General features: G+C 46.2%; 5 protein-coding genes across 5 annotated transcripts; 3 read left to right on the top strand and 2 right to left on the bottom strand.

The window, feature by feature from the left end:
• The first annotated feature begins 29,217 nt into the window (after positions 1–29,217).
• LOC123108161 (uncharacterized) lies at positions 29,218–29,973 on the top strand. The gene is made up of 3 exons (XM_044529999.1): positions 29,218–29,344; positions 29,553–29,652; positions 29,760–29,973. The coding sequence occupies exons 1-3, from the start codon at positions 29,245–29,247 to the stop codon at positions 29,881–29,883; spliced, it is 324 nt and encodes a 107-aa protein (XP_044385934.1). The 5' UTR covers positions 29,218–29,244; the 3' UTR covers positions 29,884–29,973.
• Positions 29,974–32,358: 2,385 nt separating this feature from the next.
• LOC123105587 (triacylglycerol lipase SDP1) lies at positions 32,359–36,957 on the top strand. The gene is made up of 4 exons (XM_044527676.1): positions 32,359–33,622; positions 34,185–35,051; positions 35,484–35,627; positions 35,725–36,957. Exons 1-4 carry the CDS (start codon positions 33,080–33,082, stop codon positions 36,721–36,723), a joined length of 2,553 nt encoding a protein of 850 aa, XP_044383611.1. The 5' UTR covers positions 32,359–33,079; the 3' UTR covers positions 36,724–36,957.
• Positions 36,958–37,102: 145 nt separating this feature from the next.
• LOC123105588 (zerumbone synthase) lies at positions 37,103–39,009 on the bottom strand. Its single transcript, XM_044527677.1, has 2 exons — positions 38,788–39,009; positions 37,103–38,177 (listed from the first exon to the last, which is right to left on the bottom strand). Exons 1-2 carry the CDS (start codon positions 38,835–38,837, stop codon positions 37,376–37,378), a joined length of 852 nt encoding a protein of 283 aa, XP_044383612.1. The 5' UTR covers positions 38,838–39,009; the 3' UTR covers positions 37,103–37,375.
• A 3,738-nt stretch (positions 39,010–42,747) lies between these two features.
• On the top strand, positions 42,748–48,595 carry LOC123105585 (mitochondrial Rho GTPase 1). The gene is made up of 14 exons (XM_044527674.1): positions 42,748–43,112; positions 43,239–43,371; positions 43,494–43,640; positions 43,913–44,089; positions 44,208–44,459; positions 44,719–44,787; positions 44,944–44,999; positions 45,216–45,297; positions 46,012–46,223; positions 46,317–46,383; positions 46,877–46,989; positions 47,402–47,552; positions 47,681–47,867; positions 48,193–48,595. Exons 1-14 carry the CDS (start codon positions 42,904–42,906, stop codon positions 48,264–48,266), a joined length of 1,929 nt encoding a protein of 642 aa, XP_044383609.1. The 5' UTR covers positions 42,748–42,903; the 3' UTR covers positions 48,267–48,595.
• Positions 48,596–49,564: 969 nt separating this feature from the next.
• Positions 49,565–51,646, bottom strand: LOC123105586 (remorin 4.1). Its single transcript, XM_044527675.1, has 2 exons — positions 50,783–51,646; positions 49,565–50,026 (listed from the first exon to the last, which is right to left on the bottom strand). The coding sequence occupies exons 1-2, from the start codon at positions 51,515–51,517 to the stop codon at positions 49,835–49,837; spliced, it is 927 nt and encodes a 308-aa protein (XP_044383610.1). The 5' UTR covers positions 51,518–51,646; the 3' UTR covers positions 49,565–49,834.
• Positions 51,647–58,542: the final 6,896 nt, after the last annotated feature.

Genomic DNA, 58,542 nt, shown 5'->3' with positions numbered 1-58,542 from the left:
TCTCAAATAATTCTGAAATCTAAGCGATACAGTATAAATAGTGTGTCCAGAGTCGTTCTTATAATTTTGCCACTGTTTTACAATCAGAGCAATCAAGTGGCTCTGGTGGTTAGCAAACATCTACGCGAGTCCAATGGTGTTTGTTCGAATCAAACTAGTTAACGAGCGCTTTTTCAGAAGCCTCGCAACGATCAGCGTCACCAGTCATTCGTCACGTGTTGTGTTCTGGGCGTTTTCTTCGGATTTTTTTATTATTTTTTCCACACGCGTTTTCAGTTTTTTAAACGGTTTTTTTTTTGGGGTTTCGATATTTCAGCTTTCCACCGATCTTTCTTAGCTTTTAAAAAAATGTGTGAAGAAAGCTAATTCTTTTACACTTTTTTCGTAATGTAAGTTCGCTGCCCTCGTTTATCGTGGGCTGGCCCAACTGCGTGCTGCAGTGAGCGCAACTTGGTTCCAGGGCGTAAAGGGAGAGCAACTAGTTAACGAGCGCTCCTTCGGGAGCCTCGCAACGATCAGCACCACCAGCCATTCGCCACGTGTTGTGCTCTAGGCGTTTCTTCTTAATTTTTTTTCGCACGCGTTTTCAGCTTTTTAAATGTTTTTTTAGGTTTTTCGACGTTTTGGTTTTCCACCGATCTTCCTTAGCTTTAAAAAAAATGTATGAAAAAACGTGTTTTTTTCTTTCGCGAGAGTTACGGTTTTACTTCCGCGAGAGTCACGGCCGTGCCTCTCGAAAACGAAAAAAACGTGTTTTCTGTTTTTTTTTCTTTCGCCAGAGTCACGGTTTTGCTTCCGCGAGAGGTACGGGTGTGCTTTCGCGAGAGTCACGGCCGTGCCCCTCGAAAACGAAAAAAACGTGTTTTCCGTTTTTTCTCCTTTCGCGAGAGTCACAGTTTTGCTTCCGCGAGAGGCATGGTTGTGCTTTAGCGAGAGTCACGGTCGTGCCTCCCGGAAACAAAAAAAACGTGTTTTCTGATTCTTTTTCCTTTCACGAGAGTCACGGTTTGCTTCCGCGAAAGGCACGCTTGTGCTTTCGCGAGCGTCACGGCCGTGCCTCTCGGAAACAAGAAAAAAACGCGTTTTCTGCTTTTTTTTCCCTTTCGCGAGAGTCACGATTGTGTTTTCGCGAGAGTCATGGTTGTGCCTCTCGAAAATGGAGAAAAACTCGTTTTCTATTTTTTTTCTTTCACGAGAGTCATGGGTTTTGCTTCCGCCAGACGCACGTCCGTGCCTCTCACGGAATCACAACCGTGCCTCTCACGGAAGCAAAACCGTGACTCTCACGAAAAAAACTCGTTTTCTGTATTTTTTTCGTTTCGCGAGAGTCACGGGTTTTGCTTTCGCCAGAAGCACGGTTGTGCTTTCGCGAGAGTCCGTGCCTCCTCGAAAACGAAAAAAACGTATTTTCTTTTTTTTCTTCCGTGAGAGTCATGGTTTTGCTTCCGCGAGAGCCACGGTTGTGATTACGTGAGAGGCACGGACGTGCCTCTTTCGAAAAGAAAAAACCCGTGCTCTCGGTTCGGTTTTTTCGTCCGGTTTTATGTGAAAAAAGTTCGTCAAAACCTATCAACATGGGATCTAGTTTTGAAAATCTCGACACAAGAAATGCAAGTACAATCAGAAAAGTTGAAGTGATCTTTGCAACGAGTAATCCATGATTTCGGTACAAAAGGATGCCTACTGGCGCCCACGCGCTGCCCCTTGGGCGTTGCCGGTCTCAGGATTCAAACTTATAAGAGCGATAAAAAGGTAAAAATCGTCCGGTTTTATGTGAAAAAAGTTCGTCAAAACCTATCAACATGGGATATAGTTTTGAAGATCTCGACACGAGAAATGCAAGTACAATCAGAAAAGTTGAAGTGATCTTTGCAACGAGTAATCCATGATTTCGGTACAAAAGGATGCCTACTGGCGCCCACGCGCTGCCCCTTGGGCGTTGCCGGTCTCAGGATTCAAACTTATAAGAGCGATAAAAAGGTAAAAATCGTCCGGTTTTATGTGAAAAAAGTTCGTCAAAACCTATCAACATGGGATCTAGTTTTGAAGATCTCGACACGAGAAATGCAAGTACAATCAGAAAAGTTGAAGTGATCTTTGCAACGAGTAATCCATGATTTCGGTACAAAAGGATGCCTACTGGCGCCCACGCGCTGCCCCTTGGGCGTTGCCGGTCTCAGGATTCAAACTTATAAGAGCGATAAAAAGGTAAAAATGTTGACATCTCGATACGAGAAATGCAAGTACAATCAGAAAAGTTGAAGTGATCTTTGCAACGAGTAATCCATGATTTCGGTACAAAAGGATGCCTACTGGCGCCCACGCGCTGCCCCTTGGGGGTTGCCGGTCTCAGGATTCAAACTTATAAGAGCGATAAAAAGGTAAAAATGTTGACCCTCTTTAGGATTCGAACTCACGCCACTGCCTTCCTGTATGTGGTAACCTAACCACTCAAACAACTCAACTATATTGACTAACGAAAACGCCAACAATATAAGAACATGTGGCCACACTATTTATGCATCACTTTATGCATCACTTAATTTTCTGAATTATTTACCAAAAAATCGTGAATTTGAATAAGTTCATCATTTTCGAAGAAAAATTCACAAAATTAAAAATGAGTTCACTGATTTTGAAAAAACTTCATCAAATTTGAAATGTGTCCAGTGATTTTGAAAAAAAAAGTTCATCAAATTTGAAAAACGTTCATCGGATTTGAAAAAATTTCATACAACCTGAAAAAAAGTACATCAATTTTGAAAAAGTTAATTGAAGTTGAACAAAAGTTCATTGAATTTGAATAAAAGCTCACCGAATTTGAAAAAAAAGCATTGATATTGAAATAAGGTTCATCGATTTGAAAGAAAGGTTCATCGATTTTGATAAAAATTTCATCGATTTAAAAAAAGTTAATGGAAGTTGAATAAAAGTTCATTGAATTTGAAAAAAGTTAACAGAATTTAAAAAATGTTCATTGATTTTGAAAAAAATCATTGATTTTAAATAAAGTTCAAGAATTTTAAAAAACTCAAAATTCGAAAAAGGAATCACGCACTTAGCAGAACAGAAGAAAAGAAAAGAAAAAAAAGTAGAAAACTGAACTAAACAGTTTCCTAGAAAAAGGAAAGAAAAAAAAACAACGAAGGACAGAAAAGGAATAAAAAACTCAAGGAAACACGAACCCGTCAGTTGGCTGAGTGGTTAGGTCTGCGCGCATGGACCAACGAGATCTCCAGATTGAATCACGCCATCGCTAGCATTTTTTTGCGTAAAAGAAAAATGAAAATGGGCCGCCCAGTGCGATGGGAGTGTGTGCGCCCGATTGCGTAAATAGCTAAAAGAGGGCGCTTAAGGCGCCGTTTAGGAATTGCCGCGGCTATGTGCCGCCCGCTACGAGTCGTACTAAGGCTCGCCTAGTGACGTCAGGTTACTTTTTTTCTTATGTTTTTTATTCAATTTTTTCTTTTTGTTTTTTTTCTTTTGTTTATATTCCTATACTTGGGCCCCATAGCATCACTCACCTTGCTCTGCGTTTTTTCTTTACGTCGTGCACGCTCCTACAAAACGAGTAGCTACCCTGAAAAAACTACCATAAAAAAAATTTCTGCTGACTCAAGGAAAAGAGAGGCTCCGGTTATTCAATAGTTTTGAAAAAGTCTGTGAATTAGAAAATTCATTGATTAAAAAGTGTTTACATTTAAAAAATATGATGAATTTAAGAATATTCGTGAATTTATAGAAATGTTCATGAATTGTAAAATTTTCATGATTTAAAAAAGTGCAAGAACTTTAAAGATATTCATAAAAGGACATGAATTTTAAAATAAAAATATTCAAAAATTCAAAAATGTTCACAAAATTTTAAAAGTGTGCACATATTTTTAAGAAATTAATAATTTTTTATAATGTTCAATATTTTAAAAATTATGCATAGATTAAAGTAGGTAAAAAGAAGAATAAAAAGACAAATCAAACAAAAATAAGACCAAAATAAACTCGTCAAACTGCAGAGGAAACACGAATTGAAATAAAAAAATAAAAATTGGATTTCATTTTCCCGAAACAAAAAAAAAATCAATGTTGTGGAGTTTCGTACATGTGCCAGCCCATGAGCATGTAGGGTTGTGCAAATCCTACGATCCGGACTCTATTCTCTTTTTTTTTTTGAGGGAATGCCATCATGGCGGTTTATATTTCATGTGAGAATAAAGATACATCGTTTGATAAAACATCTACTACAAACCTCGGAGGCTCCGACTTCCAGACAATTGTTCGAGAAGTCTCCGAGTTCCTAGACAATACATCCACCGCCATATTGGCCTCCCTAGGACAATGATGAAAATATATTGAAATAAAATTGCGAGCTAAAAAAAAGAGCATTCTTCATAGATTGCCGCCGCTGGGCCGAGTGAATTTCCCCCGTTCTGCATGATCTCAATTACCTCCATACAATCTGCCTCCATGTAGATTTTGTTGCAGCCCATATCATTAGCCAGAAGAAGCCCATCCCTAAGACCCCGAGCTTCTGCTGTCCGGACTCTATTCTTTGGTGTACGCAAGAATATGACATTCTAAAGATGCGGCCATAACAAACAACTCATAATGGGCCAAATTTATTATCGTTTAGTTTCATTTTAAGGTCTCATTTGGACGTCATTGGGAATTGAAATGAGTCCAATACCAAATCAATCTATGTACTGAGATGGGCTCTAATATCAATATTGATGTATTGTTTTGTACAAAATATCGTTGGATGGAAATAGATAATGTGTGCTTAATTCTCCTACGAGGCTCGTTACCAACGTTGGAGCTACCAGTCCCCGACGTGGTTTGTCCATTGTTTGGCTTGGATCGACAATGATCGTGTGCATAAGCTGCGTTAAGGGTCTCTATGTTGGTTGTTGGTGGTGAAGTCAGAGACGCTTCCTCGAGAAGTAGTGATGATGACAATTTGTAGTGTGGGCACCAGATGCACTTACAATCTCCCCCTTTAGTAGTGAACGACACACCTGCCCGTGGAACAATCGACTAGCAGGGCAAGAGAAGCCCCTGCCCCCTTCCCCGTCGTGCGCTACTCCGGCGTCGGCGTCCACCCTCCCCCGCCGAGCGCTAATCCGGCGTCAGCGTCCTCCTTCCCTCCCCCTCCCTCGCTCCGCCTCTCTCCGGTGTGTGGTCGCAGCCATGGGGTCCAGTTCCAGATCTGTTTCCTCTCTGTTCCTACCGGAGGGCGAGCGCCCGGTCGTCTCAGGTCTCGGGCTGTCGGAGAGCTCGGCGGACTCGGAGGCGCGTGAGCTGCCGGCGGTCGACTCGGCAGTGCGGCCGGTGTCGGCGGCTGCGCAGGGCTGGGTGCAGTGGCCCCCATCAAAGAAGGAGCTTTGGCGCATCCGCCATGGCTTGGAGGCCCAAGATAGTGGTTCTAATGCTAGGGCCGGGCGCTCCTCGCCTCTGCCACGGACGGAAGTGAACCCGGAGATGAAAGACAAGTGCTTTCGCTGCCTCGAGAAGGGCCACTTCAGGCGTGACTGCACCAACCTGGAGGTGTGCATCCGCTGTGGGCTGCCCGGCCATGGCTCCCGCGACTGCAAGCGTCCTCGGAGCCCCTCGTCGCCGGATGAGCTGCGGTGGGAGGCCATTGCCAAGGTGGCTCGCAGATCCTCCCCACGTTCCAGCCCCGACCGTTTCCCACAGTGGGCACAGCTCTCTCCGTCGCCTCCGCCCCCTGCCCCTGCCCTTCGGTCGGCAGTGTGGCCCCAACTCGCCCCGCCCCGGCTGCAGGTTATAGTTGACCCGGAGGAGGGTGCTTCCGAGCTTTGCATAATCCGGCGCTCGCAATCCATGGAGGATTTGGAGCATCGGCCGCGCTTTGCGATGGTGGCATATGTTGGCGGGGCTCGGCGCCGGATGCCGGTGCAAAGGGTGTATGCGATCCTGGCAGGTAGGCTGGGCATCGCCGCATGTCAGCTCTCCGTCCATCCGTACTGACCAAAGGATTTCTTGATGGTGTTTGCTACTGCAGAGGTTCGGAACAAAGTGGCGGTGTGCCCGTCAGTGGAGTACCATGGTGACCGGCTGTTCTTTCGGCCATGGAACCGGCAGTCGCAGGCAGTTCACTCGGTGTTGGGGTTCAAGGTCTGGATTGAGATCGAAGGAAACCCGTCGCATGCCTAGGAGAGGGAGACTGCTGAGGAGTTGCTCGGCTCGTCGTGCAAGGTGGATTCTGTGGCACCGGAGACGAGCTCCAGGGAGGACCTATCATCCTTCAAGCTTACTGCTTGGACGGCGGACCCGGAGGAGATCCCCACGCTTCGCTGGCTTGTGGTGCCGGAGCCGGGCTCGGAGATGTCGCCGCCATTGCTGCAATACAAGGTGCTCATTCACGTCGACGCGGTGGCTGATTTCAGAGATGCAGGGGAGCCGGTGTTCCTAGGTGATTCCCCAGACAGCGGGCAGAGCGGGATCCCTGACTCGCAGGATGGTTTTGGCGACGGCGATAGCAGCAGTTCCAGGCCGCGCAGCCTCGCATGGCAGTTCAGAGTCCGTGATTCGCGCGGTAGGGGCAATGGCAGCGGTGGTGGCCATGCCACCGGCGGCGGCGGGCAGGGCAGTTCGGTACGGTCTCGTTCGGATTGGCGTCTACCACCGATGGACCCCATCCCCGTCACTCGGAGGGAGCCAGTTGGACGAGTGTGGGATAGGCTGACGACCAGGCAGTCGGATTTTGACCGGCACAATGACCAGACCAACAGTCGTGCAATGTTTGGCGGGATGCCCCCAATTAGTTCAAACAGGCTGGGTACGGATCAGGTGGGGGTGGATGCCACTGGTGGAAGCATCGCGCCCACCAACTCGCTCATGGTGAGAGAGCCAATGCACGTGGCGGGCCCGGAGAGGATTCTGGAAGCACCTGCGAGTACGGATACCCCGCCAACCACGGTTGTTGCTGCTGGCACGACGGGTGCTGCGTCGTTTGAATTGGGTGGCAACGGATCATGCAAGCCAATCCCGGTGATCCTTGCCGCTGGACCCCAGGCACTGGGCCCGATGGTGGGGCAGACCTTGGTCGTGGTAGACCCCAAGGAGGTGGACGTGGCTATCACGGGTGGCCCCCTGGAGATAGTGACACGGCGCCCCGTCCGGTGGAGGCAGCTGCCACGGGTGGGGCCCCTGGTGAAGCGACTTGCCACCCCGGCTGGAGACACGCATGGATCCCAAGGAAGATGCGCTAGTCGCGGCCTGTGTGCCGGATATTGGTGGGGCCCTTGACGGGAATCATGCAGCGGGACGTGACTCACGTTGCTCGACTGCTTTGGAGAAGGCGATCTCTGTTGTTATGGATCTAAACCCTCCCCTGGATGCGAACATGACTGCCTAGCAGACTCAGACTGCACTGATGGTGGCGGAGTTGGGTGATCCGGCAGCCACATCAGCTGACCATGGCATGCATAACACAATGCTAAACTTGGACGCTGGTGGCGACATGCAGCCCGTGCAACCGTCAGAATTGGGAGGAATGAGGCCACAGGAGGTGGTAGCCTTTGATAACCTCAAGTGGTTCTGCTCATGTCTTGTGAAGAAGCTTGCCCCCCCCCCCATTGCTCAAGGAAGTTCAAGCATCTGGACTCAGGCCCGAGGTGGAGCCTTTCACACCATGGCGAACTACACGTTCTACGAAGAGGGCACCCCATAGCAAGCAAGGAAAAGCCTCTCCCGCTGAGAATGTTCTCATGCATGTGTTGGGACTAGCGCCACAAGACCTTGGGGTGGACGAGGCTATAGTGGATGAGCTGCAACACTATTTGACCCCCCCCCTCTTTGCTCCCAGCATGTTAGGGTGATTGCCACGTTGTTTGGGAAGGAGGTACCATCTGGGATTGAGGTGCGCAATGAGCCTGGGATGTCGGTTGTTGCACACTAGTTGTGCGCTCGGTGTTGGTTGTTTCTTCTTCTATATGGATCTAAACCCTCACATTTTGTGTTGGAATGTTAGGGGCCTAAACAACCCGACTAGGAAAAAGGTTGTTAGAGAATTTGTGTCTTCGGTGAAAGTAAACCTAGTGTGTCTTCAAGAGACTAAGCTTGATGTAATCGACCCCTTCATTGTTATGCAATGCATTGGACTGTCTCTTGACGGTTTTGCTTATCTACCGGCGCATGAAACACATGGTAGTATCTTATTGGCATGGGACAAAACGGTAATGAAGGTTGACAACATCATGCTTGATAACAACTCCCTTACCGGTCTTGTGCACATTAAGGATGGAGTGAATTGGTGGCTCACAGTGGTGTATGGCCCCCAAGGAGACGATCTTAAATCTCAATTCCCGGAGGAGCTTAAGAATAGAAGGGTGGCTTGTCAGGGCCCATGGATGATTCTTGGAGACGTTAACATGATCCTACATGCCTCGGAGAAAAACAACAACAATCTCAATCGTACGATGATGAGAAAATTTAGGGACTTTGTGGACGAGCATGATCTAAAAGAGCTATACATGCATGGTCGACATTTCACCTGGAGTAACGAAAGGGATGCGCCGGTCATGACCAAAATCGATAGAGTCCTGGTGTGGGTTGATTGGGAGCTCCACTTTGCGAATAGCTTGCTGCAAGCAATGTCTACCAATGTCTCGGATCACGCGCCGTTGCACTTGTCTACTAGTACACAATTCTGCCCTAAAAAGATATTCTGGTTTTGAGATTTTTTGGACAAAACTTGATGGCTTCATGGAATCGATTCAGGAAGCTTGGGTTTGCGACGATTCCATCACGGGCCCCTTCAAGAGGCTAGACGCGCTCCTCAGGAATACTATGGCATTTCTACAAGCTTGGGGACAGTGCAAAGTTGGAAATATCAAACTTCAAATGGCTGTGGCTAACTATGTTATCCTTCGATTAGAGAGAGCTCAGGAGTCTAGACTGCTTACCCTCGAGGAGTTGTGGCTTCGGCGCTCCCTTAAGCTTGTTGTTCTGGGACTGGCGTCCTTGGAGAGAATTATAGCTCGGTAGAGATTTAGGTTCAGATGGTTGAGATAAGGGGGTGCCAACACTAAACTTTTTTAGATTGTGGCCAATGGGAGAAGAGCTAAAAACTATATCCTTAAAGTTAAAAAAGGAGAGGAGATTGCCACCAATCAGGAGCGCAAGGGCGAGATCTTCACGGAAGCCTATGAGGATTTGTTGGGAGGGGGAGTGCTAGGGAAGAAAGACTCGACCTGGATTATCTAGACATGGATGAATGCGGCTTGCATGAGCTCGAGGGCATGTTCACGGAAGAGGAAGTTTGGAACACCATTAGAGAGCTGCCATCGGATCGCGCCCCCGGTCCGGATGGCTTCATTGGTGCTTTCTACCGGAACGCGTGGCCCATCATTAAGCATGACGTGTTGGCAGTAATGATGAAGTTATATGTGGGAGATGGCAGAGGGTTTGGCAAGCTTAATTGAGCGCACATTGTGCTTATCCCTAAAAAGCCGAACGCTGAACTTGTTGGTGACTACCGACCCATAAGTCTAACCCATAGTGCGGCTAAGTTGTTTGCTAAAATGCTCGTGCTCAGGGCAAGGAAGAGGATGAAAGAGGTCGTTGCTGTGAACCAATCAGCTTTTATCCAAGGACGAAATCTGCATGACAACTTCTTGCTGGTAAGGCAAGTGGCTAGGAAGATACATGAACAAAGAGAACCTAGGGTGTTTCTCAAGCTTGATATCTCACGCGCTTTTGACTCCCTATCGTGGCCATTTCTCTTTGAGGTTTTGAGAAAGAAAGGATTTGGTGCTAAGTGGATTGGATGGATCTTGATCCTGCTCAGAACTGCTTCAACTAAGGTGGTGGTGAATGGCATTCCTAGGAGAAGTATTGCTCAAGCTTGTGGACTTAGACAAGGAGACCCGGTGTCTCCCTTGTTGTTTGTGATTGCCATTGACGTCCTCACGAAGATTTTCAGCAAGGGTGTGGCAGAGGGAGTTTGAGCTCATTTCGCGGAATCATGACCATGCGAAGGGTGTCTATTTATGTGGATGATGTTGCCCTTTTCGTCAGGCCCTCGAAAGGGGACTTGAGCTTTGTCAGTAGCGCGCTTCATGCCTTCGGAAAAGCCTCGGGGCTATGCGTAAACTACCAAAAGTCATCGGCCATCCTCATCCATGGCAATGAGCTTGAGCAAGCACGTGTTGAGGCGATGTTACAGTGCAATATTGGGGAGTTTCCTTGCAAGTATCTTGGACTGCAGTTGGCGATCCGGCAGCTTATGCGTGCGGAGTGGCAACCGATCATGGACAAGGCAAAAAAGCTAGTTCCGGCTTGGCAGAGGGGTCTCATTCAACGCCCAGGTCGTCTCATCCTTGTTAAGTCGGTCTTGTAAGCGAGGCCGGTGCATCACTTCATGGTTATGGATGCCCCGAAGTGGGGTTTTGAGGAATTGGACAAGTGGATGCGAGCTTTTGTAACGCCCTCGATGCGGCTATATCTCCCACGTGTCGAAGCACGACTTAGAGGCATAACCGCATTGAAAGCAATGTCGCAAGTGAGGTAATCTTCGCAAACAACCCATGTAATACAATAAGGGGAAAGATACATAGTTGGCTTACAATCGCCACTTCACACAATTACATGAATAAAGCATTACAACATCCAAATACAATCAAGGTCCGACTATGGAACCAAAATAAAAGAAGAACCCCAAATGCGACAAGGTCCCCGATCGACCCCAACTGGGCTCCACTACTGATCAACTAGAACGAAACAACACAAAGGACAAGATCTTCATCGAGCTCCTCCTGAGCTTGGTTGCGTCATCTGCAAGGACTCATCGGCACCTGCAAGCTGGTTTTGGAAGTATCTGTGAGTCACGGGGACTCAGCAATCTCGCACCCTTGCGATCAAGACTATTTAAGCTTATGGGAAAGGTAAAGGTATGCGGTGGAGCTGCAGCAAGCGACTAGCATATATGGTGGCTAAACATACGCAAAAGAGAGCGAGAAGAGAAGGCAAAGCACGATCGAGAAACTATGATCAAGAAGTGATCCTAAAACAACCTACGTCAAGCATAACTCCAACACCGTGTTCACTTCCCAAACTCCGCCGGGAAGAGACCATCACGGTAACACACGCGGTTGATGTATTTTAATTAAAGTCAACTTCAGGTTTTCTACAACTAGACGTTAACAAATTCCCATCTGCCCATAACCGCGGGCACGGCTTTCGAAAGTTCAAATCCCTGCAGGGGGTCCCAACTTAGCCCATGACAAGCTCTCACAGTCAACGAAGGATATTCCTTCTAGCGGGAAGACCCGATCAGACTCAGAATCCCGGTTACAAGACATTTCGACAAGGTAAAACTAAACCAGCAACACCGCCCGAATGTGCCGACAAATCCCGATAGGAGCTGCACATATCTCTTTCTCAGGGCACACTTAGATTGTCTTAGGTACGGGTAGGCCAGCCCAGAGTTGCCCCTGGTGGCCACCGGCAGCTGACAGGTTGGACCAACACTCAGAGGAGCACTGGCCCGGGGGGGTTAAAATAATGATGACCCTTGAGTCTGTAGAACCCAAGGGGAAAAAGGCTAGGTGGCGAATGGTAAAACCAATGTTGGGCATTGCTGGAGAAGTTTTACTCAAGGCGAACTGTCAAGGGGTTCCCATTATAACCCAACCGCGTAAGGAACGCAAAATCCGGGAACATAACACCGATATGACGGAAACTAGGGCGGCAAGAGTGGAACAAAACACCAGGCATAAGGCCGAGCCTTCCACCCTTTACCAAGTATATAGATGCATTAATTAAATAAGATATATTGTGATATCCCAACAAGTAAACATGTTCCAACAAGGAACAACATCTCCCTGTTCCAACAAGGAACAACATCTCCATGTTCCAACAAGGAAAAAACTTCAATCTTCACCTGCAACTGACAACGCTATAAGAGGGGCTGAGCAAAGCGGTAACATAGCCAAACAACGGTTTGCTAGGACAAGGTGGGTTAGAGGCTTGGTTCAACAATATAGGAGGCATGATAAGCAAGTGGTAGGTATCGCTGCATAGGCATAGCAAAAGAGCGAGCAACTAGCAAGCAAAGATAGAAGTGATTTCGAGGGTATGGTCATCTTGCCTGAGATCCCGCAAGGAAGAAGAACGAGTCCATGAAGAAGACAAACGGACGTAGATGAACAGTTCCTCATGAACGTGACGTTACCGGAACCAACCCGAAGAAGCAAACACCGGAAAGAAGCACACAACATAGTAAACAACCAATACATGAACATGGTATGATATGCGGGATGCGGTATGCGATGCATATGCATGATTTGCAAAGGAATGAGGGAACCTGGACTCAACTTGGAAATCCAAGATTGCCACTGGAAAGGTGAGGTGATTTCGGTTGAAATCGATATAAAGAACACCGGAATCGGATGCACGGTTTGGAAATGGCAAGCAAAACAAATATGGCACCGGTCTGCGATAAACAGCAAGTAGCCACCTAAATGCAACAAGATAAATATGCTATAGCACCCAAACATGGCAACAAAATACATGGCAGGGATCCACTCAAGATGCTTGACAAAAGATTAACACTGAGCTATGGCTAATTCATCCATTAACAGGTTCAAACAAGCATGGCAAAAGAGCAATTGATAAACAGATCTCAGACTTAGTGAAATTAACACAAGCCTAGAATTTCAGATCAGGTAGCACACTTTGGAGCAAGAAAACGATAAGCTACAGGAACTTAACATGGCAAGGTAAAGCATGGCATGGAGCTACTCAAAGAGCTTAACAAGAGTCCCTTAGTGACCTTGAGCCAAAAAGGATCAGAACAATACAATTGCAAGCATGTGAACATGGCAAAAACATAAACAAATCACAGACTTAGTGAAAAACTGGAGCATGCAAATATGATAGCAAGTAGGCATGTTAACAAGCTCGATGCACTCACTACAGAGCAAGGCATGACAATCTAAGAATACACCCATCAAGAATACACATTATATAAGCTAGACATGGCAAGAACAACAACATAGCATGCACGGATCAACTACAACATCCTCGGCAAAATCGCTAACAAGTAGACAATCTGCCCAGATTCACAAAATAGCAAAAGTAGAGCTTGATTGACTCAAGTTAGGGTGCTCCATAAATACAAACAAAGACATGGATGGATAGAGCACCACAAGGTTAACAAATCATCCTTAATGATCATCCTCAAAAGAGGCACAGATCACTAGGAAACAACATGAACATATGGCATATTGATAAAAACAGATCAAGGACTTAGTGGAATTGCTAAGTCCCTGAAATCAGCATTAACGAATGCACTACTTTGCAAGCTTGTGCTAGTCACCACACACATCACAAAAATACATGGATAGCACCTCTAGAAAGATGGCAAAGCATATAACAAAACTCATGTAGAGCTCAGGGGCATATCATGCACACAATAATCATGGCAAAAATGACAAATAGCTATTTGGAGCAGCAGATCTGACAATTAACTCAAATAGCATTCTCCCAACAGCATTTCGGGCATCAAGATGAACTCAAATGGAAATGATGCAATGAGATGAAATTATGTGCTCTCTGAGACGAACATTTTGATGTGCTACACGCATGAATCGGAGCCACGGATGATGAGTTATGAGCGAAGGAAAATGCATAAAAATTCTGAGATCTGGGGACTTAGCATATCTCGAGGGGAAAGAAAGTCAACCTCTGGTTTTTTTTCAGATATGGGCGCAGTGAACGAGGATCGCCGGAGAAGACCTCGCGGTTGCCGGAGACGAAGAGGGAGGTCGCTGGCGAGGTAGTTCCGGGGCGGATCCGGCCGAGGAGGGCGTTACCGGCGCGGTCGTCAACGTGGGCGGACGAATCCGGTCAGCGCGGCCCCGTCGTCGGTTGGTGGCGCGGGCTCGCCGGAGCAACAGCGAAGGCGGCGGGCGGTGGAGGCGGCACACGGTGGCCGAGGCGGTGGGGCGACGCCGGTGAGAGGGCGCGGTGGCCGGCGCATGGCGGCACTGCGAGGAGACGGGCGACGGTCGGCGGCACTGGGCGGCGCGCGGGCATCCGGCGCGGTGGCGGCGGAGATCAACGGCGGCGCGGGGCGCCCGAGGCGGCGGGGCAGACGCGCGACGGTGGCCGGCGGCGAGGCGTGAAGCAAGGGCGCAGATCCAGGCTCCCATGGGCTCGGGCGGCGGCGGCGGATGGGCCCCGCAGGCCAGCTGCAGGCTCCGCGGGCCTCGCACGGTGGAGACGGCGGCGGGGACACTTGGCGCACCATGAGTGGAGGGGAGCGGCGGCAGGGGCGACGTGGCATCACCGGATTGGCTGGAGTGATGTGGCCGGCGGCGGTGGACATGTCCGGCCGGCACGGGAGAAGTGTCCGGCGGCGCGGGGAGGAGTTTTAGGGTTTCGGGGAAAAGATCCGAAAACGAAAATGAAGGGGTCTATTTATAGAGGTAGAGGGAGCTAGGAAGCTCCAAATGAGGTGCAGTTTTCGGCCATGCGATCATGATCGAACGCTCTAGATGATAGAAGAGATTTAGGTGGGTTTTGGGCCACTTTGGAGGGGTGTTGGGCTGCAACACACACGAGGCCTTTTCGGTCCCTCGGTTAACCGTTGGAGTATCAAAACAAAGTCCAAATGGTACGAAACTTGACAGACGGTCTACCGGTAGTAACCCAAGACCGCTTGGCAAGTCTCGGTCCAATCCGGAAATGTTTAACCCCCACACATGAAAATAAGGTAGAAATGACCACCGGAGGAGATAGGAGCGCCGTAATGCAAAACGGACAACGGGTAAAATGCTCAGATGCATGAGACGAACATGTATGCAAATGAAATGCACATGATGACATGATATGCAATGCATGACACGCAAGCAATGGCAAAGCAACAACAACGAATAACTGGAGGACACCTGGCACATCGGTCACGGGGCGTTACAGCTTTCTTCTGGACGACGGAGGAGAAAGTGAATTGTGGGAATTGTCTTGTTGCTTGGGACGCTATTTGCAGGCCAGTTTGTTTCGGCAGGCTGGGCGTCAAAAACTTGCAGTTACAAGCGTTGGCACTTCGAGTTAGATGGGAATGGCTACGGAGAACCGATCTGAGCAGGCCATGGCAGGATATGCGCTTGATAGTTGACTTGGAAGCTAGACAAGTTTCTGATAGTTTAGTCTGCATCACGGTGGGAGACAGAGCCAAAACTCTCTTCTGGCGAGACTGCTGGCTGCATGGAGTGTCCATTCTGGATATTGCACCCCTGGTTCACGGCATGGTGGACTCAAGAAGAAAAATTGTCGAACGGTTCAGCAAGCTCTGGATAATAACAGCTGGATCCAGGACTTGGAGGGAGAGCTCAACTTTACTAGCCACATCCAATTTCTAAACCTTTGCCAGGCTATCGCCACTTCCCCATGGGATCCTCACACCCCAGACAAATTCACATGGCCAGCGGATGCTTCGGCTTGATCGGTTTACAATAGGCTATGTCAGGGCCTGGAGAGGGTGCCTTACGTTGTTTGCATATGGAGGAGTGGGGCGCCGCTAAAATGTAAAATCCATGTCTGGCTAGCTACCCAGCATCGGATTTGGACGTCGGACCGACAAGCTCGACATGGGCTGCAAGATCACCCATCAACATGCTACACATGTTTGCAAGAGGAAGACAATGCTGAGCATATACACATCCAATGCCCCTACGCGAGACAGGTGTGCCACCAATGCTTCACTAGATTGAATTTGGTGGTGCCTCGGCCTCATGGGCAGGATAATCTGCTGGAGTGGTGGTTGCTAGCTAGAAGCAACTTCACTAGGGCTAGCAAGAAAGCTTTTGACACGCTGGTGGTTGCCGTGGCATGGTCGCTTTGGAAGCAAAGAAACGCGAGGGTGTTCAATTGGAGAAATCAACAAAAAACGGACGATGAACTACACCAACACATCATGGACGAGATCAAAGAATGGAAGGAGGCCAGATTAGGTGCTGGATGTTTAGATAGTTTTCTAAGAGAGTAGGCTTTGCTTCTTAGGTGTGGGTGTAGGTGGTTTTTTCTTCTTTTGTGTGATATTCGCATCACTCGCAACTTCTTGTAAATATTTCTGCCTTCTATAAAAATATGGTATGCCTTTGGCGTACTCTCGAAAAAAAACAATGTGTAGTGTGGATAGTAAGTTCGGTCTTCCCCTGTTCTGTGGGTGTGTTGTAACGAGTTTGCCCTATTTCTTGATAATTAACCACGTTATTATATTATTAGTTAATGGATAGAGTCCTAACGGGTCCGATTTCAAAAAGGATAAGGTAGCAACACCAATTTAATGTTTTATGCGTACATCTATTACACACGGTTTCTCAGACAACATCATGGGCGATGAACTTAAACAACCCACACGGTTTCTAGAAAGCAGGCATGTTGGAACAACCACACACGACTTCTGCCAGACAACTGTTTGCGTTAGGCCACCTTGCACAAAAGTTTTCATATAAAAAATTATGTGTGATATACATGCGAATGGAAACGTTTTTCTGGGATTCACTATGTGTGATGCACATACGAACGGAAACGATTGGGCATGTATAATTGTCTTCGATGCCTCGCCCGATCGCACAAGAGCTCATTTTGCCCCGCGTGTGTGACCGGTGGACCTATCGCGACGGTTTTTGAGTCGTGTGCGAAGGACCCCCCTGTTGGGGACCGTAGTAATTTCAAATATTTTCCTACGCACACGCAAGATCATGGTGATGCATAGCAACGAGAGGGGAGAGTGTTGTCTACGTACCCTCGTAGACCGAAAGCGGAAGCGTTAGCACAACGAGGTTGATGTAGTTGTACGTCTTCACGATCCGACCGATCCAAGTACCGAACGCACGGCACCTCCGAGTTCAGCACACGTTCAGCTCGATGACGTCCCGCGAACTCCAATCCAATAGAGCTTCACGGGAGAGTTCTGTCAGCACGACGGCGTGGTGACGATGATGATGTTCTACCGTCGCATGGCTTTGCCTAAGCACCGCTACGATATGATCGAGGTGGATTATGGTGGAAGGGGGCACCGCACACGGCTAAGAGATCAAGAGATCAATTGTTGTGTCTATGGGGTGCCCCCTGGCCACGTATATAAAGGAGTGGAGGAGGAGGGGGCCGGCCAAGAGGAGGAGGCGCGCCCAAGGGGGGGCAATCCTACTCCAAGTAGGTTTTGCCCCCCTTTCCTATTCCAACTAGGAGGAGGTGGAGAGAAGGAAGGAGAAGGAGGGCCGCGCCCCCTTCCCATTCCCAATTCGGATTGGGGCAAGGGGGGCTGCGCGCCACCTCCTGCTGCCTCTCCTCCTCCACTACTTTGGGCCCATGAGGCCCAATAACCTCCGGGGGGTTCTGGTAACCCCCCGGTACTCCGGTATATATCCGATAACCCCCAGAACCATTCCGGTGTCCGAATATAGTCGTCCAATATATCAATCTTCATGTCTCGACCATTTCGAGACACCTCGTCATGTCCGTTATCACATCCGGGACTCCGAACAACCTTCGATACATCAAAACTCATAAACTCGTAATATAACCGGCATTGAAACGTTAAGCGTGCGGACCCTACGGGTTCGAGAACTATGTAGACATGACCGAGACATGTCTCCGGTCAATATACAATAGCGGAACCTGGATGCTCATATTGGCTCCCACATATTCTACGAATATCTTTATCGGTCAGACCGCATAACAACATATGTTGTTCCCTTTGTCATCGGTATGTTACTTGCCCGAGATTCGATCGTCGGTATCTCAATACCTAGTTCAATCTCGTTACCGGCAAGTCTCTTTACTCGTTCTGTAATACATCATTCCGCAACTAACTCATTGAGTTGCAATGCTTGCAAGGCTTAAGTGATGTGCATTACCGAGAGGGCCCAGAGATACCTCTCCGACAATCGGAGTGAAAAATCCTAATCTCGAAATACGCCAACCCAACAAGTACCTTTGGAGACACCTGTAGAGCACCTTTATAATCACCCAGTTATGTTGTGATGTTTGGTAGCACACAAAGTGTTCCTCTGGTAAACGGGAGTTGCATAATCTCATAGTCATAGGAACATGTATAAGTCATGAAGAAAGCAATAGCAGAATACTAAACGATCATGTGCTAAGCTAACGGAATGGGTCAAGTCAATCACATCATTCTCTAATGATGTGACCCCGTTAATCAAATGACAATCATGTCTATGGCTAGGAAACTTAACCATCTTTGATTCAACGAGCTAGTCAAGTAGAGGCATACTAGTGACATTCTGTTTGTCTATGTATTCACACATGTATTATGTTTCCGGTTAATACAATTCTAGCATGAATAATAAACATTTATCATGATATAAGGAAATAAATAATAACTTTATTATTGTCTCTAGGGCATATTTCCTTCAGTCTCCCACTTGCACTAGAGTCAATAATCTAGTTCACATCGCCATGTGATTTAACATCAATAGTTCACATCACCATGTGATTAACACCCATAGTTCACATCGCCATGTGACCAACACCCAAAGGGTTTACTAGAGTCAACAATCTAGTTCACATCGATATGTGATTAACACCCAAAGAGTACTTAGGTGTGATCATGTTTTGCTTGTGAGAGAAGTTTAGTCAACAGGTCTGCCACATTTAGATCCGTAAGTATTTTGCAAATTTCTATGTCGACAATGCTCTGCATGGAGCTACTCTAACTAATTGCTCCCACTTTCAATATGTATCCAGATTGAGACTTTGAGTCATCTGGATCAATGTCAAAACTTGCATCGACGTAACCCTTTATGACGAACCTTTTGTCACCTCCATAATTGAGAAACATATCATTATTCCACTAAGGATAATTTTGACCAATGTCCAGTGATCTACTCCTAGATCACTATTGTACTCCCTTGCCAAACTCAGGGCAGGGTATACAATAGGTCTGGTACATAGCATGGCATATTTTATAGAACCTATGGCCAAGGCATAGGGAATGACTTTCATTCTCTTTCTATCTTCTGCCGTGGTCGGGCTTTGAGTCTTACTCAACTTCACACCTTGTAACACAGGAAAGAACTCCTTATTTGACTGTTCCATTTTGAACTACTTCAAAATCTTGTCAAGGTATGTACTCATTGAAAAACCTATCAAGCGTCTTGATCTATCTTTATAGATCTTGATGCTCAATATGTAAGCAGCTTCACCGAGGTCTTTCTTTGAAAAATTCCTTTCAAACACTCCTTTATGCTTTGCAGAATAATTCTACATTATCTCCAATCAATAATATGTCATTCACATATACTTATCAGAAATGTTGTAGTGCTCCCACTCACTTTATTGTAAATACAGGCTCCACCATAAGTCTGTATAAAACTATGTGCTTTGATCAACTTATCAAAGTGTATATTCCAACTCCGAGATGCTTGCACCAGCCCATAGATGGATCGCTAGAGCTTGCATATTTTGTTAGCACCTTTAGGACTGACAAAACTTTCTTGTTGCATCATATACAACTATTCTTTAATAAATCCATTAAGGAATGTAGTTTTGTTTATCCATTTGCCAGATTTCATAAATTGTGGCAATTGCTAACATGATTCGGACAGACTTAAGCATAGATACGAGTGAGAAACTCTCGTCGTAGTCAACACCTTGAATTTGTCGAAAACCTTTTGCGACAATTATAGCTTTGTAGATAGTAACACTACTATCAGCGTCCATCTTCCTCTTGAAGATTCATTTATTCTCAATTGCTTGCCGATCATCGGGCAAGTCAACCAAAGTCCACACTTTGTTCTCATACATGGATCCCATCTCAGATTTCATGGCTTCAAGCCATTTTGTGGAATCTGGGCTCACCATCGCTTCTTCATAGTTCGTAGGTTCATCATGATCCAGTAACATGACTTCCAGAACAGGATTACCGTACCACTCTGGCGCGGATCTTACTCTGGTTGATCTACGAGGTTCAGTAATAACTTGATCTGAAGTTTCATGATCATCATCATTAACTTCCTCACTAATTGGTATAGTTGTCACAAGAACCGGTTTCTCTGATGAGCTACTTTCCAATAAGGGAGCAGGTACGGTTACCTCATCAAGTTCCACTTTCCTCCCACTCACTTCTTTCGAGAGAAACTCCTCTAGAAAGGATCCATTCTTAGCAACGAATGTCTTGCCTTCGGATCTGTGATAGAAGGTGTACCCAACAGTCTCCTTTGGGTATCCTATGAAGACACATTTCTCCGATTTGGGTTCAAGCTTATCGGGTTGAAGCTTTTTCACATAAGCATCGCAGCCCCAAACTTTAAGAAACGACAACTTTGGTTTCTTGCCAAACCACATTTCATAAGGCGTCGTCTCAACGGATTTCGATGGTGCCCTATTTAACGTGAATGCGGCCGTCTCTAAAGCATAACCCTAAAACGATAGCGGTAAATCAGTAAGAGACATCATAGATCGCACCATATCTAGTAAAGTACGATTACGACGTTCGGACACACCATTACGCTGTGGTGTTCCGGGTAGCGTGAGTTGCGAAACTATTCCGCTTTGTTTCAAATGTAGACCAAACTCGTAACTCAAATATTCTCCTCCACGATCAGATTGTAGAAACTTTATTTTCTTGTTACGATGATTTTCAACTTCACTCTGAAATTCGTTGAACTTTTCAATTGTTTCAGACTTATGTTTCATCAAGTAGATATACCCATATCTGCTCAAATCATCGGTGAAGGTCGGAAAATAATGATACGTGCTGCGAGCCTCAATATTCATCGAACCACATACATCAGTATGTATGATTTCCAACAAATCTGTTGCTCGCTCCATTGTTCCGGAGAACAGAGTTTTAGTCATCTTGCCCAAGAGGCATGGGTCGCAAGCATCAAGTGATTCGTAATCAAGTGATTCCAAAAGCCCATCAGCATGGAGTTTCATGCGCTTTACACCAATATGACCTAAACGGCAGTGCCATAAATAAGTTGCACTATCATTATTAACTTTGCATCTTTTGGCTTCAATATTATGAATATGTGTATCACTACGATCGAGATCCAATGAACCATTTTCATTGGGTGTGTAACCATATAAGGTTTCATTCATGTAAAAGAACAACAATTATTCTCTAACTTAAATGAATAGCCGTATTGCAATAAACATGATCAAATCATATTCATGCTCAACGCAAACACCAAATAACACCTATTTAGGTTCAACACTAATCCCGAAAGTATAGGGAGTGTGCGATGATGATCATATCAATCTTGGAACTGCTTCCAACACACATCGTCACCTCGCCCTTTACTAGTTTCTGTTTATTCTGCAACTCTGTTTCGAGTTACTACTCTTAGCAACTGAACCAGTATCAAATGCCGAGGGGTTGCTATGAACACTAGTAAAGTACACATCAATAACATGTATATCCAATATACCTTTGTTCACTTTGCCATCCTTCTTATCCGCCAAATACTTGGGGCAGTTCCGCTTCCAGTGACCAGTCCCTTTGCAGTAGAAGCACTTAGTTTCAGGCTTAGGACCAGACTTGGGCTTCTTCACTTGAGCAGCAACTTGCTTGCTGTTCTTCTTGAAGTTCCCCTTCTTCCCTTTACCCTTTTTCTTGAAACTAGTGGTCTTGTCAACCATCAACACTTGATGTTTTTCTTGATTTCTACCTTCGTCGATTTCAGCATCACGAAGAGCTTCAGAATAGTTTCTGTTATCCCTTGCATATTATAGTTCATCACGAAGTTCTACTAACTTGTTGATGGTGACTAGAGAATTCAGTCAATCACTATTTTATCTGGAAGATTAACTCCCACTTGATTCAAGAGATTGTAGCACCCAGACAATCTGAGCACATGCTCACTGCTTGATCTATTCTCTTCCATCTTTTAGCAATAGAACTTGTTGGAGACTTCATATCTCTCAACCCGGGTATTTGCTTGAAATATCAACTTCAACTCCTGGAACATCTCATATGGTCCATGACGTTCAAAACATCTTTGAAGTCCCGATTCTAAGCCGTTAAGCATGGTGCACTAAACTATCAAGTAGTCATCATATTGAGCTAGCCAAATGTTTATGATGTCTGCATCTGCTCCTGCAATAGGCCTGTCACCTAGCGGTGCATCAAGGACATAATTCTTCTGTGCAGCAATGAGGATAATCCTCAGATCACGGATCCAATCCGCATCATTGCTACTAACATTTTTCAACTTAGTTTTCTCTAGGAACATACCAAAAATAAAACAGAGGAGCTAAACGCGAGCTATTGATCTACAACATAGATATGCTAATACTACCAGGACTAAGTTCATGATAAATTTAAGTTCAATTAATCATATTACTTAAGAACACCCACTTAGATAGACATCCCTCTAATCATCTAAGTGATCACGTGATCCATATCAACTAAACCATAGCCGATCATCACGTGAAATGGAGTAGTTTTCAATGGTGAACATCATTATGTTGATCATATCTACTATATGATTCACGCTCGACCTTTCGGTCTCAGTGTTCCGAGGCCATATCTGCATATGCTAGGCTCGTCAAGTTTAACCTGAGTATTCTGCGTGTGCAAAAACTGGTTTGCACCCCTTGTATCTGGACGTAGAGCTTATCACACCCGATCATCACGTGGTGTCTGGGCACGACGAACTTTGGCAACGGTGCATACTCAGGGAGAACACTTTTATCTTGAAATTTAGTGAGAGATCATCTTATAATGCTACCGTCAATCAAAGCAAGATAGGATGCATAAAAGATAAACATTACATGCAATCAATATAAGTGATATGATATGGCCATCATCATCTTGTGCTTGTGATCTCCATCTCCGAAGCACCGTCATGATCACCATCGTCACCGGCGCGACACCTTGATCTCCATCGTAGCATCGTTGTCGTCTCGCCAAACTTATGCTTCCACGACTATCGCTACCGCTTAGTGATAAAGTAAAGCATTACAGGGCGATTGCATTGCATACAATAAAGCGACAACCATATGGCTCCTGCCAGTTGCCGATAACTCGGTTACAAAACATGATCATCTCATACAATAAAATTTAGCATCATGTCTTGACCATATCACATCACAACATGCCCTGCAAAAACAAGTTAGACGTCCTCTACTTTGTTGTTGCAAGTTTTACGTGGCTGCTACGGGCTTAGCAAGAACCGTTCTTACCTACGCATCAAAACCACAACGATAGTTTGTCAAGTTGATGATGTTTTAACCTTCGCAAGGATCGAGCGTAGCCACACTTGGTTCAACTAAAGTTGGAGAAACTGACACCCGCCAGCCACCTGTGTGCAAAGCACGTCGGTAGAACCAGTCTCGCGTAAGCGTACGCGTAATGTCGGTCCGGGCCGCTTCATCCAACAATACCGCCGAACCAAAGTATGACATGCTGGTAAGCAGTATGACTTATATCGCCCACAACTCACTTGTGTTCTACTCGTGCATATAACATCAACGCATAAAACCTGGCTCAGATGCCACTGTTGGGGAACGTAGTAATTTAAAAAAATCCTACACACACGCAAGATCATAGTGATGCATAGCAACAAGAGGGGAGAGTGTTGTCTACGTACCCTCATAGACCGAAAGCGGGAGCGTTAGCACAACGCGGTTGATGTAGTCATACGTCTTCACGATCCGACCGATCCAAGTAACGAACGCACGACACCTCCGAGTTCAGCACACGTTCAGCTCGATGACGTCCCGCGAACTCCAATCCAGTAGAGCTTCACGGGAGAGTTCCGTCAGCACGACGGCGTGGTGATGATGATGATATTCTACCGTCGCAGGGCTTCACCTAAGCACCGCTACGATATGATCGAGGTGGATTATGGTGGAAGGGGGCACCGCACACGGCTAAGAGATCAAGAGATCAATTGTTGTGTCTATGGGGTGCCCCTGGCCATGTATATAAAGGAGTGGAGGAGGAGGGGGCAGGCCAAGAGGAGGAGGCACGCCCAAGGGGGGCAATCCTACTCCAAGTAGGTTTTGACCCCCTTTCCTATTCCAACTAGGAGAAGGGGGAAGGAGGAGGTGGAGAGAAGGAAGGAGAAGGGGGGTCGCGCCCCCTTCCCTCTCCCAATTCGAATTGGGGAAAGGGGGGCTGCGCGCCACCTCCTGCTACCTCTCCTCTTCCACTACTTTGGGCCCATGAGGCCCAATAACCTCCGGGGGGTTCCGGTAACCCCCCGGTACTCCGGTATATATCCGATAACCCCCGGAACCATTCCGGTGTCCGAATATAGTCGTCCAATATATCAATCTTCATGTATCGACCATTTCGAGACACCTCGTCATGTCCCTGATCACATCCGGGACTCCGAACAACCTTCGGTACATCAAAACTCATAAACTCATAATATAACCAGCATCGAAATGTTAAGTGTGCGGACCCTACGGGTTCGAGAACTATGTAGACATGACCGAGACATGTCTCCGGTCAATAACCAATAGCGGAACCTGGATGCTCATATTGGCTCCCACATATTCTACGAAGATCTTTATCGGTCAGACCGCATAACAACATACGTTGTTCCCTTTGTCATCGGTATGTTACTTGCCCGAGATTCGATCGTCGGTATCTCAATACCTAGTTCAATCTCATTACCGGCAAGTCTCTTTACTCGTTCTGTAATACATCATTCTGCAACTAACTCATTTAGTTGCAATGCTTGCAAGGCTTAAGTGATGTGCATTATCGAGAGGGCCCAGAAATAACTCTCCGACAATCGGAGTGACAAATCCTAATCTCGAAATACGCCAACCCAACAAGTACCTTTGGAGACACCTGTAGAGCACCTTTATAATCACCCAGTTACGTTGTGACATTTGGTAGCACACAAAGTGTTCCTCCGGTAAACGGGAGTTGCATAATCTCATAGTCATAGGAACATGTATAAGTCATGAAGAAAGCAATAGCAGAATACTAAACGATCGTGTGCTAAGCTAACGGAATGGGTCAAGTCAATCACATCATTCTCTAATGATGTGACCCCGTTAATCAAATGACAACTCATGTCTATGACTAGGAAACTTAACCATCTTTGATTCAACGAGCTAGTCAAGTAGAGGCATACTAGTGACACTCTGTTTGTCTATGTATTCACACATGTATTATGTTTCCGATTAATACAATTCTAGCATGAATAATAAACATTTATCATGATATAAGGAAATAAATAATAACTTTATTATTGCCTCTAGGGCATATTTCCTTAAGCCTCCCATCGCACACACAGGCAATGCGACGGTTTAAAACGGAAACTCCGTCACGGAAAGGAAGTTAAAACCGTTTCTATAGCACGTCTGTGCATCAGTGTAATAGAAGTACCTCCACTTGGTGTCTCTAGATTTGTTTATCATTATGTAGAAATGCACGAGTATTTAGCTAGTGTTTTATTATATGATAGTGGACAAGGGTTGGACAACCAATACATACTTGTTAGCGAAACAAAAATGAAAATCCACATATATTAAATGGAAATTTCTAGCAAAAAAATAAGATGGGTGTTGTACATGTGGTACAATAAAAATAGTTGTGCTTCAATGACTATTGTTTGTTTCAATGTTCAAATAGCTTGCAATGTCCATATTGACCCTATAGAGTCATTTATGACCTCTTGCCTATTGAGAAGTATGAATGCCTCACATTGATTTGGGTACATCCTAAGATTTCCATTGGAAGAAATAAATGGTAGGTCTTAACTTCTTATATTCCTTCATCAATTATCTTTAATAATGACCCATTAAGTAATCAGTTTGTCTAACTCACATCTAGATGTTTTTTAAGAATGTCACATCTAAGCTCCTACGAATATATAATGCAGCAACAAGAAATGAAAAAAATTAGGACAAAAAATAGACCACAAATAGAGTGGACATCGGTTTAGATGTGACATAACTATGTCACATCTAGATGCGTCCTAAACAGACCCTTAAGTAATACGTACCAAATTCACACTATTATGTGACTATATATCCTACGGTTTCTATAAGATATAGTCATATCTTGCATACTAACAAGTACAGTATCAAAACTTCAGTTCACCAAGAAACATGGGTGGCTTGTAATGTGTAGCGATCCGACCTCAAACGGTCAAATCTCTGTGCATAAGTGGCATCCCTGGATCGGTAATGCTCACACACAGTACTTAAAGGATTTATAACAGAGTACAATCACACACTTATTACATCGAATGTCTCAAAAGAGAACTTATTACAATAATATGGCTTAAGACCATCTAAATAGGATAACGGCGGAAGACTTGGAAGATAAGGCGAGTCCATCAACTCCAACGGCATAGCTGAGTGCATGACAACGACCTAGCACACATTACTCTTCGTTTGAAAAGTCTACAACATAATACGTTGCAGCCCGAAACGGGTCAGCACATAGAATATGCTAGCAAAATAACACTGTAGAGCAATGAACGAGGTAAATGCTAACACTACATGCATATATGGCTGGTGGAGGCACTATGGTTAATGTTTTTGCGAAAAGCCAATTTTTCTCTACAACAAAGGAATATATTTTATTTAACTACAAAGTTTGTTGAAAACTTAAGAATGGTAACCCCATATCAATCCCAATTAAATAGTAATTAACAACCCAACAAAATTAATTAAGAGTGTTGAGATCACATCAAAAATTCAAGAACCAGATACTCAAGATGTCCATAACCGGGGACGCGGCTAACCATGATTAGTTTGTACACTCTGCAGAGATTTGCGTACTTTTTCCCACAAGACTCAATCTCCTCCGTTGTATTTCTCACACTGCATGATGTTTGAGAAACGGATGACCGACACACAGTCTTTTCGAAGAGGTCACCTTAACCGATAGATAGGCCGGTACACCTACAATCCCCTACATCTGCTAGCCCATCATGGAAAGGATTCCCACAACTTACTCAACTATGCCAGAGCCCCTAATGGCTTGTGGCTGCACACGGAAGTTTCCAGCATGAATAACCTTATGATCCCTTTGAGCCTAGGTGGCGAATCATAGGATGATCACATGGATTCACCGGGATCTCCTTGGACAGCACTGGATTGCCTCAGGTGCCCACAAATGATCCACCCAGTTGTGTGTTAAAGTAGCCACCTTAAGTTAAACCTTAGTTAACAATAATCTCTCACATCTTTCATGAATTCTTTCAAAATCAAACCACGTCTACGAGCATAGCATAGCAGTATATCATAACGTAGAAGTAACTCCCAGGGTTTGAATAAAAGGGCAATAGGTACTACCTCAACAACTACTTCCCGAAACCCACATGTTAAACAGATCCTACTCATGCAATGTTTTGAGGATTGAGACTAATGCATAAAAACTTGAGTAATAAGGGATATGATCAAAGTGTTACTTGCCTTGCTGACGATCTGCAAACCCTAGAGACTCGTAGTAGCACGCTTCGCACTCCGGAAATTCTATCGCAAACAAACAATAGCATACATAAGCACTCAAGCACAGATGCAAGGGTAAAACTCAGATGAGAAAGTCCAAACTGAAAGTTCAACTGAAGTGCTTCGATTTGCAAAAAGAATCAATCAAATCGGAGTTACGAAACTCAAACTATGTTCAAAAGAAGTTCAAATTCAAATCTGCTTGAAACTAAATTTTAAATTGTCAAAATCATGTTCAAGTTGGTTAACTGGAAAGAGGGGTTCGAGACGAAGATTTTGGCGTTGGTTTCACTGGATTCGATTAAAAAGTTGCGAGGGTTTGAAGATTAGGGGTTAATTTGTGATAAAAATAATCGCGGATAGGTCCCTGGCCGAAAATAAAACAAAAAGAAAAAGACTAACGAACGAACGTTCGTTATCAGAGACAAACGAACGAACGCGTTCGCTAACAGAAGCGTTCAGGCGAACGTTCGCTAATTAGCGAAACCGAAAAAACCGATCTAACCAATCCGAACGAAAAACCAAAAAAAAACCGGGCGGTGACGGTTTTTACCGGTTCCTCGAAAAAGACAAGCGACGGGGCGACGAGATCCGGCAGCGGGGTCGGCGGGGAGGCGACGGCGCGGGGCTGCGATGTTGCGCGGGGCTCCAGCGGCGGCGCGGCAAGCGGCGACGGCGGCGGCTACGGCTGCTGCTGCGGGCGGTGATGGTGGCAAGAGGGGCCGAGGGCCTTGGCTTATAAAGCCTCGGGGGGGGCTTCTTGCGCAAGGGGGCGGCGGCGGCGGAGTCGGGTTCGGACTCCAGTTGGAGTCCGCCGGTGGCACGACGACGCGACGCTGAGGCAGTTGGCGCGAGCAGGCCGGCCTGCTCGGCTGGGCCTTCGGCCCAGTCGAGCGGGAACTTTTTTTTAAAAAAAAATTCGCCGAAAACAAAAATCCTAAAAATGTCAAAAACAATTTCACCGTCTAAATAAAAAATTTAGAACAAAGTGAACATTTTTCTCGCCTAAAAATGCATTTTTTAAATTCAAATAAAATAGCACTAAAATTCTAAATAAAATATTTATTTGATTGTAACATTTTCCTCCAATATTGCCCTCTTATTTTGGAGAAGTCGTTTTATCTCCACTCATTTATTTTTAATATTAGAAATATTTCGGAGAGAAAAATTATTAAAATCAAAATGATCCTCTTTTCAAATTTGAGAAAAATTCAAATATAAAAATAAATGGAATCCCCAACTCTCTCCGTGGGTCCTTGAGTTGCTTAGGATTTCTAGGATCACAAACAAAATGCAAATAAAATATGATATGCATGATGACCTATGTATAACATCCAAATTGAAAATTGAGATGTTACATAATGTCCATCTTGACCCTATAGAGTTATTGATGACCTCTTGCCTATTGAGAAGTATGAATGTCTCGCATTAATTTGGGTACATCCTAATATTTCCCTTCCAAGAAATAAATGGTAGATCATAACTTCCTATCTTTAGCACACCCTCCGTTCCTAAATATTTGTCTTTCTAGAGATTTCAACAAATGACTACATACGAAGGAAAATGGGTGAATCTACATTCTAAAATATGTCTATATACATCCATATGTGGTAGTCCATTTGATATCTCTAAAAAGATAAATATTTAGGAACGGAGGGAGTACTTATCTTCCATCATTAATTATCTTTAGTAATGATCTAATAAATAGTATCAATTGATAGGTACCAAATCACGCTATTATGTGACTATATATGCTACGGTTTCTATAGGATATAGAGTCGTCTCTTGCATACTCTCAAGGATCCGAACTTTAATTCACAAAGAACCATGGGTGGTCATTTCTGCCTCCTTGTTTCTTTTTGCTTGGTCGCCATTCTTTTCACCCATGCACCACTAGCGGCTACTCGTCAACTTAAATCTAAGTCAGGTGATCCTTCTTTAATTTGCACATATAGATCTTACACAAGAGGTTTAGATATATTCTGAACTACTGTAGGTATGCAAAAATTTAAGACTAATTTTTGCCATCCTTTTCATAAAATAAGTTGTCAAAGAAATATAATTTCATGTTCTTCACATAGTCAACAATTTTTCAATCATAGATAATGATTAATAGTCGTATTTTGTTTTTTCAGATGATTTCACAAAAGAATCTTTAGAGTATATTCCACTTGACTATCATGATATAGCTCCAACTCCCGCCACCCCCGTTACACCAGCACCGCCATGCATAGGGTAAGTTCAATGTTTCTCTAGTGCAATTAAGTTATGTGTACATACAAGCGTATTGTTTACCTTATGCTATTTTGGATTGCTAAATAATTAATTATACGTTTCTACAGTTGTCGTTCCTCTACGGATCAGGAAAAGCCAGCTACTGCACAACATTCACAAGTCAGTGAAGATATGTCGCCATCACATGAAAAGGAGAAAAATAAGGCGACACAAAAACATGTGTCATTTTAATATGAGTTTTACACCTTCATGTAGTATGTAATGACTTCTGAACAACAGATGCATATGTTCTAAATTAATAAGACCCATCTTTCTGTGATATATGTGGTCCACCTTGTTATTTAGAAACATGAGAGTCAAAGCTTGCATTGTGGAACAAAGGCATGGTTCACATATATGTGAATATATCTTCCTTTTTTATAAATGCCTAATACAATTTACACACACACACACACACACACACACACACACACACACACACACACACACACACATTCATACCAATATAAATATATATGCATTCGCTTATGGAATATGCTTTGTGCTGCCAAGATCACAAAAATGAAACCAAAATGAGGGGTATCTAAACCATTTTCTTGGAATTATATAAGCAACGGTAATATAGGGTAATTCATAAAGGTGGAATATTAAGGATTTTTATTAAATGGGAAATAAATATTTTCCCAAAGGTGGAATATTAAGGATTTTTATTAAATGGGAAATAAATATTTTCCCAAAGGGGTTGTTTGGATACGGTGTTTGTGGAGAACCAGTTTTTCTTAAACGTAAAATCTGTTATAACCGCCTAAAACCTTGTTTGGGTTATCCAATGAAATCGTGGATATGGATTATCTGGTTTGCTAAAAACGCAAAAAGTGAGTTTATAGAAAAACGACTAATATACATTTTTCTATAAACTTGTTTTCTGTATACTGTAGCTTCACGCCGTCCGGTGCCTCGGCTTGTTGAACTTTAGCGTTTGCATCGCCATTCGCATCGTCTCCGTCGTCTCCATGGTTGAGGTTGCCATCTAATTCTACGCCCCGGCGCGTCCATGCCGGTGGTCGCGGCGGTCGCCGCCGGCGCCCGACGACGACGTCGAGCTCCGCGGCATCGACGATGCGAGGCTGAAGGTTAGTACCTGACGGCAATAGACTACGGTATAATGGCAAGACCGCAAGAGACCACGCTGCCATGGCCGGCCGTGCGTCGACCGGCTCGTCTACTACTTAGCTCGCCATGCCCGTCTTGGTCGCTGCGGGCTGCGGCGCTGGTTATCACGTCACGCCCGTTCTCAACGTATCCATGCCCAGCTTGGCTGCGTCTGGCTGCGCCTCTGCCACCATTCCGCTCCACACCAAGCGGTGCAGCTGCGTTGCTATACTGCTATGTGTACATCTTGTCCACATCGAAGCCATTGTTTGTGCTCGTGTATACATATGACAAGTCGCGATTGGCAGAAAAGCATGTGCGTTGCGTCCGCGTCATGTATAGCACACAGAAGTATGCGGGGAGGCGACGAGCGAAGCTTCATGGCCTCGGGTAGGAGGAGCGCAAGGTTACTGACTAATTGTGTTGTTCTTCTTCTTTCTCTCTACCCACACAAGAAATTGTATATACTTATCTTAACAGAAAAACTAACTAAAACTGGTTTTCCTAAAAATCCTCCTAAAACTCGTTTTGCTAAATCTCACATCTAATCCTGGATATCCAAACAACCACAAAGGTAGCGTCTTTGGCTTTGGACTATGTGGAGTGCCTTGGGTGGAAGAAGAGATCCATAGTGTAATCATCCCACACCATTTGACCAATTTTCGAGATAGCCAAGATAACAAAAAAATTAAATCCAGATGGAAAATTACCAAAAAGGAATAAGGTCAAATAAAATCCAGAAATTCCAAAAGGTGAAAACTCGCTGCTTACAAGCATGCATAGGTGATGGAGAATTGCAGATGGTGTTGCCTTAGCTAGACAAACATCTGCCATTCATGTTGTTGCAATCGTGGTGGGGCATGAAGAATCGTTAGCGCCTGAATTCATCGAAGCTTTCGTGCAGTGATGTTGGTTTGGTTGTTCGATGTGCATCTTTTGGTCGTTTGGGTGTGTTATGTTGATGGCCAGTAAATCTTAAACCGGTTGTATGATATTATAGTCTTTTTTTATCATGTGGCGAGTGTTTCGATGGTGAGCGCTCGCACCGTGTTCCCTACTGGTGCCTTAACTCGCAGCCCTCTTTCCTGTCTTCTTTCGCAGCCCGTAAGAGTGGACTATTTTACAAGGTCCCGACACTATGTAATGCAGAATTGGCTGCTGCTTAACGAATGAATTCACTTTTTCCCTGCACAAAAAAAAAACAGAAAATAAGTTGCCTGGTTGAAAAAAAAAACTGTCAACACAAGGACACGGTTCCTCTGAAGTACGGCGCACACGCTGACATGTGGGCTTGGACCCACCCGTCAGTGGCCCAACGTCAGGGGATCCGGCTCCTGGACACACAGGCAGTAATAATCACAGGTGCTCGACCATGACTTTGAAGGAAAGAAAACATCCACAAACCCATTTCAGGTTATGATATTTTTTTTCAGGTGCACGTGTCGGTGTACTCGTACCGTAGTCCACAGGCACCACAGTGCTTTGTGGATACGGGCACGACTCATCGGGCCACGGCCACTTTCCCGATTTCTTCCTTCTCGTTGCGGCCTCCGACGTCGTCCCCTGCCCCACCCAACTGCTTCCCGCGAAAGCAACGAACCCATCATCAAATCCGGCGACCGATCCGTCATCCTCCTCCCCGCGGTCGCGGCGCCATTATAATTCCTCCCATTCCCATTCCCATTCCCTCGCCTCCCGTGTCCCGCAGCCATAGCTGGCCGGAGGCTTTTGCGTCCACGCCTGCCCCACTCCTCGCCCAGTCCCAGTCCCAGTCCCCTTCACTTCCACGCGAGGAAGATTTTATATTCCTGCATAATCTCCCAGGCGATCCAATTTCCCGTATTGGAAGCTTGCGCGGAGTAGTTTTCCCATTTTCAATTGGGTTTTTATTGCTCGCTTGCTTCTTCTTTCCCTCACGCTTCCTCCTCCTCGACGCGAGATCGTGCGATCACTGCGCTTATTTGGGTCGCCGGGATCGTTGGTCCAGTAGCCGGCGCCGCTCGAAATTGGATTCTTTTAGCTCGGTTTCGTGTCGCCGCGAGGCTCCGTCGTCGATTGGCTTGTCCGCTTCACGTAAAGATCAGGTTTTGCTTTGCCGCCGGGAGTGGGTTGGTCAACACGATTTGGGGATTTTTTTACAGTCGAACAAAGGTTGCTTCTGCTGATAATCCAAGCTCGCTTTTTCTACCGAGCTCAGCTCGAGATTGAAATCGAGCTGGGGTTTGCCAGTTTCTGACCTCGCCGGAGTCGCCGAGTGACTTCATTTCAGCCGTTAATGGAGGAGTCCGGGGAGGCGAGCATCGGGCCCTTCAGGATCGGCCCGTCGACGCTCCTCGGCCGGGGCGCCGCGCTCCGCGTGCTCCTGCTCAGCTCGCTCTGGCGTCTGCGTGCCCGCGCGCGCGCCGCGCTCTCGCGTGCGCGCGGGGCCGCGCTGCCCATGGCCGCGTCCTGGCTGCACCTCAGGAACACCCACGGCGTCCTCCTCGCGGTCGTGCTCCTCGGGCTGCTCCTCAGGAAGCTCTCCGGGGCGCGCTCGCGGCTGGCGCTGGCGCGCCGGCGTCAGCTCTGCAAGAGCGCGATGCGGTACGCGGGGACGTACGAGGAGTGGGTGCGCGCCGCCAAGGTGCTCGACAGAATGTCCGACCAGGTCAATGAGTCGGATTTCTACGACGTTGAGCTCATCGGGAGCAGGCTCGACGAGCTCCGGCGGCGGAGGGAGGAGGGATCGCTCCGGGACGTGGTCTTCTGCATGCGCGGCGATCTCGTCAGGAACTTGGGGAACATGTGTAATCCTGAGCTGCACAAAGGCAGGTTGGAGGTATTCGACATGATAGCACCTCTCATTCTTTTTTGTCTGTTCTATTACAAGATGTTTTTCTATACCAAGGTTGTGGTAGATGGCTAGATTTAGAAAGTATAGGAATCAATTATCTCATTCTTTTGATTCTCCATTATCTAAATATGCATATATGTTGGGTCATTGCATTCTTATTCTCTACTAGTATCTAAATATGCATTCGTTTATTCTTAGCATCTATGCCGAAGGCATTTTCGAATGTTATACACTTATACTTGGTTCCTATATAAAAGGTTGGCCAGGTGTTTCTATGTTACAAACCAATAACATGGTTTATAACTGTTTTCAACTAAAAATTATGCACTGTCAAGTGCTCAAATAACTATACTGTCTTCCATTTCTTAGTATCTATGCTGAAGGCATTTTCAAATTTTCCTATAAAAAAAGTTGGCTGAATGTTTCTATGCTACAAACCTATAACAAGGTTCATTACTGTTTTCAACTCAAAATTATGCATTGTCAAATGTTTAATTAACTATACTATCTTCCATTCTGGTTACACGGTTGATCTATTGTAATGCAGGTGCCTAGACTTATAAAAGATTTCATTGATGAGGTTTCAACTCAATTGAAAATGGTTTGTGAATCCGATACGGATGAGTTACTTTTGGAGGAGAAGCTTGCCTTTGTTCAGGAAACCAGACACGCCTTTGGAAGGACTGCACTACTCTTAAGTGGGGGTGCTTCACTAGGTTCCTTCCATGTAGGTGTAGTGAAAACTTTGGTTGAACATAAGCTTCTGCCTCGGATAGTCGCAGGATCAAGTGTTGGTTCCATTATATGCTCAATTGTCGCTACCCGGACATGGCCTGAGATTGAGAGCTTCTTCATAGACTCGTTACAGATCTTGAAGTTCTTTGATAGGATAGGTGGAGTTTTTGCTGTGACGAAACGGGTTATGACTTATGGTGCACTTCATGACATTAGCCAGATGCAAAGGCTTTTGAGGGATCTCACAAGTAACTTAACATTTCAAGAGGCTTATGACATAACTGGCCGTGTTCTTGGGGTCACTGTTTGCTCTCCTAGAAAAAATGAGCCACCGCGCTGCCTCAACTACCTGACATCACCACATGTTGTCATTTGGAGTGCTGTAACTGCCTCTTGTGCATTCCCGGGCCTCTTTGAAGCTCAGGAGCTGATGGCAAAGGATAGATTTGGCCACATAGTACCCTTCCATGCGCCCTTTGCCACAGATCCAGAACAAGGTCCTGGAGCATCAAAGCGCCGGTGGAGGGACGGAAGTCTGGAGATGGATTTGCCAATGATGCAACTGAAGGAGTTGTTCAATGTAAATCATTTCATTGTGAGCCAAACTAATCCTCACATCTCTCCACTCCTCCGAATGAAGGAGATCGTCAGAGCTTATGGAGGCCGCTTTGCCGGAAAGGTTTGTTTCTGACCTTTAATTATGTTAAGTTAATAATAGTTTGTGTGTGGTTTATCTTAGCATGCAGGACTTCAGCTCTTTCTGCAAGTAATTTAGAATTGCTCTTTTGCTCTTGAATACTAGTTCATCAGTTTCCTGCACAAAAGATGCTCATTTTCCCACGTGTTGCTACACAATGCACATCTGTGATCTGTCTACTAAATATATGCAATATCTTGGCAGCATTGAAAGGCTAATGGTAGGAGTTGGTGTTATTTGGTGTGAGGACATCCAGAAAATGTTCTGTAGCAAATACATCTGTACCTATTTTTACCTAAGAACTTTGTTTTTGTGATTCCATGTCTTCACTGAACACTAGACATTGCAATCCCTTCCAAATTTCAATTCATAGCTGTTGCATTACCAAGTCTAATTCTGATCTAATTTGTATAGCTCGCTCGACTTGCTGAGATGGAGGTGAAGTATCGATGTAACCAAGTTCTAGAAATTGGCCTCCCACTGGGAGGGCTTGCAAAGTTGTTTGCTCAGGATTGGGAGGGTGATGTCACCATGGTTATGCCAGCAACAGTAGCTCAGGTACTTCTGTCAATAAAATCTTCATAGCTCATACAGGCAATAATGCTGGTCCTTTGGGTTCAAATTGTCCACCTTATTACATCTTTCAAATTTGCAGTACTTGAAGATTATACAAAACCCGACATATCCAGAACTCCAAATGGCTGCCAACCAGGGTCGCAGGTGCACATGGGAGAAGATCTCTGCGATCAGAGCAAACTGTGCAATTGAACTTGCATTGGATGAATCCATAGCAGCCCTCAACCACAAACGAAGGCTAATAAGAAGCATTGAAAGGGCAGCAGCTTCTTCCCAGGGATATACCGACAATGTTCGAGTCAAAACACCAAGGAGGGTACCATCATGGAGCTGCATCAGTCGAGAGAATTCGTCAGGATCTCTCTCGGAAGATCACTTCGCGGCCGCTATTTCATCCAATCACCAAGGTACTATTCGAGTCGATGGTGCGCCAAGCACGTCTCATCATGTTCGTCAGATGTCACATGATGGAAGTGAGAGCGAATCAGAGACCATCGACTTAAACTCATGGACCAGGAGTGGTGGGCCTCTGATGAGGACTTCATCAGCTGACCAGTTCATCAACTTTATCCAGAATCTCGAGATTGAGTCCGAGTTCGATGGGGTTCATACAATAGAGGGTGGCAATGCAGGTATTTTCACAGGACCCACATTTCCTAGAGATCCATATCCAACCAACATTTCTAGAGCTACTACACCAGATGGTCCAGATAGATGCACAGAGGTTTCTGAAACAGAGTCATGCAACAATAGCAATACCAGCATTGCTGTGTCTGAAGGAGATCTGCTGCAACCTGGAAGGACCACCAACGGGATTCTACTTAATTTTGTCAGAAGAGAAGATCTGATTGCTCGGCATAACGGCGATGCTGATGTGGCCGAGAGCTCCTTACCCGAAGCATATGTGGACAGAACACATTCAGAATCGGGTGACGCCATCTCAGCTGCTTCTAACAGCTCTGAAGATAACAAAGATGTCGCTGACTTGGACAATCCCTTGGTTTCTCATTCAGATTTTGTAACTCCGCCTCAACCCTCGGTTGATGATAACGAAGGCGCTAGGCTAGATATTGAATAATTCTTAGTGGTTTATTGCAGCAGCAATGATGTACATGATAATTGCAGTGTCTATTTAGAGAGCATTGCTGACAACAGTAATGATGTATAAGATAATTGCAGTGTCTATTTAGAGAGCACTGCTGACAGCAGCATATCTGTTGTGTGGTGTCATATAGTGATTGATACTGATGATATATTTGACAGAAGCCTTTCTTGGCGTCGACATAAATGAAATTTAGCGTTTGTTGTACCACAGGCCCTGCCTCAAGGTTCTTCTGAACTGAACACACATTATAACAACTCTGGAAATCCATTTCTGTACACATATTCAGTTATCATATACACGCACAAAAATTCTGAGAAAATCATATATGAACTGATAGGGCTTCTGACTCAAATTTTGAAGCTCAATGGTTTCTATCCCGCAGATATACTGGCACAGAAGTCTTTATGAAACTCTAACTGAACGCTATACAAGCTCCTGTCACATCTCACAGGTTCAACAGAGTAATATCAATAATAATCAACACTGTCCTTAAGCACTAACATAGAATAATTATAAAATTTTACACATGATCACCCACCTTATTGACATGCTAAAACAGGCAAATCAGAAAATGGTACTCAAATGCTTTCAGATACCAAGTAACAAATGCAGCTAAAATCTTCAACTAGTCCTCAAACGCTTTCAGGTTGCCATTCACAGATGTAAATCCGCCGTCGACCACGAGGTTGAGCGCGCTGATGTACCTCCCTTCGTCGCTCGCCAGGTAGAGCACCGCCTCAGCAACATCCTTAGGCAGCAGATCAACACCTTTCAGGTTTGCCTCACTGCCCACAAACGCCAGGAAGTCCCTCACTGCATCACCCTTGTGCTCCCCCTGGGGCAAATGCGGCATGGAGAGCGCGGTGGGCACGGCGTACGGCGACACGCAGTTCACCCGTATGCCGTGCCTCCCCAGCTCCAATGCCACACTCTTGGTGAGACCCACCACCGCGTGCTTCGACGCGGTGTAAGCATGAGGCCCCATCCCTCCGATCACGCTAGCAACGCTCGCCAATGAGACAATGGAACCCTTCTTGCTCGGGATCATGACACGCGCCGCGTGTTTCATGCCGAGCAGCATGCCGTGCACGTTGATGTCGAACACCTTCTTGACATCAGCAAAGTCGAGGTTCCGGATATCGGTGACCTTGTCGCCCGTAATGCCGGCATTGTTGACCATGATGTCGAGGGTGCCAAACTTCTCGGCCGCCGCATCGACGGCCCGGCTTATGTCCTCCTCCACAGTGACGTCGCAGTGGACGAACAGGACATCGGGGTCGCCTCCGAGGGAGTCGCAGAGCTGCTGACCGGCTTCATCCTGGACATCCGCTATGCAAACCTTGGCGCCGTGCTGTCTGAAGAGGCGGGCGATGGCTTCGCCGATACCTGAAGCGCCACCGGTGACCAGCGCAACCTTTCCTTCCAACCTTTGGTTAGAAAAAAGCAAAGCAATCAAAGTTACAGCAAGCAAACATACTGATAATAATCTTACTCCTAGCATGCATTAAACAACCATGGCTCTACTACTGTGCTATCCAGCTGAGCCCCCAGTGCTCATCCCAGCTACATGTGGCCTATCACTTCTTCTAACAAACTTTTAAGCCGAATGTTTCTGCGCCCGCTGTCAAAAACAGAACAGGTAAAAAAAATATGCTTCTGTTTCTGTTTAGCATCAACGTTTCATTTATTGTTCTACTAGTTCTCTGACAGAGCATCAACATTTCAGTAGCAACATGCAGCATGATGTTTTCGAATCTAGGGACCTTAACCCTGCCTTCTGCAATACCCAACCTGAACTCCCGAAGAAAAGGACACAGACAGTAAAAGCCAGCCAAACTGCAGGGACCTCTCGCATCACGCGACCGGCGCCATTGGAGAGGTGCTACACATCTAAAGCAGCGCTACTTGGCCTCGATCCGGCCAGGATCGAGCCCCTGCTGTGACAGATCATGGCGAAACCGGCAGCGACCGGGGGGGGGGGGGGGGGGGGGGGGGGGGGAGGGAGGAAGAGGAAGGAGGAGGTGAGCAGACACGTACCGCAGCGCTGAAGTGGAGAAGGAGGAGGAGCTGCCGGCGGCGGCCGACATCGTCTCGGGAGTCGGGAGCGGAGCTCCGGCTTCGTCGCCGGCCGGTGCGGGGCGGGGCGGTGCGTCGTGGGGAGAGAGAGGCAGAGCGTGAGAGCTTCCACTGAGTAATACTCTTGCTGGTGGATAGCTTCAAAAAAAAAAAACTCTTGCTGGTGGAGTGTGTGCTGTGAGATGCGATGCCCTAAATACAGTATGCGTTGTTGACTACGGAAGAGTAATTACTACAGTTAATATACGCTACTACACGTGGCCTCACGTGAGCTCCTGCTAGCGCGCTGCGTAGCACCAGATAGTGGGAAGAGCACTTGAGCTGTGAGCTAATTAGACATCAGGGCCCGGGTGCTTCGGCCGGACGGACCGCACGAGCCTGGTCCTGCAAATATCGGTGAGCTCAGGGGGGTCCCTTGGCATATTTCGCGTGGCGCGATCATCAGGCGGCCGACCGACCGCCCAGCGAGGTTACCGACCTGTGACGGCCACGGAGATTGATATGGTCGGTGAGAGCGCAAAAAGTGGGAGGCGCGGCCGTGTCGCACGGTCGCTCACGGCAGATCAGATCGGGGTCCCAGGTGTTGCCGCCACAACAGGCCCACCCTTCGATCGATGTTGACTTGGCCATGGCTGTATCGCTTGTTCATTTCCTAGGGAATGACTAACGACCGATGGCTCATCTTTTTTGTTTGTTTGTTTTCGAACTCGGGAATGATGGCTTATCTTATCTTTCTTCATACTGTTTCTTTTCTCAAACTCGGAAATGGTGACAGCATTATTTAAATGTGTATGGTCGACGTCCACGATGACGACAACAACAGCAACAATAGTAATAATATTTGCTTGGTTTATACACGACAGTCATTTTAAGCTTCAAAATTGATCATCATTTTCTTTTTCCGAGAGAAATTTGACCATCAGTTTGACAGGCGGTGTGAATTATGTGTCACACAAATTGCAGTGTTGAATTTGTACTAGATTTTCAAGGTGTTTCTTAATGATTATTCGTTCCGGCAAATGAATAATCATTAAGGTGGTGTAGAAATTAAGCTTCAGATGTAGAGCTTCGATGACATATGACTCGTATATTATTGGTTTAAATGATTTTAGAAAAAATGAGCCTCCTCATCAATTAACACCACAGTTCTGTAAAGTAAGTATGAGAAATAGAAAGATACAAAACATGTAGCTAATCCCGTAGGCATGTACATGCAACTACCAGAGCCAGCTGCGCGCAGGCAGAACAAACATGACGCAACACTCATACATGAGCTCTAGAAAATCACAGACCAGTAAATATACATCAAGTTTCATCGATAAAAATGTTGCAATCAGGAGCATGCCAAGGTAGAATCATCTGTAGACCATCCTAACCAGAGGATTCCATCAATGAACTCTGGCAAACGTCTCACGCAACACCTCCTTGATCTTCAACACTCCAACCTCAGTTTCTCTTCTGTCTTGGTTTCTCTACAATATGCTCCAGAATTTTTGAAAGATAGTAAAGATTAGAAACAATTGATCATCAAGATTTGTTTTTAAAAGCAGGCTTTGTTATAGTCTTCCAAATAGTCACTAACTTTGTTAGTATTCCATAACTAACACTGAGCAACACATATTGGACTAAAATTCAGTATCACGTCCACATCCAATACCTTAGGTATGAGTGCAATGATACCATGAACCGGTCTCTCAATCTCCAGCTCTCCTCTATGGAAAGCGTCAAACAATTCATTCAAGTCACACTTGACCACATCCCAAAACTCTATAAAATTCAACATGTAGCCCATCAGGCCCAACTACCTTGTTATGTTTAGGCCCAAACACCACCTTCTTAATCTCCTCCGTACTAAACTCTCCAGTTGAAAAAACTTCCTCGTCATTCAGTTGGGAATAGACCAAACCATCAATACTGACAACAGTGATCTCAGGTTCACCAAACAAATCATTATAAATCAATGACATGTGTAACCAAGTATGCTTCTCTAGAAATTTCCATTCCATCTCCATGCAAGACACAAATATAGTTTTTTCTCTCCTTGTAGTAGCTTTCAATTAAAAGTATCTAGTATTCTCATCATCTTCTTTCAAATCCTTCTCATGATCTCTTTGCCTCCATCTAAGCTCATCATCTTTGAGCAGCTTTTTTAGTGTAGTATCCAAAAACATATTAAGCTCTCTTTCTCCCATGGTTAGGGGACATGTTTCACTTTTACTATCCAACTCGTCCAGCTTGCCTGATTTTTTTTCTTTTCAAATTTCTGAAAACCCCTTCAACATTAATATGCCACCATTTGAAATGTCTCCCAAGCCTCCTAGCTTCCGTTTGCCATTTATCAATATAATGTACACACCAGGGTGGAGCAATCCAGATTCTCACCACCTCTTCCTTAAAACCTTCCATCTCTAGCCAACAAGTCTCAAATCTAGATATCACTATGTGGAGGTTGAATTTAGTATTCAAGTGCAATGCTGCATGATCAGATCAGAGAGCTCTAATTTCAACCCAACACATCCCACTCAGTTGAAACTAGCACTCAATCTAATTTCTCAAAAGCAGGAATCTCCAAATTATTGGCCCAAGTAATTGGTTTAACCTGGAATATTGGATTTGTAGATCACAAACCACGGGAAAGCCTATGTTTGTTGATGAAATGGTTATGGAACTATGGTCATCAGTTTTTATTTGATTGATGGTTAAGTATAAAGCTCATAATATATGGTTGTCGTGAAAACTAGGATGGAAGAAATTTTCTGTATATGGAGAGAATGGAAATGAACATTAAGAAGACACAGGAAGCCATATGTCAGCAAATCATGGAAGTAATTATGCGAGCCGGGAGATGGACGACGTTACAACAAGGATTTTTTTGAACAATCATTGGGGGGGGGGGGTGGCTCACCACTTGAATGCATTACTCAAAGTGTCATGAAGGTAAGTTTGACTCGAATGGTTCTTACGATATTCGACTAAACACAACATTAAATCGTCTTGTGAACCTAGGCAATGACAATCGTAGCGCGAGACGATCCGACAATCCTGGCGTGTGTTTGGCATTTGCCGGCCATGCATTGCCAATGCAAAATATAGGAGCAACTAGCAAGAGGGTAGATGGCCCTACAGAATGATGAGTACCGCAGTCCAAAGTTGACTTATGTAGAGAGTGTCCACACCACGAAGTTTTCACCACCCCTGGGCATCCCTTCCTTTTCTTCCACACTCGTAGATCACCATTTTCTAGCCGGTGATGCTTACAACAAAACTCTAGCAGCCTTTTAGAAAGAAAAAAAAGTAATGATGAAAATGAAGATGGTTTGTGGCACATTATTGGTCAGTGAAGGAATTGGTGTCCTGGCTCGCTTGTTGCATGTGATGCTTCAGACTTCCCTCCGTAAGCTTAATAAAGCATCATGGGGCAACGTGTCCACATGATAATAAGCAAAGGAGGGGGGAGGGGGCAAAGAAAACGACGATGGGCATTAGCTCTTGCAAAACAAACAGTGTCAGTCGGCTCATGATGAAGAAAGCAATAAGAGTAGAGAAAAAAAGAACGTACGCCACAGGCAACGCCGCCATGATGATGTGCCGTCTTGCACCCTGCCTGCACCGGGCAAACCGAGGTAGGGCGACCGCCAACCCTAGCCATACACGGTCCTCCGCCACTGTATCACACGGTTGTTTGCGTTGCGTGCCATCTGACAAAATAGCATTTTCTTTTTGAAAAATTAGCAAAACCGTTCCAAAAAAAAGTCATTACCCGGCCCATGTAAGGTTCAACCACGCATCATTCACGAGCCCTCGCAGGCCCGAAGCCAGCGAGCGAGCAAGCACGACGTCTCTGTGTTGCGGTCGCTGGTTCCATCGCCTTTTCTTTTCTTTTTCTTTCTTTCTTTGCGTCTCCTCCAAGCCGAAGCAACCAAGGAGGAACCAGATCAATCCTTCCGTCGCGTCCACCATAAGACCGAACCGGCCACCATCCCCTCCGGCCCCACCGCCTGACACTCCACGCCACACAGCCGCGCCCAAATCCCCCAAAACCCTAGCCCCGAGGAGGAGGAGGAGGCGGCGGCGACCATGGCTGCCGCAGCGGCGAACCTGGCGGGCCGGCCGGGCGTGCGCGTCGTCGTCATCGGCGACCCCGGCACCGGCAAGTCCAGCCTCGTCGTCGCCGTCGCCACCGAGCAGTTCCCCGAGAACGTCCCCAAGGTCATGCCCCACACCCGCCTCCCCGCCGACTACTTCCCCGACCGCGTCCCCATCACCATCGTCGACACCTCCTCCAGGTCCTCCCCCCATCCCCCATCCCATTCCGCCCCGCCTCAGATTTGACGATTCCGTCGCGGATTGATTGATTTGGTGTTGACCCCGTCGTCCTCGTGTGCGTGTGTGTGTGTGCGCGCGCGCTGCAGCCCCGAGCAGAAGCCGAAGCTGATCGCCGAGTGCCAGGCGGCGGACGCGGTGGTGCTCACCTACGCCTGCGACCGGCTCTCCACGCTCGACCGGCTCAGCTCCTATTGGCTCCCGGAGCTCAGGCGCATCCAGGTAATCTCGGGCTCTATGGCTTGGTTAGTGGTTGCCGCAGCCTTGGGCTCGCCATGGTTGGTGATTTTACCCTGGGTTGCCCGTGTTGATCTGTGCTGTCCAATGTTTCTGTGATTGCGCAGTTGAAGGCGCCTGTCATCGTGGTGGGGTGTAAGCTGGACCTGAGGGACGACCAGCAGAACAGCCTTGAGCAGACGATGGCGCCCATCATGCAGTCGTTCCGTGAGATCGAGACCTGCATTGAGTGCTCCGCGCTTCGCCAGATCCAGGTGAGGAAGACCCCCTCTTGTCTCTGTATCTAGGCAATATTGGTAACACTTTCATTATGTCAAATCGTTGATTGTTCACAACGAATGAAACTAGAATGATCAAAATGCTGATGCCAGCAGCTGCTCAGCCTCGCCTAATATTCCAACATTGCATTTTTATAATTTGATTGAGTACTAATTCAACTATGCAGTTGATAATTTGATTGTTGTGTTAGAATTCTAGATACTATGCTCGAGTAGGTTTTACTAAACAGATAGTTTATGAACCGCAGGTGCCTGAGGTCTTCTACTACGCCCAGAAGGCAGTGCTTCACCCCACAGCTCCTCTATTTGATCAAGAGGCGCAATCTCTAAAGCCACGCTGTGTGAGGGCTTTGAAGCGGATATTCATTCTATGTGACCACGACAGGGATGGAGCTCTCAGTGATGTGGAGCTCAATGACTTTCAGGTTTGTATTCACTCAGGCTACCCATTCTTCCTTTATATTAACATGAGGCTGACTAGTGTCTTTTATTGACATTCTTCTATGTATGGTGGTACTAAAATTCCTTTCCATTGCTTTGCAGGTCAGATGTTTCAGTGCTCCTCTCCAGCCTACTGAAATTTCAGGCGTGAAGAGAGTTGTTCAAGAGAAGATGCCTGAAGGCGTAAATGATAGCGGCCTTACATTGACTGGGTTCCTTTTCCTTCATGCTCTTTTTATTGAGAAAGGTCGTTTGGAAACTACATGGACAGTATTGAGGAAATTTGGTTATGATAATGAAATCAAACTTAGAGATGACTTCATTCCAACGTCAGTCAAGCGAGCTCCTGATCAAGTAATGTTCTGTTGATTACTGTCAGCTATTCACATTTTGTTGTCAGTTGAAGCTAGACCAATTTTTAAGTGCACATATATTTTAGTGTAAAGTTGTTCTTATAATGGCTTACGTGTAAGTTGATAGTTGATTTCAATTGTATGCTGGGTATCTGCAATCCTAGCTTCACTAGCCACTTACCTATGTGTTTTATATTTGCCATACGTTTGGTCTCTAATATTTCTTTGGTACTAAAGTCATATCACTATCTTTGTTACAGACGGTGGAATTGACAAATGAAGTGATTGATTACTTGAAAGGAATATTCAACATGTTTGACATAGATAATGTAAGTCTAATGTATTGATCGTCACAATTGTTTTTTATCCTCAATGTTAAATATTGCTGTGCCCTTTGTTATTCTTGGCATTTTCATTCTAATCTTATCAGTAAAAAACTTATGTGTTGGAGCATTTCTGAAAATGTGTTTATGTATCAAATCCAGGACGAAGCTTTGCTACCTTCTGAGTTGGATGATCTTTTTTCAACTGCACCTGAAAAGTAAGTTCTTTACTAAAAGAAAGGGTAATTTTAATCCTAGTTTGACACAATTGGAGACAATTTGTTGTAATTTACATAATTTACTCATATTGTTAGTAACCCTGTATTACTTTATCTTAGATTTGATGGCATCTGTTTTACTTTTGTTAAATGGTTCTCAAGTTTAGTCTATTTAGTCATTTGTCTCTGCTTATCATTCACATATCATTATTCCAGCCCATGGACTTCTGATCTATATAAAGACTGCGCTGAAAGGAATGTCTTGGGTGGGCTATCACTTGAAGGATTTCTTTCTAAGGTATTCTCTCACTCCCTTTGTGCTACACTGTTTGTGTGCAATAATATTTAACGCTGCCCGTTGGTTGCTGTTTTGTTGGTTGGATTCAACAGCCTAATGCTCTATTCGGATCTCATATCTTTTTATTCATGTTCTGACTGTCTTGTACCATTCAATGAGCTCAGTTAATCTCTGAGAAAGCCCAATAGTTTGTTGTAACCATTGTACTCCCTCTATCCCAAAATAAGTGTCTCAACTTTGTACTAACTTCAGTACAAAGTTGTACTAGAGTTGAGACACTTGCAAAGTTGTACTAGAGTTGAGACACTTATCTTGGGATGGAGGGAATATGAATTACTGCACCCATCTTAGTTCGTCATATGCAAACGAATCCACAGAAGAGATTATATATACTATATCGAACACATAAGAAACATAAACCAACTAAAAATGGGATAGAAATCTTTTAGGAGTGTTGTGCTTGTTATGATTAAGATGCATAGTATTTAGTGGCGTGCCTTGAAAAACATGTGGAACGTTTCCAGGCAAGAAAACCTTTTCTTAGTGTTAGTGTAGTGTTTTTTATGTTTACATGCATATCTACACCAGTTTAATCTTGTGGACACGTGCTTAGAAACCTGTAGACAAAACACCTGTGTGTATTATGGTGATATTCTTTCTTACTAGATTACCGGTTGATTTTCCTTTGCTGACTAGTATCTCCTACAATTGCAGTGGGCTCTTATGACACTTCTAGATCCAGCAAATAGTTTCGCGAACCTTGTATATGTCGGCTATTCAGGTGATTTTAATTCAGCATTCACCATCACGAGGAAAAGACGAGTGGACCGTAAAAAGCAGCAGACTCAAAGAAATGTGTTCCAGTGCTATGTTTTTGGTCCCAAAGGTGCCGGAAAGACTGCATTGCTACAATCATTCCTTGGAAGGTATTTGATGCATTTCTCTGTATTTACTCCATGAATTTTCATACCATCTTTATTCCTTTTGGAACTCCATTTCACTTGTTATCTTCATTGCAGGCAACCTTCTGATGCTCTGCCAACTAACAGCGACCGGTTTGCCGCAAATACTGTTGAACCATCTGATGTAAGTAGTCAAAATTTATGTTTGTATTCTGCTTGCACTTTTTGATAAATGGCATGTTCTTAATGATAAATGATAATTCTATTCTTACTGATGCTCTGCCAACTAACAGCGACCGGTTTGCCGCAAACATTCTGATAAATGATAATTCTATTCTTAATGATGCAAGACTTCACGCGAGTATAGTGACAGAAATTAAGACAACCCAAATTTTCTCTGCCAATGGCATGTACAGTAGTTCAATGTTGCCCTTTCCCTCTCGTCATCTTCATTTTTGGTGGACATGGAAGAGGGAGAGAGAGAGCCTTCCAGAAATCATATGTGATGGTCTAGTGGAGACGATAGGGTGACATTAACTTCAGCAGTTTCTAATTTGACTGCGGAGTGCAGCTTTGAGATTTATCATTTTCTAATTCTTGGTAATCTGTAATGATGCTTTTCTACTCTTACTCTGCAATGTTCATATCAGATTCATTATATCTTTGTTTTATTGAAGGGGACTAGAAAAACACTTGTGCTGCGGGAGATTCCTGAAGGTGATGTCAGATCATTGCTAAACAACAAGGAATCCTTGGCACCCTGTGATGTGGCAGTCTTTGTTTACGATAGGTATCCATTCTGCCGAGCTATTTTCCTGTTTATTGTACTGTTTTCTGCTTTGTGTCATATATATGCTGGCAATTTTTGAATTGTTCTCAATGGTTTTGATGGCCCATTTTGGAAGGAAACTAGGTTTACCATTCTATGCTATTTGCAAGATCTCATGAACTTAGTTCATTCATGTATTGCAATCTGATTTCAGTTACACAATAGCTTACTGGCCATATCAAATAAATGATTCTTGGTCAGTAAAAAATGAATCTCTTTGATCCTTGATTACCTTTAATTGGTTCAACTATTCATCTGGTTATGTAAACGGTACAGATGACAGTTGAAAATCTTGCTTATCCTGGTATATCTTACTCTGACGTATTATTCAATATTACATAAATTTCCTTATGTGACACCTTTAAAATGGCAGCTGTGATGAATTTTCTTGGCAAAGAGCAAGAGATTTGCTTGTGCAAGTGGCTTCACATGGAGAAAACACTGGTTATGAAGTCCCTTGTCTGATAGTTGCTGCTAAGGACGATCTTGATCAATCTCCAGTGGCTCTACAGGAATCAACCAGAGTAAGCTCCAATACCATTTCGTTTGACATTTTAAATTTACCATTGTAGTTGGTGAATGGATTAGAATCCATGGATAGTCTAGTTGTTTATGTTTGTTACAGAGTAATCATAAATCTATCTAATTTCAGGTGAGCCAAGACATGGGAATTGAAACACCAATTCCCATCAGTGTGAAATTGAAAGACTTGAACAGCATTTTCTGCCGAATAGTTCACGCAGCACAGCGGCCCCATTTGAGCATCCCAGAGACTGAAGCTGGTAAATCACGCAGGCAATACCGTCAACTTCTGAACCGTTCCCTCATGGTTGTTTCAGGCAAGTCAAACCCCACGATCTTGTCACAAATCTTTTCTTACTAGTAGTCAGTAGCTAAATCCGCATTTAACCAAATATCATCTCAATAAAATACTAAGAAGTCCATAACAATGTGAATCAATTGGTCGATTTAGAGGTATGGTGGGTTCCATAGGGAATCGAGTCAACGGGCATGATAGCTCGCATTTGACAAAATGCTGCTACTCAATTACAATTTTGTATGCCTTTAGACCTTTACTTGAACATGCATTCGTGGGTGTGGAGCATGATGATAGGTGGAGCAAAGCGCCCTTCAAGTACTAACTTATATTCTAATACTCTGCAGTTGGAGCTGCTATAGGTGTTGTGGGGGTAGCCGCGTACAGGGTTTATGCGGCTAGGAGGAACTCGTCGTCATGAAGCCCCCCTCCCTCCCGGGCAGTCGCCGGGAAATAACGTGCAACAGGCAGGTTCATCGTCGATGAAGTGGATCGTCTAGCTTGATGTTTATGTACAGTTGCGTCATCAAAGATAACTTGTACTAGTGCGTGTTTGAGTTTCGGATGGTATAATGTACGGCAGTCATCAGGCTCTGTTAGATTCTTTAGCTGATAAAAGACTGTCATGACTTGATTTGCTCTGTTAGAATTTCATCACTGTCCTAAATTTTTGTCCACATTTTTCTTTTTCATCTCCTCTGAACATTTTATATGTTTATTTATGTTGGCGTTAAGGATGCATTTTTGTTTTGTGTGTGCTTTTATTGATTTCATTCGTAGTTCTATTCAGTTTGTTTTGCTTAGGCAGAGTTATATCTCTTTCAGAGCGAATGCTAAAAGTAATGGTCGGTCGTTTACGCCCATAGGAGTTGGAATAAACTGACGAGTTCTCTGGTTACATTCCTCCATGTCTCCGTCGATCGTGGTCTCGATTAGCCTGGCACGTCGAAAGAAACCCGTCGCGCACGGTGGCCGTCAGCGTCGGCTGTGTCTGGACTCCGGTAAGCGCCAGCGGGATCCGGGCAGCGCCTGATGCCTACAGCCACGGACTCGTGTCGATGCCAGACAAGGCCCATCCCTCCCTCCCTCGTCTAGTTGGGTCAATCACAGGCACGGGGTCGCTTTCGCCATTCAGGCGATAGATAGATAGATAGAATAAAATGATGATTCCACTAACCGGCCTTGTCACGAGGGAAATGGAAATGGCGAATGCGGTGACGTGCGGCGCAGGTTCCTCATCGCTCACCATGATGCCTACTCGACGGCCGCACAGTGCCCAGCATTATTTTTTGTGGCCAAAAGTGCCAGCTCGAGTTCAGACAACGCAAGCCAAATCCCCAAAATCTCAAGAACAGAAAACAAAACGCGAGCCAAGGTCGGACTCTGTAGCTGGAAGACTAATAATAATAAAGTCGCTGCAGAACTAAGAAATCCAAGATTGGACACCGTGCACTTCGTTATCGACGGGCAGCACGTTGTCCACCACTGAAAAACTAGGCCGTCTTCGTTGGAACACACAAGGGTGTGGGTCATCTTGTTGCCTGATCCTGGGTGTGTGCAAGGGCAAGTAACAGTCGTCTCCATCAGCCATTGATGCAACTTGTTGGTTCTCTCTTGATAGGCGTTAGAAGGACCACGACGACTTTCAGCTAGATATATACATACAGAACTGAATGAAGAAGGTAAAGATCCACACCAGCAGTGTCACATATGAACAAATGCTCTGAATGTTTGCAGGTTTGTGGCAAACACACTATTCATTCCATCTTCACACCAGTTTTGCGTGCATATACAAGCCAAACAAAAAAGCGCCACCGTGTGATCCGTGATCGCCACCGGCGGCCAGTATACAACGGAGGCAGCAGCAGCAGGTTTCAAATCCTTTTTACAATTAGGTTTCCCGGCCGATCGGATGCAGCAGCACACGCCCTTTACGACCTATAGGCAAAAACACATACGTAGGATTCTCCAGTTGAGGAGGCCGGCGGGCTAGAAGAATGAGCGCTTGGTGGGCACCCTGCCCACGGCCTTCATGAAGTTGGCCAGCTCCAGCACCTTGGCCAGCTTGAGCCCCCGCTTGGCCTCCGCCGACGCCCGCTTCTCCTCCGCCTTGTGCCGCGCCTTGGCCACGTCGTTCTGCGTCTTCTCCACCGCCTTGGCGCGCTGCTCGTCCAGCTTCCTCTGCACGCGTGGTCGTGGGATCCATCACAGTTAGACATAAGGTGACCGAGATGAACATTCAGATAGGATACACTAACTGGACAGCAAGCAAGCATGATTTTCACATGCACTACTAGTGGTTCTCCCGGACAAAGGCCGCCACTCTCATAGAACAGTCCTATCGCCGTGAGATGAACGTGCTAACGGTCCATGATAATCTCACAGGTACACAGTCTCCCTTTTGGCGCAGAAAGTTGCATGATTGAGCTGTAAAACGAACTGATGTTCACATGCACTCACCCACAAGAAAAGGGGCAATTGAGACAGCCACGCTCTGATGTAACACCTCTATCTAATTAATTATCTTGGAGATTCATATACCTTTTCTCAAAGCAAGAATAGATTTACACTATTCTACTCAAAAGGGGTACTGTATTAGTGTTGCTAGGCGTAGGAACTTCCTTTTTATCTGGGAGAAAAAAAATCAGCTCGCTAATCAGTGTGCACAAATCTCATGTGCTGATTGCATCAACCATCGATGGTCTACCTAATCTCATGTGCTAATTTTGGGCAATTTAGTTGCTGTATTAATTTGTCATGCTCTACTACTTTTCTTTCTTGAATTGACAGGAGTGCTGTGAAGCTTGGAGAATTGTTTTCTCGGTTGCAAGGAAAGATGATGCTAGATGCAAATTAAGCTCAAAGCAAGTAGGATTCCACAGTAGATTTTCATCAGAATCTGAAGGATCTTGTTGTTCATGTAGTAGTGATGATTACCTCAATCTTCTTGAGCCAGGCGGACGCCTTGTCGACCTGCTCCGTCTCCCAGCCGTTGATGACCACCTCCTCCCTCTTGAACCGGTTGTTGATCTTGGCGATCTCCGCCGTCTGCCACGCCGACACCTTGGTCTCCACCTCCTCCTTCTTCACCTGGCTCGCCTCCACCGGCGGGCCGGCCGCGGGGACGACCTCAAGGTCGAGCCGCGCCGCCCTGCCGCTGCTGCCGCCGCTCCTGCTGGGCGGCGTGGCGAAGGGGCGGCCGCTGTCCGGCACGATGGCCAGCGGGTTGTGCTCCTCCAGCTCGTCCTCGCCGATGCTGGTCAGCTGGTCGGGGCCGCCGTCGTAGGGGCCGCCTGGGTGGTGGTTGCTGTTGCTGTTGTTACTGTTGGGGTTGCTGTTGGCCGCCCCGGTGCCGGCGCCGGCGGCGACCATGGCGGTGAACTCGCGGCTCATCGTCATGAACTGCTCCTCGGAGGTGACGGAGCGGTGGCTGCTGGCGCTGTCCCAGGCGGTGGAGGCGGCGGACAGGGTGCGCGTGGGCGGCGTGAAGGGCGGGTGCGGCGGCGACAGGGGGTGGACCTCGCGCACCTCGATCACCTCGTCGACGTCGTGGAAGGTGGTGTTGGTGGTGCTGGCGGTGGTGGTCACCAGAGTGCCCTCCTCGTCGTTGGCCCCTAGGGCATCGTCCTCGTCGTCGGACGCGGAGGGTGGTGCGTGCCGCTCATGCAACATGTGTCGGCGCCGGCCGGCGGGGACGGGGCACCATGCGCGGGAGGAGGAGGACCAGCAGTGCACGCCTCGCCCTCTTGACTGACTCGATCTTGCTGTGTCAGTGCGCGGTGTGGTGGTGTGTGTGGGTGATGGGGTGTGGTTATATCAGTCCGTTCATCCGTCCATCTGTCCCGGGTGTGGGTGAGGCGAAGGCGATGGCAGGTGGGGGCTGGCTTGTCTCCCGTGGCGCGTACCGGCGGATGACACGTACGTGTCGCGGGGGCAGCTGCGAATGTTCGTTTAAGCCTTGTTCTTATTTTTTTTTTAAAAGTCCAAAGACAGTATGTAAACTATAAAGTACTCCCTCAGTCCGATAATGTAAGACGTTTCTTTGACACTATGGTGTACAAAGACACCCTTGCTGAGCAAAGCCCCTTGCCCCCTCTAGGTCCCTATTTCATCGGAGCAAACTTGTTTAAACCCCAAAAAAGCTTATAAAAGTAGCGCCCGACAAGTCATCGATGTTGATTTGAAGACGTCGGCGGCCGCAGTTTGTGTAACAAATTGCCGCTATGAAGAAGAAGATGGTTGAGAGGGCTTGTAGACCCCAATTCCGGTCAGACGGAGCCAGAGAACACAAATCTCACACACTCCTTGACAAGGCGGAGTCTGGTTAACCTTCGCCGATCAAAACTGGAGCCGGCGGATCAAGACGTATAGACACGTTATGTGCTCTGCAGGATAGCGCAACCGAGACAAACCTGCAAAAGAAACACCAGACCCGAAGAATAAGATCTTAGGACACACCATCTTCCACACGCCTCCTAGCAATACGAAGAAGCATCACCGGAACGAGGGGAGGTGGATTCCACGCCTGCGGTGACACCATAGTCTCGCCACAGTCAGACGGAGGCCTAACTAATGCCTCGAGAGAGGAAACTACGACTCCCACCGATCGACGATCTATTGGCGAAGGAGGATGGACGGGAGGAGGGGGGGAGGACCCCTAGACCTCTTTTGGGTCTCCGTTGATAATATAATTCCTATTTTTCCGCCGAACTGATTCTTTCTTCTTGATTTGGTCCATTTCGCCTAGATAGGAGGCATTGCCGAGAGGAGCAGCATAATCTAGAGCTCAATCCAATGACGTTGTATGAGGAGAGGGGGGGGGGGGGGGCGTTATGTACGTTTTTTTACCACCGCTTGGATTAGACAAAAGCCAAGCTTGAGACAGTTGCGGTGTCACTAGCGATCTCGCCAGAGACACGCCACGACGTCGCCACCGAGGGAGGCAAACCGTTGATAGGTTCCTGAGGCAAGTAGGATCAGGAGCGGTGCCCGTCGGGAGGAGGAAGAAGAAGTCCGGGTGAAATGGATTGAAGTTGGAATTGGAAAGAGAAAACAGTCGCCGAAGCTATAGGCTATAGCTAGTGGCGGAGATAGGGAGGACCAGCAGGGCGCCCTGCCCCCCCCCCCCCCCCCCCCAACATCACTGATTTGATACTAATATAGCAACGAACAGTGTAGAATTTAGATAATAATACATGCATTAGTGTAGTTTGGCCCATGTAATTTAAAGTTTGTGTCATTTGACCCCCTAATCTTTAATTTCTGGCTCCGGCTATAGCAGGACCTTTTTTTTGCTCATTAGAAAAAAAAATCACTTGCTGGTCTAGGATCCCCCCAATATCTTTTTTCCCTTTGATTGAAAGAAAAGTTGTGGGGCTTTGGGCGCGCGTGCGCCGGTGCGCTATGGAGATTGGCGATATCGCGAGTGGGCTCTTGTTTAATTTGAAATCGAGATGGGAATGGACACGCGAATGCATGTTTGTTTCTTGATGCATGCATGCATGCATGCATCTTGGAGTTGACTCACAGCTGTGTAGTACTAGCCCCGTGGGCCGTGGGTGTGTGAGTAGTGTAACAACCAAGGAGAAGACTGTAATGCCAAGAACAAACAACTTTTGTGTGAGAATTTTGCAACTTTATAGCTTGGTGTAGCCGTGTAGACTGTAAATTTGTGTGCCCGGGCTTTGGTAATCCACGTCCACTACTCACACGACAGTGTCATGGGTTTAGATAATCAGTCGAGCAAGTCCCTGTTGTGTACTCGAGATATTTGTGGCGTGCCATGCCCATAGCCCAGGTTGTTGTCGCGTAGCAGCAGCAGGGTCCGTCCACATGAGGAGAGAAGATGGAAAGATGCTCCCCGGTGTGTCCTGGAAATGTTGGGAGCTCGATCGAGATCGGTCGGATGGATAGGCTCCCGACGAGCGATGATGTACGTACTCCGTGGTGCGTGACGTGACGTCGGAACACACATCGTCCCCGCGTTTCACGAAGTCTCGTCGCCATTTTTAGGCGCAGCAAGTTTTAGCCACGTACGTTACGTGTGTACGTAATGGACATGTATGCTAGCTCTGCCTGTTATGTCAGCCACTCCACTCCAACCCAAAGCAAAGCAAAGCAAAGCGGGTGTTCGTGTGCGGATTGATCACGGGTGTCTGCATTAATCCAAGGCCACACAACTTTAAATAAACTTGGCGCCAAGCTAAGCGATAGAGTAAGGTGATCGTTCTTGTCATGGCCCGGGTTTTTCCTTGTCTTTGACGTACGCGCTGTCCTCGACTAAACCTGCATCGATCTAACGGAGCTAGCCACGGAGCAATCGTCGAGAACTCGACGGGATTAGCCAACTAACGCTGGAAATAAGCGCTGACGCTGTAGTGTAATCAGCGTGCAGTGCAGGCATGGTCCTGCTCGACGTGGAGGAGGACGGGTGGTGGCGCGAGGCGGCGACCGGCCGGCGCGCCGTCGCTTTCCGATCCTCCGGATAAGAGAGGAAGAGCCACGACCAGCCCACCCGCTCTGCCCTCCCAAAGGTTCCATGGCATCGGCATGCAGCCAGGCCGCGCCATGCACGCAGCTGCTCCGCGGCCGCTGTCGCCGAGGACCAACGGACGGACGGACGGACGGACGTAGCACGGGGGCGGTACGCGCTGCGTCCTGGGTGTGCGCGCGCGGGGCGGGGCATGTCCACCGGGCGACGTCTACGCTGCGTCTGATGCACGGCTTACGTCCATTCCATGGCTGTCGACCTCGGCGATGGCTTCGTATGCTGGAAAGCTTCCTGGGTTAAAAATGGAGGAATATGCGGGGAAGTGGTTTGTTTAGCAGAGACGTTGCGGTCGACGGGAGTAGTCACCGTCGGTCACCAGCTGGTTCCGCTGGGTTCACAGCTAGCCCGATAGCGAGGTTAACAACTACTAGTCTTTTCTATCTACTCCTTTTCTAACATGGTACGTAGTACTCTCTTCATCCGGAAATACTTGTCATCAAAATGAATAAAAGGGGATATATTTAGATGTATTTTAGTTCTAGATACATCCCTTTTTGTTCATTTTAATAACAAGTATTTTCGGACGGAGGGAGTACTAATACATAGCCCGCGTGCGTCGAGAGGTAGGTTGTCATCTTTTTCGCGACGTGCGCGCGCGGGCTCACCTCAGGAATGAGTCAGCTAGAGTACCATACGGCCGGGCATATACTGCCATGCCGTGTACGAGTCACGAATCCACGATGATATGACATCGAGCTACCGCCTTTTCCACGCACAGGACATGGTTACATGCATGTACATCCATCGCCAACGAATCGTAGAGTAGCCAGTCAGCCAAACGAATCAGGCCTTCGTGCAAAGTGTTCAAGTGATCCAGACCAATTATCGAAGCGTTTGGTTGGGTAGAAAACCCCGATAATTCAACCCAGAGCTCGGGCTCAGAACAGTACCGCGATGTAGAAAAGAAAAACAGTTCAAAAATTCTATTTTTTTGGCTACAAGATGCTCCTATGCGTGAACTCCAGGCACCAAATCACTGTACAGTTCATGCCCGGGCTCATCTGAGCCAGGCACCAAATCGCCTCTCTTAGAAAACCCCGCTTCTGTAAGTCTTTAGAGCCTCTTTCCAGCCGCCGCCTCCTTCTCCAAGAAAAGCTAGGGTTCGTGCCTCTCGCCGGCTCCACTACAGGTCCGCCTCGTTTCCGGTGGCCCTAGGACCATGGGGGCGTGTGGATCCTGGCAAGGGCCGGCGGAAGGGTTCGGTTGTTAGTCGTTCCTTCAAGATTTGTTAGGGTTTGTGTCCTACTCAGGAAGACGAGACGGCGGCGGCTCCCTGAAGATGGAATAAAGGTCTCCCCGCCTAGTCCCCGTTCCGGTGATGCGTCTAGCATCGTTGGTGGGCGTGTGGAGGTGTGTCTCCGGCGGATCTATCCTCGATGGATTTGCTCGGATCTGGTTGTGGTTTGTCTATGTTCGTGTGTCTTCAGGTTGGATCCTTTCGATCTACATTATTCTTCATCAGCGACGGTTGCTATTCTGGTGCGCTGGTCCTACGGGGCCTTAGCACGACGACTTTCCGACTGTCTACTACAATAAGTTATGCCTGACTCCGGCGAGGAGGGGTGATGACGACGGCGTGCCTTCAGCTCGCTTCAGTGATTATAGTCGTCGCTAGATGGTCTACGAATCTGGATGTAATTTTTATTATTTCTAATGTTCGTTGTACTACCATGATAGAAGATGAATAGATTGAAAGTTTTCTCGAAAAAAGAAGAAGAAAACCCCGCTTCTGATTATAGCGCTTCAGCGCTTAAAAAAGAAACAATTGCAGCCGTTTGGTTTGGTCATTCTGTTTTCTGTTATGATGCTATCGGATACAACGCTTCACATCTGCGAAAACGTCTGATCGGGCCGGATACAAAATCCCCTCTGCTCCGTATTCGCTCGCATCCGAACCAAACAACATGCGTATTCAGGAGAAAATAACGGAAGCAGTGCTTTTCCAATACCGAAAGTCGAAAACGATACCAACGTGCGAACCAAACGCCTCGTACATGTACCATGTCTGTCTGGATCATTTGCACACTTTCAATCATGCCAGGCAGCTGCAAACAGTATCTTTAAGCAGAACCAAACCAATTATTGTATACCAATTAAAAAGAGAATTATTTTTTTGGGGGAAAAAAACAATTATTGTACCGACCTTCTTTTTTCCGATAAATTATCGTATACCGACCGCCCTGATACTTATGGTCTCGAATTAGTTATAGCTTAACGGGTGGAATCGTTCTAGAAGAAGCCGGAGCACACGCGTACGTCGGGTGATTGAGCCGTGTCCGTTCATGCATCATGCATGGCTACTCATGAGGGCACCGAGGGAAAAATTAAAGAGGAAACAAAAGGTGGAGATGATCAACAAGAAGATGCGATCGATGTGGCCATCCACCTCATTGTTGTTTCCGGCTAGTGAGTGCCATGCAGGCTGCTGGCACATCGCTTTGTGGCTTTCGCCATCTTTTATAGCAGGATAAACAATCCTCCGTACCTACTAAAACCAATACAAGTTCGTTAAGCACGGCGCGATTAAATCGCTGGCTGGGTGTGGTGATCGATCGATGTGAGTGGGTATGATGGATGCGTACAATTCCCATGGCCAGCGCACAAAAGTGCATCGTCTCACCATCAATCCAACGACGGGTTATTGTTGTATTGCACAGTCATACAAGCAAAAGTGCATTATCTTCCCACTTTACCTTCTACCATTCTAATCCGAACCTCTTCATTTGCTAGCACCAATTTTTTCTTCCGCCGCTCTCCGCAAAAATATTGCTCGATTCGAGCCTTTATCTCCATGTCTTTTTTGTTAGGCGTTTTCATCCTTTTGCTTGATGAGGAGAAAGTTGGTGGATTGGATGGTATTCGTGTGTGTGTAGGAATGCACCTTCAATTTTCCTTCTTTTATTTACAAATGACTCATTGATGAAAGCATGTTCTCACAAGGGAAACACCTGGACACCTTGTGAGTAATGATAAATCACGTGTTTTCTCCAGTCCTAATACGCATGTCAGTATACGGGAGAATGTGTGCAGAGAGCTGAATATTGTAACATAAGCCCTATCAGATAATACATACTTGGGTCTTCCTAACATGCTGAGGGCATCTCCAACACTAACCCATAAATTTGCTTCGGCATCTGTCCGCGGACAGGGGGACCAGTCCGCAGACATTGATGCCGGACGACCGTCATCCAACGTTGTTCGCATACATTTCAATCATATTTTGAACTAAAAGTACAAAATTCATGCAAACCGGATGGATTTTTATAATAAACAGGAAGAGATTCACACTAACACGACGGATTTCATATAAACATGGCGAAATTCATTACATTTCGGACTTACTTCAATTAAAAGCGGAGCTCGTCCGACTCCGGAGGTATAATTTCGGACATACTTCTATTCTAAACCTAATCTAAATGATCGCCGACGCCCGTTCCCGTGTCCGGCCATGAGCCCTGAGAACTAAAGCTCCGGCACTTGCCTTTGCCTTCTCTTGTTTCGCCTCGGCGCTCTCCAGCTTTGCCTCCGTAGCCTCCGCCACCACAGCTTGAGCGACTAATCAGCCGCCGATTATTAGCCTGCCAAGCTTGGGTTCAGGCGAATGGGAAGAGTGGTGGCCTTCCTGGGACATGTTTGGTTGCTTGCATACATCCTAACCATGTCCGGACGGGATGAAAAAAGCCTGTTTGGTTGCGTGCAGGAAGAGCTGACTTGCATCGACACGAAACTTAAAAGCACCCCAGAGCCTGCCTCGTCGGGAACGCTCAAATCGGCTGTTTCTAGCGAACCAGGCTGAGTTGGGCGCAAAAATAAGAGACAACGTAGGCCACGATGCAGGGGGGAATCGGGGCGGAGATGGCAGGAGAAGGAAAGCGGCGGAGGCGGGATGGAACGAAACATAGCCTCAACCCATTTACTAGGTCACCCTAGCTCCAGGACAATCCCTTCCTCTGTTCTTAGCACCGACGACAAAGGCGACTCAGAACTGCGCAAGCAGCGGCGGTGCGGAGACGTCAACAACACTCTTCGGTAGCCCTAGTTGCTTCTTCCCTTCTTCTTCGACTCCAACTGGCCATCCTCGTCTCAGCCATGCCCCCTCCGAAGCTGGTAAGCAGCATACAACCCCGCCACCCGCCTCCTCTATTAG

Source organism: Triticum aestivum, chromosome 5A (assembly GCF_018294505.1).
Source record: "Triticum aestivum cultivar Chinese Spring chromosome 5A, IWGSC CS RefSeq v2.1, whole genome shotgun sequence".
Taxonomy (NCBI): domain Eukaryota; kingdom Viridiplantae; phylum Streptophyta; class Magnoliopsida; order Poales; family Poaceae; genus Triticum; species Triticum aestivum.
This window is presented reverse-complemented; position numbering and strand designations above follow the sequence as displayed.

What these genes read in the sequence shown, in the direction of transcription:
- LOC123105586 (XM_044527675.1), bottom strand. Translation starts at nt 51,517, where the DNA reads ATGTTGCATGAGCGGCACGCACCACCCTCCGCGTCCGACGACGAGGAC. An exon ending in CCTGGCTCAAGAAGATTGAG is followed by an intron (nt 50,027 to 50,782) that starts GTAATCATCACT and finishes CCACGCGTGCAG; the next exon opens with AGGAAGCTGGACGAGCAGCG.
- LOC123108161 (XM_044529999.1), top strand. Translation starts at nt 29,245, where the DNA reads ATGGGTGGTCATTTCTGCCTCCTTGTTTCTTTTTGCTTGGTCGCCATT. An exon ending in TCAACTTAAATCTAAGTCAG is followed by an intron (nt 29,345 to 29,552) that starts GTGATCCTTCTT and finishes TTGTTTTTTCAG; the next exon opens with ATGATTTCACAAAAGAATCT. An exon ending in CCAGCACCGCCATGCATAGG is followed by an intron (nt 29,653 to 29,759) that starts GTAAGTTCAATG and finishes ACGTTTCTACAG; the next exon opens with TTGTCGTTCCTCTACGGATC.
- LOC123105587 (XM_044527676.1), top strand. Translation starts at nt 33,080, where the DNA reads ATGGAGGAGTCCGGGGAGGCGAGCATCGGGCCCTTCAGGATCGGCCCG. An exon ending in TGCACAAAGGCAGGTTGGAG is followed by an intron (nt 33,623 to 34,184) that starts GTATTCGACATG and finishes ATTGTAATGCAG; the next exon opens with GTGCCTAGACTTATAAAAGA. An exon ending in TGCCAGCAACAGTAGCTCAG is followed by an intron (nt 35,628 to 35,724) that starts GTACTTCTGTCA and finishes TCAAATTTGCAG; the next exon opens with TACTTGAAGATTATACAAAA.
- LOC123105585 (XM_044527674.1), top strand. Translation starts at nt 42,904, where the DNA reads ATGGCTGCCGCAGCGGCGAACCTGGCGGGCCGGCCGGGCGTGCGCGTC. An exon ending in CCGCGCTTCGCCAGATCCAG is followed by an intron (nt 43,641 to 43,912) that starts GTGAGGAAGACC and finishes TATGAACCGCAG; the next exon opens with GTGCCTGAGGTCTTCTACTA. An exon ending in TGGAGCTCAATGACTTTCAG is followed by an intron (nt 44,090 to 44,207) that starts GTTTGTATTCAC and finishes ATTGCTTTGCAG; the next exon opens with GTCAGATGTTTCAGTGCTCC.
- LOC123105588 (XM_044527677.1), bottom strand. Translation starts at nt 38,837, where the DNA reads ATGTCGGCCGCCGCCGGCAGCTCCTCCTCCTTCTCCACTTCAGCGCTG. An exon ending in TTCTCCACTTCAGCGCTGCG is followed by an intron (nt 38,178 to 38,787) that starts GTACGTGTCTGC and finishes TTCTAACCAAAG; the next exon opens with GTTGGAAGGAAAGGTTGCGC.